The sequence below is a fragment of the Rhinoraja longicauda genome, chromosome 41 (assembly GCF_053455715.1).
Source record: "Rhinoraja longicauda isolate Sanriku21f chromosome 41, sRhiLon1.1, whole genome shotgun sequence".
In the NCBI taxonomy this organism is placed as follows: Eukaryota; Metazoa; Chordata; class Chondrichthyes; order Rajiformes; family Arhynchobatidae; genus Rhinoraja; species Rhinoraja longicauda.
This window is the reverse complement of record NC_135993.1, coordinates 10024277-10085212: the sequence shown is the minus strand read 5'-3', so window position 1 is coordinate 10085212 and position 60936 is coordinate 10024277. Positions and strand designations below refer to the sequence as shown.

The window sequence follows — 60936 nt, the reverse complement described above, 5'->3', positions numbered from 1 at the left end:
ATTCCACAGATTCACAACTCTCTGGCTGAAAAAGGTTTTTCCTCATCTCAGTTCCAAACGGCCTACCACTTATTCTTAAACTGTGGCCCCTGGTTCTGGACTCCCCCAACATTGGGAACATGTTTCCTGCCTCATACGTGTCCAACCCCCTTAATAATCTTATACGTTTCGATAAGATCCCCTCTCATCCTTCTAAATTCCAGTGTATACAAGCCTAGTCGCTCCAGTCTTTCACGTATGACAGTCCCGCCATTCCGGGAATTAACCTAGTAAACCTACGCTGTGGCCCCTGGTTCTGGACTCCCACAACATTGGGAACATGTTTCCTGCCTCTAACGTGTCCAACCCCTTAATAATCTTATAAAGGTAAACAATTGCCCCTGATGTGTGTGTGTAGTAGGACAGTGTTAGTGGGCGGGGATCGCTGGTCAGATTGGACCCGGTGGGCCGAAGGGCCTGTTTCCGCGCTGCGTCTCTAAACATCTCCAGGTTTTTGTGTCCATCTTCTTTGCACAGTTAACGTCTCTTTAACGGGCATCTTATCTAGAAATGGAGAAACCAAGAACACGCGGTGAATTTGAAATCACTGACATTAACATCGATAGATGTTTCAACAGTTGCAAAGTGCTCGCTCCGAAACTCAAGGGCCACGTTTCAAAGCCATTCATAGAGATTTGGGGACAATCTCCTCCCAATGATAAAACGCCAAAAGAAAACATATCTCCCCTATAATGATCACCCAGACATGACATGTGTGTTCATGGGGGAGAGAGAAATACATCGATTGTGTGTGTATGTGGTGTGTGTGTGTGTGTGTGTGTGTGTGTGTGTGTGTGTGTGTGTGTGTGTGTGTGTGTGTGTGTGTGTGTGTGTGTGTGTGTGTGTATGTGGTGTGTGTGTGACCGAGAGCAAGAGACCTTGTGAATGTACGTGTGAGTGTAATGTGTGTGTGCGTGTGTGTGTGTGAGAGAGAGATTGTGAATGTGTGTGAGAGCATGTGTGTGAGAGCATGTGTGTGTGTGTGTGTGTGTGTGTGAGAGCATGTGTGTGTGTGTGTGTGTGTGTGTGTGTGTGAGAGAGAGAGAGAGACACGGTGAATGTGTGTGAGCATGTGTGTGTGTGTGAGCATGTGTGTGTGTGTGTGTGTGTGTGTGAGGGCGAGAGCAAGAGACTACATGAATGCGTGTGTGAGACTGAATGTGTGTGTGTATGAGCATGTGTACATGACAGAGACTTAATGTGTGTGTGAGCATGTGTGTGTGTGAGAGAGAGATTGTGAATGTGAGTGTGAGCATGTGTGTACGTGTGAGAGACTTAATGTGTGTGATTGTGTGTAGTGTGTGTTTGAGCACTGTGTGTATGCGAGAGAGTGTGTGAAAGTGTGTGTGAGCGTGTGTGTATGCGAGAGAGTGTGTGAAAGTGTGTGTGAGCACGTGTGTGTATATGCGAGAGTGAGTGTGTGTATGCGAGTGTGTATGTGTGTGTGTATGCGAGAGTGTGTGTGTGAGCACGTGTGTGAGTGTGTGAGCACGTGTGTGTGTGTGAGTGTGTGTGTGTGCGAGAGTGTGTGTGTGTGAATGTGTGCGAGCATGTGTGAGAGACTTAATGTGTGTGTAGTGTGTGTTTAAGCACGTGTGTGTGAATGTGTGTGTGTGTGAGTGTGTGTGTGAATGTGTGTGTGTGTGTGTGTGTGAGTGTGAGTATGTGTGTGAGTGTGTGTGTGTGGGTGAGTGTGTGTGTGGGTGAGTGTGTGTGTGTGCGAGAGTGTGTGTGTGAACGTGTGCGAGCATGTGTAAGAGACTTAATGTGTGTGTAGTGTGTGTTTTAAGCACGTGTGTGTGTGCGAGAGTGTGTGTGAGTGTGTGTGTGTGTGTGTGTGTGTGTATGTGTGAGTGTGTGTGTGTGTGTGTGTGTCGTGTGTGTGTGTGTGTTGAGGGAGGGTGAGGGTAGTGGGGAGATCGCTTGTTACACACAGCCCACAGTCTGACTTCTGCCACGACGCGTGGGTACTGTCGAGTGGGCTGGAGATGCGATGGCGAGATAAGATGACAAGCTCGCGTCCTTCTGCATGTTTTTTTAATCTCCCCCCCTCCCCCCCCCCTCACCCCCCACCCTCCTTCCTTTTGTCTCGTAGCTGTAGCGAAGCGTGGCCGGCTGCCCCCGTCTATGGAAATGTGCGCTGGACTCCGGCAGATGAGGCCACGCGTCTCGCTCATTACAATGACAAGACCCAGGGCAGAGGGAGCAACAGTTTGTAAAGCTGCTGCCTCGCCCGGCGCGACCCTCTATCTCTCTCTCTATGCGAGTGAACATGTGGCCACCCCCCCCATCCCCCCCCCCCCCCCCCCCCCATTCTCCATGCCAATAAAACATTGCAGAGCAATCAATTCATTTAATAATTCCCCCTGAAGCGTGCCCACATTAATGCTCACAGTCCCAAGTTGAACCAGACTGATGCACTCGGGCTCTGAAGAAGGGTCTCGACCCGAAACGTCGCCATTCCTTCTCTCCTGAGATGCTGCCTGACCCGCTGAGTTACTCCAGCATTTTGTGAATAAAAACCTTCGATTTGTACCAGCATCTGCAGTTATCTTCTGAAACACTCGACATCTTCCACCTTTATTAGACAGCGGGGAATAAAAAACCTCTCGACTAGGCTTGTATACACTGGAATTTAGAAGGATGAGAGGGGATCTTATCGAAACGTATAAGATTATTAAGGGGTTGGACACGTTAGAGGCAGGAAACATGTTCCCAATGTTGGGGGAGTCCAGAACCAGGGGCCACAGTTTAAGAATAAGGGGGTAGGCCATTTAGAACGGAGATGAGGAAAAACTTCTTCAGTCAGAGAGTTGTGAATCTGTGGAATTCTCTGCCTCAGAAGGCAGTGGAGGCCAATTCTCTGAATGCATTCAAGAGAGAACTAGATAGAGCTCTTAAGGATAGCGGAGTCAGGGGGTATGGGGAGAAGGCAGGAACGGGGTACTGATTGAGAATGATCAGCCATGATCACGGTGAATGGCGGTGCTGGCTCGAAGGGCCGAATGGCCTCCTCCTGCACCTATTGTCTGTTGTCTATTGACACATCGCCGGCTTATACTGACGAGGTTCACATCCTCATTTGCGTGTTCTGCTGCTGTTCCGGCAAATTCTTTTGACATCAGACCTGGGGGTTGGTTTGTGGAAAGCCCGGGATGATGGAATCGAAGCATTGTACCTTGTTTGGCGGTGGCTGGGATATTCAATGTATCGCCCTAGCTGGTGGAATAAAGGCTAAAGATCGGCGGACGAGAGGGGGGGGGGGGGGGGAGAAAAAATAGCAACATTCCCCCTGTGTTATGACTGATGGGTGGTAGATTTGTAAACAGTGATATAAACGCAGTGGTCGCTGGAGCAGATGGTTGTTGCAATGATTCAGGACCAACCCTGATTCGTGTTTCTGGGGGCAGGGGGTGAGGCAGAGGGGGGAGACAGAGGGGGAAGACAGAGGGGGGAGACAGAGGGGGAGACAGAGTGGGGAGACAGAGGGGGGAGACAGAGGGGGGAGGCAGAGGGGGGAGGCAGAGGGGGGAGACAGAGGGGGGGGAGACAGAGGGGGGAGACAGAGGGGGGGAGACAGAGGGGGGAGACAGAGGGGGGAGACAGAGGGGGGAGACAGAGGGGGGAGACAGAGGGGGGAGACAGAGGGGGGAGACAGAGGGGGAGACAGAGTGGGAGACAGAGGGGGGAGACATAGGGGGGAGGCAGAGGGGGAGACAGAGGGGGAGACAGAGGGGGGAGACAGAGGGGGGAGACAGAGGGGGGAGGCAGAGGGGGAGACAGAGGGGGAGACAGAGGGGGGAGACAGAGGGGGAGACAGCTTGTAACTCCACTCGGGGGAGAGAAGGATCGATTAAAGTCGCCCCTTTTTTCTGGGGAAAAACAAAACTCTTTAAAACAAAAAGAGTAGAGACAGGTGGAAACGGGAAACGTGCGAGGGAATGGGAGAGAGGGGAGGGTTTGCGTTGCGATGTTCCTTTTGAATCGGCGTAGATGCGAACGCAATTTGTAAACTGAGATATTCTGCGGCAAAAAGAAAAACTATACGAGGTGTTGGTGGATGGAAAAGAGAGCTGGTTTTCTGTGGAGCTGGGCAGGTGTTATCCGATTATCATACAGCTGAACACTGACACACAACGGCGGGACAATCCTACCTCCCCAACCCCCTTCTGGAGAAAGAAAAATACCCCTAGTATTTCACAATCATTAACCCCCCCCCTCCCCTCACAATCAAAAACACACCCTCGGCAGAGCGAGATTGAACACACAAGTCTTTTAATTTAAGGGCATTGGCGTCGGAAAAGCTGCAGGGCGAAGAATGACATCTTCACAACAAAAAAAAAAGTCAAATAAAAAGCTACATGTAAAACAAAAAATGCGATTTGCACTTTTCAAAGAATCAAACTTTTATATATTTACAACACACCCACACCATCCTGGAAACGACAATGTCACAATTTCGCCGTTTGCAAACGGGCAGTGGATCACACCCGAGTTATTGAAACACCAATTCCATTGGTAGTGGCCGATAATCATCTCTTATTAATTAAAAAAAGTCCCATGAATTTTTAACCAGGATTCAAATCGAGAGACGCGTTCGGTTTTTCTTTGAGGTTTATTTACTAATTTACCGAATCAGAGTCGCCCACAAGGTTGGAAGTTGGGGGAATGTATCTAAAATGATAGGAACTTTTTTTTGGAAACTGGCGTTTGAATGTGAAAATGAATCCAAAAAAAATGAATGGCTTGAAATTAACTCAAATGGGAGTCTCTGGACTGGAGGAGTTTAGGGTTAATTACTTTAAAAAACTAGTTTCGGATGCTGGGTTGTAGTTTTTTTGTCTTTCCCACTATTTACTCTCTGCTCCCCCACCCCTCCCCTCCCCTCCCCCTCCCTGAGTTGCATTTGGCCGCCGTAGAGGTGTGAGAGCTTTTGTTTGCCAACGCAGTCTTCTGACTGTGTGTGATTGACGGAATCTCGCACCCGACGGAGCATATAAAGAGAGGACATGAACTCCCCTCTTCATTCAAACACCAGCAGAGAGAGAGAGACACGGAGCAAGAGGGACCTCTGAAATCCCCAGGAATTAATAAAAGGACTTCTCGTTTTTTCCAAAACTCACAAAACGTAGAGACGACCGAGTCTCTCCTTTGAATTCTCTCGCCTTTTAGTAGACAGACGCTTTTGGAGAATTCTTCGACTTAAACATTTGCTGACTCGGTTTGGGATTGTATTTGCCTCTGGTTTTCCGGACAGGGGCAATTTCTGTCCAGGATGGCTGCAGTTTTCTCGTGTGTTGTAATCTTACTCTCGGCTGCCCAGGTAAGTCTTCAATCCTGAATAACCCCCTCTCTAGTTTGCCCACTCCGGTCTTTATTTTTAATCTTAATTCTCCATTGCTCTCTCTCCTTTTTTAACCCTCCCTCCTCAGACTTTTTCCACCGGCATCTTCGAGCTTAGAGTGGACTCGTTCAGCAGCCGACAGACCGGGTCGTCCGGCGCTTGTCAGAAGGGGAGGCAATGTGGCCGTTTCTTCCGTGTGTGTCTCAAGCATTACCAGGTTAACATCTCTCCCGACCCCCCGTGTACCTACGGAGTTGGCAACACACCGGTCATGGGAGCCGGAGGAGACATGGTGTGGGGCAACGAGCCCATTCGGATCCCCTTCCACTTCACCTGGCCGGTAAGTATCGATCACAGGCGGAGCTAATGCCTCACACAGCGCCGGCGACCCGGGTTCGATCCCGACCGCGGGTGCTGTCTGTACGGGGTAGTTTGCACCTTCTCCCCGTCACCCGCGACGGGGTTTCATCGGTTCCCTCCAAAGATATAAAGTTTTTATTTAAAAAAACGGTTAAAAAAAATGTAAATTGTAAAAAAAAAAGGATAGTGGGAATCGCTGATAGACGCGTTCGGTGGGGCCGAAGGGCCTGTTTCAGCGCTGTATGTCTAAAGTTGAACTAAAAGCCGCTTGCAAACAAGGGGGGGGGGGGGGGGGGAGAGGAGGAACGTTTCAATGCAAACTCTTTCAGACGCGGCTGCAGTTTGAGATTATTATCTTGCGTTTAAAATGTTCAATAATTTGTGGGATTTGGATTGGAGAGTTTTGCAAGTTGTTGTGAAGCTTGGAAACGGTGCAGAAGAGAGGGGCGGTGGACGCGGAGAGAGCCTGGTCGAGCCCGAGGGTGTCCGAGTAGGTTAGAGTGACAAATTGTTTATTCTCTACTCTCTGCAGGGAACTTTCTCTCTGATTATCGAGGCGTGGAATGCGGAATCCGACCAGCCCAGCACCGGTAATCAATTCTCAATCTCATTACCAGAGGGCGCAGTCTGTCTTTTATTCACAAAGTGCTGGAGTAACTCAGCGGTCAGGCAGCATCTCAGGAGAGAAGGAATGGGTGAAGGGTCTCGACCCGAAACGTCACCCATTCCTTCTCTCCTGAGATGCTGCCTGACCCGCTGAGTTACTCCAGCATTTTGTGAATAAATACCTGAGAGGGACTTAATGTGTGTGTCTGATTGTGTGAGCATGTGTGTGTGAGACACTGTGAACGTGTGCGAGCATGAGTGTGTATGCGAGTGTGTGTGTGTATGCGTGTGTGTGTGAGTGTGACAGTATCTGTGTGAACCAAAATGCTGGAGTAACTCAGCGGGTCAGGCAGCATCTCTGGAGAGATGGAAGAGAGGACGTTTCTGGGGGGGGGGACCCTTCAGAAGTCTGAAGACTAAGGGTCTCGACCCGAAACGTCACCCATTCCTTCTCTCCTGAGAGGCAGCCTGACCTGCTGAGTTACTCCAGCATTTTGTGAAATAAATACCTTCGACCTGTACCAGCATCTGCAGTTATTTTCTTACACCATGTGTCTGTCTGTCCTGTGCTCTTTGCCCAAGAAAGGCACGAAAAGCTGGAGTAACTCAGCGGGACAGGCAGCATCTCTGGAGATGAATGAATGAATGAACGGGCGACGTTTCTGAAGAAGGGTCTCGACCCGAAACGTCACCCATTCCTTCTCTCCAGAGATGCTGCCTGTCCCGCTGAGTTGCTCCAACTTTAAACCAGTTCCTTCCTACATTGGGGATAAGCTACATTCTGGTAGAGGAGGTGTTCTATAGCCTTGAAACGTACACGGCTAGATAAATGCGTGGGGAATGTTTGGTTATGTTCAACAATGCTGAGAAACAAGGGAACAAATTGCAGGATTCCTTGGTCTTGGTTCGGGCAGCATCTCAGGAGAGAAGGAATGGGCGACGTTTCGGGTCGAGACCCTTCTTTCAGTCTGAAGAAGGGTCTCGCCCATTCCTTCTCTCCTGAGATGCTGCCTAACTTGCTGAGTTACTCCAGCATTTTGTGAATAAATACCTTCGATTTGTACCAGCATCTGCAGTTATTTTCTTACACTGTATGGTCTTGGTTCTTGGTTCTTCCAAAATATTCCAAATGGAATTTAAACTGGAGGTGGGTAACGATATATCAGCGTTAATCTTTGCCCCCCACGTCCGCTGATGTATCTCCTTTCTCACCCTCTCCCCCCTTCTTCTTTCTCTCCCCCCCCCTCCATCAATAGATGACCCCCAGAACCTGATCAGCCGCTTGGCCACCGGTCGCCGCTTGGCTATCGGAGAGGACTGGTCCCAGGACGTCCAGACTGTGGAGCAGAGCGAACTGCGTTACAGTTACCATGTGGTGTGTGGCGAGTTTTACTACGGCGAGGGCTGTTCCGTGTACTGCCGACCCAGAGACGACAACTTCGGCCACTACACCTGCGACGACGCCGGCCAGAGAGTCTGTCTGCCCGGCTGGAGGGGGGATTATTGCTCTGAACGTAAGGATCACCCACCCACCCACCCACCTCCCTCTCGATTTTGCTTTAGAGATTAAACTGCTGGGGAAATCAAAACACAGCGTTGGAGGAACAAAACTAGACACAAAATGCTGGGGTAACTCGGCTGTTGATGCTGCCTGACCCGCTGAGTTACTCCAGCAGAGAACTGCAGATGCTGGTTTACAAAAAAAAGACACAAAGTGCTGGATTAACTCGACGGTTGAATTACTCCAGCACTTTGTGTCTTTTTTTGTGTGTGTGTAAAACAGCACCTGCAGTTCACTGTATGTCCAGTGCTGGAGGAACTGAAGGGAATAGACCCAACCCTTCTTCAGACCCAACCCGTAACCTCCATTCCCCTCCACAGATGCTGCCTGGCCCGCCGAGTTCCTCCAGCACTTTGTGTTTTGCTCAGGGTGCCAGCACCTGCGGTTCCTTGTGTGTGACCAAACCGCTGGAGGAACTCGGCGGCCCAGCGAGAAAGATAAAAGGGGATGTTCGACGTTTTATTTTCGTTTTCTCCAGCAGTTTGCTTGTCGCTCCCAGTTACAGCAGCATCTCTAACGCAAGTGTCTTTATTTTTGCTGCTTGTCGCGGTCGGGTTATTTTCCAAAAATCAATTGATCAAAAGACACACAGGTTTGTAGGCTAATTGGCTTTGGTAAAGATTGTAAATTGTCCCTAGTGTGTGTGGGATCGAGTTTGGGAGAAAGTGAACTACAGATACATGATGTGTGATCTTACAAATGCACATCCTCAACATTTTGTTGGTAGGACTTAAATCTTGCTTTGACTCAATCTTGCCTTAAATCTTGTTTTAAATCTTGCTTTGACTCAATTTTGCTTTAAATCTTGTTTTAAATCTTGCTTTGACTCAATTTTGCCTTAAATCTTGTTTTAAATCTTTCTTCGACTCAATTTTGCTTTAAATCTTGTTTTAAATCTTGCTTTGACTCAATTTTGCCTTAAATCTTGTTTTAAATCTTGCTTTGACTCAATTTTGCTTTAAATCTTGTTTAAAATTTTGCTTTGACTCAATTTTGTTTTAAATCTTGTTTTAAATCTTGCTTTGACTCAATTTTGCCTTAAATCTTGTTTTAAATCTTTCTTCGACTCAATTTTGCTTTAAATCTTGTTTTAAATCTTGCTTTGACTCAATTTTGCTTTAAATCTTGTTTTAAATCTTGCTTTGACTCAATTTTGACTTAAATCTTGTTTTAAATCTTGCTTTAACTCAACTTAAATATCGAGGTTTCAGGCAATTCTCAATTCTAAATTTGGCGATTTCAAGAAACCCGCAAAGCAGAACAAAATAAAATGTTTGGCTCATTTTTCAGCCTGGGGTTGTGGGATTTCGGTCTCGGGTTGTTTTTGATTGAACAGAGGAGGCTGGAACATTTTCATTGAAAAGGGGGAGTGGTGGTGGGGGGGGAGTGGTGGTGGGGGGGGGGAGTGGTGGTGGGGGGGGGGAGTGGTGGTGGGGGGGGGGAGTGTGGCCGAGTAAAAAAAGCATATGTTCAGTCTGGTTAACTTATTGAAGTGTGTTAACACAAGCCGCCTCCCCTCGCAAAAGGGGGGAACAACAAAGGCAGCGGACACGCCACAGCTGAAGAATAACATTTGAATACATCTCACCACGTTTTGAAAGGGTACAATGAAAGGGGCGACACGCGAGTGGAAGGATATGTTGGCATGGAAACTTTAACTCCTCAATCGCGCTCGTTAAGGCCCCTTTTCAGATGGGACAGTTAGCTTTGCCCTGTCTCCACAGGGGCATTCTTATCCCGGGCGCTTAAGGGAGGGCGGTTGAATAGAGACACACGAACCCTTTATTGGAGACAGCGAGCGTGTGTTTATTGTTCCTGGGAGGAGCAGTTCGCTGTTCCTCAACACATGCCCCAAACTCTTGTACCTGTCTAGTACGCCTCTTAAAACATTGTCCTCTCTTCCAAATGTTTCACAGCTATATGTCTGCTGGGTTGCCACGACAAATACGGATACTGTGCAAGGCCGGGAGAATGCATGTGAGTTTCCAGTACCTTATTCCATTTTATTCTTTTATTTCTCTAATGTACGGATTTATTTTTATTCGGAGGGGGAGGTCAGGGAGGGACGAGATGGGGGGTGGAAAGTGTCGGCTGTTCAATAGACAATAGGCAAAAGGTGCAGGAGTAGGCCATTCGGCCCCTTCGAGCCAGCACCGCCATTCAATGTGATCATGGCTGATCATTCTCAATCAGTACCCCGTTCCTGCCTTCTCCCCATACCCCCTGACTCCGCTATCCTTAAGAGCTCCATCCAGCTCTCTCTTGAATGCAGATATGGTTGCAGGCAGGCCATTTCCAGCCTGTTTCTCAGGAGCTGAGAACACGCCACACACCTTTAACAGAAGATGTTGCAACAATCTGCCAGCTTCTGCCAACGTTATGATTCCCATTTTGTTGTTGTTGTTGTTGCTTTTCGTCTCAGTGGCCGAGTTCTGGAAATGCAAGCGTTCAGATTGTTGGGCAAAACACCAAGTGCTGGAGGAACTAACTCAGCGGGCCGGGCAGCATCTGTGGAGAGAATGGACAACTGATGTTTCAGCTCTGTGGCCCTTCTTCAGTCTGAAGAAGAGTCTGACCCTTAGGAATCATTCTGAAGATGGGTCCCGACCTGAAATGTTGCCTGGCCCGCTGAGTTTGTTTATAAAGGCGTAATTATTACAATAATTTATTATTATTATAAAGGCGTAATAATAATAATCTGCCTCTCCAGGTGCTGCCTGGCCCGCTGAGTTCTTCTAGCACTTTGTGTTTTCTTAGGCATGGTGTTTTCAACATCTGCTGCCTTGTGTGTTTCTATTATTAGTCCAGCTTCCGACTCTGGAATCAATAGAATTACTGCTGGCCAGCATTCACCAATGAGCATAAGAAAGTCCGAGCATGAGTAGGCCATTCGGCCCCTGTCCCACCATTCAATAGGACCACGGCAGATCTATGTTCTGTGATAGAATGGACGGAATAGACTCGATGGGCCGAATGGCCCAATTCTGCTCCTAGAACTTTTGAACCTGATGGGCTCAACTCCTCTTCTGAGTCGTGCCCAGCACTTTCGATTGTTTAATCTATTGAATATCCATCTATCTCTGACATGGATAGAAAATTGGTTGACAGACAGAAAGCAAAGAGTGGGGATAAATGGGTCCCTTTCAGAATGGCAGGCAGTGACTAGTGGGGTACCGCAAGGCTTGGTGCTGGGACCGCAGCTATTTACAATATACATTCATGATTTGGATGAAGGGATTAAAAGTACCATTAGTAAATTTGCAGATGATACAAAGCTGGATGGCAGTGTGAACTGTGAGGAAGATGCTATGAGGCTGCAGGGTGACTTGGACAGGTTGTGTGAGTGGGCGGATTCATGGCAGATGCAGTTTAATGTGGATAAGTGTGAGGTTATCCACTGGTGGTAAGAATAGGAAGGCAGATTATTATCTGAATGGTGTCAAGTTCGGAAAAGGGGACGTACAACGAGATCTGGGTGTCCTAGTGCATCAGTCACTGAAAGGAAGCATGCAGGTACAGCAGGCAGTGAAGAAAGCCAATGGAATGTTGGCCTTCATAACAGGAGGAGTTGAGTATAGGAGTAAAGAGGTCCTTCTGCAGTTGTACAGGGTCCTAGTGAGACCGCACCTGGAGTACTGTGTGCAGTTTTGGTCTCCAAATTTGAGGAAGGATATTCTTGCTATTGAGGGCGTGCAGCGTAGGTTTACTAGGTTAATTTCCGGAATGGCGGGACTGTCATATGTTGAAAGACTGGAGGGGCTAGGCTTGTATACACTGGAATTTAGAATGATGAGAGGGGATCTTATCGAAACATATAAGATTATTAAGGGGTTGGACACGTTAGAGGCAGGAAACATGTTCCCAATGTTGGGGGAGTCCAGAACCAGGGGCCACAGTTTAAGAATAAGGGGTAGGCCATTTAGAACGGAGATGAGGAAAAACCTTTTCAGTCAGAGTTGTGAATCTGTGGAATTCTCTGCCTCAGAAGGCAGTGGAGGCCAATTCTCTGAATGCTTTCAAGAGAGAGCTAGATAGAGCTCTTAAGGATGGCGGAGTCGGAGATGGCAGGAACGGGGTACTGATTGAGAATGATCAGCCATGATCACATTGAATGGTGTTGCTGGCTCGAAGGGCCGAATGGCCTCCTCCTGCACCTATTGTCTATTGTCTATAATTGATGAGCCCCCTCTCCTGACATCAGTCTGAAGAAGGGTCTTGACCTGAAATGTCACTTATTCCTTTTCAGTCTGAAGAAGGGTCTCGACCCGAAACGTCACCCATTCCTTCTCTCCCGAGATGCTGCCTGACCCGCTGAGTTACTCCAGCATTTTGTGTCTACCCAAGGTTTAGAGAGTTATTGGTTAAACCTGGGCAAACGATAATCAAATTCTTGATTAATAAGAATGTCAGGAGTTGTGGGGAAAAGGCAGGGAAATGGGTTTGAGAGGGAAAGGTAGGTCAGCCATGATTGAATGGCGGGCTTCTTGAAACGTCGAGTGGGCGGGCAGGAAGAATGACCTCGACCCGAAACGTTACCCATTCCATCTCTCCTGAGATGCTCCCTGACCCGCTGAGTTACTCCAACTTTTTGCGATACCTTTGATTGAATGGAAGAGTAGACTTGATGGGCCGAATGACCTAATTCTGCACCAAGAACATATGAAACTTATGAAATGGGGCTAGCATAGACATGCACGTTGGTTGAGTTGGACAGAAGGTCCTTTTTCCACGTCGTCTGACTCTATGAATGTCTGGGAGGTGCTGTGGTAGTCTGGCGTGCTGACCTCTACCGGACTGAGGCCAGACGACAACTCTCAGACACCTCCTCCTACTTATCCCTGGACCATGACCCCACCGACGAGCACCAGACCTTTATCATCAGCACCATCACTGCCCTCACCATCTCCGGCGCTCTGCCCTCCAATGCCTCCAAACTTATAGTTCCCCAGCCCCGCACGGCCCGATTCTACCTCCTACCTAAAATCCATAAACAGAACTGTCCCGGCAGACCCATTGTCTCTGCCTGCTCATGTCCCACCAAACTTATCTCTACCTACCTCGACTCAATCCTATCCCCCCCCCATGTCAAATCCCTCCCCACCTACGTCCAAGACACATCACACGCTCTCCATCTCCTCGATAACTTCCGGTTCCCAGGCCCCCACTCCCTCATCTTCACCATGGATGTCCAGTCACTCTACACTTCCATCCCCCACAAGGATGGTCTTGAAGCCCTCCGTTTCTTCCTCGACCGTAGAACCAGCCAATCCCCATCTACTAACACTCTCCTCCGCCTAGCAGAGCTGGTTCTTACCCTCAACAACTTCTCCTTTGATTCCTCCCACTTCCTCCAAACCAGAGGCGTAGCTATGGGCACTCGCATGGGCCCTAGCTACGCCTGCCTCTTTGTCGGGTACGTCGAACAATCCCTGTTCCAGGCGTACACCGGCCCCATCCCCTGATCTCCCGGTGGCTGAGCACTTCAACTCCCACTCCCAGTCTGACCTTTCTGTCATGGGCCTCCTCCAGTGCCATAGTGAGGCCCACCACAAATTGGAGGAACAGCACCTCATATTTCGCCTGGGCAGCTTGCAGCCCAACATTGACTTCTCCAACTTTAGATAGTTCCTCTGTCCATCTCTTCCCCTCCTCCTTCCCAGATCTCCCTCTATCTTCCTGTCTCCACCTATATCCTTCCTTTGTCCCACCCCCCTGACATCAGTCTGAAGAAGGGTCTCGACCCGAAACGTCACCCATTCCTTCTCTCCTGAGATGCTGCCTGACCCGCTGAGTTACTCCAGCGTTTTGTGAATAAATACCGTTGATTTGACCCAGCGTCTGCAGTCATTTTCCTGCACTGTGCTTGTCTGACCGGGTCCCATCTTCCCTTTCCCCTAGATGCCGCATTGGTTGGCAGGGGCGCCTGTGTGACCAGTGCATCCGCTACCCGGGCTGCCTGCATGGCCTGTGCCAGGAGCCCTGGAAGTGCAACTGCCAGGAGGGCTGGGGCGGCCTCTTCTGCAACCAGGACCTCAACTACTGCACCAACCACAGGCCGTGCAAGCACGGGGCCACCTGCTCCAACACCGGCCAAGGGAGCTACACCTGCACCTGCAAGCCCGGCTTCAGCGGCACCAACTGCGAGATCGAGACCAACGAGTGCGACAGCAATCCTTGCAAGAACGGAGGCAGCTGCACGGTGAGTAACCCATGTCAACCATGCTGTGGCTCAGGGGCAGGTCCGGCTCCCACCGCTCCGCGCGCAAACATATGTCGTCTTCTCTGAAACCCAGCGGCTTGTCTCCTCGTTGTCGTTTCGAGATTGCCGTGTGTAAATTGTCCACCTCGTGTCCAGCCACGTAACCTCGCCCGTAAGACTCGTTCTCCGTCATGCTTTGGGACCGTGTGAAGCAGGGGAAGGGGCTCGGGAAGGCATGGGTTGCATGTCTCTGCGGAAACATCTCAATTACATCGGACTTCAAACTCTAGCACAGAGGAGGAGATGAGGCAGATGGAACATGATTGTGTTCCGTGGTGCGGCCTAGTGGCCAACTCCTGGTCCTATCTTCTGTGTGCGTCCTCACCCTCTGCTGTTCTGGCGTTCCCATTTCGCTCCTGTCTCGGCTTCAGGCAAGGTGGACTATAAGCGATCCGAGGACAGGCAGTTTCGGGATTTCCGATCATCGATTCCTGTTGAGCTTTGAGTTGAGTTGGTGGCCGTTGGCTTTGAGCCGGGATCTGGATTGAGTTGTTGATTGTTGTGTTGGAGTAATGCAGGACTGGAGAAGGACACTGAGATGTGGAGGATGACTCCCATGAACGGGTTTAAACATATTCTACAGACAATATTCTGCTAGAAGTCCTTTGCTTCTACACACTGGAAGCAATCGGTGAAAGGCAGAGAGCAACAAGTGTGATCTAGAACCAGACGTGGTTTATGTTGGGGTACAGGCGACATAGCATGGAGATGTTGAAGCTGGCGGATGGCCAAACATCAGCTGGGCCCCCACTGTGGAGAGGAAGTGGTGGAGACTCGGGCCAGGGGGTACGAGTAAAACGCCAGGAGATGCTTGGGTCTCTCGGAGCAACATTCTCCAAGCTGGGATGGGCTGGACCAGAGGCAAGGAACCAGAGCTTGGGATGGGATCAGGGAAGGTGATTTGTGATCTTCCGATACTTAACCAAGGAAACCTCTGAGAGACTCTTGCAGTTTCAGTTTTCGAGAATCCCTGTAAAACACTCAGATGTGGGCCAAAGATCAAACTCAGGTCTCTGAAGAAGAGACTCGAACCCAAACGGTCACCGATTCCTCCTTCTCCCCAGAGACGCTGCCCGTCCCCGCTGAGCTTTTTGTGCCCATCTTCGGGTTAAACCAGCATCTGCAGTTCCTTCCTGCACATTCCTCTGCTAACCTGCACAGGTGGCCACAGGTCCAGAGTCCTACCACCCTTTGTGCAATGGGAGCCACTTCCTCTTGGTTTGGTTTGGAGATACAGTGCGGAAACAGGCCCTTTCGGCCCACTGGGTCCGCGCCGATCCCCGAACACTAACACTATCCTACAAACACTAGAGACAATTTTTATATTTACCAATTAACCTACAAACCTGTACGTCTTTGAAGCGTGGGAGGAAACTGAAGCTCTCGCAGGTCATGGGGAGAACGTACAAACTCCGCACAGACAGCGCCTGTAGTCGGGATGCAACCCGGGTCTTGGGCGCTGCATTCGCTGTAAGGCGGCAACTCTGCCGCTGCAGCTTCTGATGGTTTGGTTCCAATTCTGCAATTACATTCCCCACGTGTTTGTAATTTTACACTCGTGGGAAATGTTCTCTGACCTATGTCTCCTGTGAGAGTCTAGACAGTTGACTTGGTGCCCAGCGGTTGGGTGGGGTGGTAACTGTTGACGAGCTTGTTTGTATCCAAAATCCATGTCAAAACCTTACAGCGCGGTCAGGAAAGTGAGGTTGCCTCGTGTGAAGGCAGTGGTCTGGTAATCCTAGCAGTGCACCAGATGTGGCTTCACATCTGTCTGCATACCTGTTCTGTCATTGATAGTCACAAGAGAATTGGTGAAGATTCAGGGGTGGGCTGTGGGATCGGCTAAGACCATCACAGCGCATTTAGATTTAGAGACACAGCGCGGAAACAGGCCCTTCGGCCCACCGGGTCCGCGCCGCCCAGCGATCCCCGCACATTAACACTATCCTACACACGAGGGACAATTTTTAAAAACATTTTCCCAGCCAATTAGCCTACATACCTGTACGTCTTTGGAGTGTGGGAGGTAACCGAAGATCTCGGAGAAAACCCACGCAGGTCACGGGGAGAACATACAAACTCCGTACAGACGGCGCCCGTAGTCAGGATCGAACCTGAGTCTCCGGCGCTGCATTCGCTGTAAAGCAGCAACTCTACCGCTGCGCCCTTTTCCTTGACAAAATTATCCTTGACAAAACCAAAATACGTGTGCTGAGGAATAGCACTCTTGTGTTCACGCCTCACCCTCCCATCTCTCTAGTTTCCCTCTCCCAATGACTCTCAGTCTGAAGGAGGGGCTCGACCCGAAACATCACCCTTTCCTTCTCTCCAGAGATGCTGCCCGTCCCGCTGAGTTACTCCAGCATTTTGTGTCCATCTTCGGTGTAAACCAGCATCTGCAGTTCCTCCTTCCCACACATTGCAGGGTGGATACCATGGCCTTTGTGAGATTTTCCCTCGAATTAAGATTCGAGCTTTATTCCCTTCCTCTCCGTACCCTCGAGGGGTTAAATTCAATCGTGAGCACCAGGCATTGTTGTCCCGGCGATCTCCTGTCGTATTTCCGACTGAATTTTGCTCCCCATTGAAGTCAACAGGAAGGAACGTCGATCAATGTGCTTATCAAGAATGTGATCTAGCACGACCTGTTTTGCATCACGGCTCACAGCTAAAGTCACCCAGTTATTTACCTCCCTGGGAAGCTGAAGCAGACAGTTTGCAAAGTCCATTCCGTGCCTGACATGACCCTGAGATGAGCTGGGAATCGCATATCCACACCACCATCACACTGACTTTCAACCCTTGCTCCCCAACTCCAGCCTTGCCCTCTGCGGCCCCCTGTTTATGTCCCTTTATTCTGCCCCATGTTAGCGTTGGAAGTTCAAAGTCCGTGGGTGGACCATTTTTGATCTTCCTCCACTGCTTTGTTCTCGTGGTGTGTGTGTGGAGAGGGTCTAAGAATCGGTTCTAGATGAGGGCTTGGTTGAGCCAATTTTGGACCATTGTCTACTCCCTGCTGAGATAGTGCATGTGTCTGACTGTCCCCTGGTCTTCAGTGTAGGCAACACCCAGGATAGGGAAGTTCTCCAAGATCGGGTAGGACTAGGTCGGCACGGTGGCGTAGCGGTAGAGTTGCTGCCTTGCAGCGCCAGAGATCCGGGTTCGATCCTGACCGTGCGGAGTTTGCACGTTCTCCCCGTGACCTTGTGGGTTTTCTCTGGGGGCTCGGGTTTCTTCCCACACTCCAAAGACGTACGGGATTGTTGGTTAATTTGGCTTCTGTAAATGATAAATTTGTCCCTCGTGTGGCGGATGGTGTTAGTGTACGGGGATCGCGGGTCGGCGCGGACCTGGTGGGCCGAAGGGCCTGTTTCAAGGACCGTTACTCTGACCTGCTGTCACCATGGGAAGCTGGGGAATCTCGCAAGCTCCTCATGCTCCAGTCTTCCCTCGCGACAAGCACGATCTTGTTCAAGAACAAGGTTCTTGGTTCCAGAACAATGGTTCCAGAACAAGCACCGAACGAATGTTGAGCTCAGACCCACGATTGAACCTTCCACATCTTATCATGATGTGTTTGTCAATTACGTCATTGGGCCCTTTCGGCTTATTTGAAATTCATTTATCTCTACTCTGCAAATTATAAAACAAACAAGACTTGCTATTGAGGGAGTGCAGCGTAGGTTCACTAGGTTAATTCCTGGAGTACTGTGTGCAGTTTTGGTCTCCAAATGTGAGGAAGGATATTCTTGCTATTGAGGGCGTGCAGCGTAGGTTTACTAGGTTAATTCCCGGAATGGCGGGACTGTCATATGTTGAAAGACTGGAGCGACTAGGCTTGTATACACTGGAATGTAGAAGGATGAGAGGGGATCTTATTGAAACGTATAAGATTATTAAGGGATTGGACACGCTAGAGGCAGGAAACATGTTCCTGATGTTGGGGGAGTCCAGAACCAGGGGCCACAGTTTAAGAATAAGGGGTAGGTCATTTAGAACAGAGATGAGGAAAAACCTTTTCACTCAGAGAGTTGTAAATCTGTGGAATTCTCTGACTCAGAAGGCAGTGGAGGCCAATTCTCTGGATGCTTTCAAGAGAGAGCTAGATAGAGCTCTTAAAGATAGCAGAGTCAGGGGGGTATGGGGAGAAGGTAGGAACGGGGTACTGATTGTGAATGATCAGCCATGATCACATTGAATGGCGGTGCTGGCTCGAAGGGCCGAATGGCCTCCTCCTGCACCTATTGTCTATATTGGTGGCATCTATACATATCAGTCCAAAGAGACATGCACATTTCCAAAGGCAGGCGCATAAAGCTGGAGTTACTCAGCGGGTCAGGCAGCATCTCTGGAGATAAGGAATAGGTGACGTTTCGAGTCGAGATCCTTCTGCACATTCCTAAATAAATCTATGTTAAGCAAGGGCTCCATTCCTGAGAACTGCCTGATTACTAATTTCTTTATGTGTCAGAAATATCAGTTTTTTTTTAGTAAACCAATATTGTATTGGTTTACGCTAGAAACCACACCTACTGTCTACCCACACACAAACTATAATTCTCTAATTTTATTGAATATTCACCCTAACCCGACCCATAATTAAACGAATGGAATATGTGCGGTGTTCGTTATTAATAAATATCATGCCGTATATTATTATTACCATCCTCAACAAATACTTGAGTGAATTTTGGGAGATTTTGCATAAAGTCAGACTTCTTATCCTGCATATATCCCAGGAGCTCCTGTGCTGAATACTTAACATGGTGACCTTTCCTTCAGTGGTCAAGACCTAAGCTTTGGAAATTTCCCCTCCCGAACTCTCTCTCCTCTTGAAGATGCTTCAAAGCCTACACCTTTACCTTCCCTCTTTGACCAAGGTTCGTGGTCACTAGCTCTATATTTCCACTGTGAATCATCTTTAGGATGTTCGGCTCCATTAGCATCGAGGGTTTTGTAGATGTTATTTGCTGAGAGTTCAGGAATCCCATCTCGGGATCATGTTTGATCTTGCTTCACATTGAATGAGGGTCTGCAAAGCAGCTCGGCTTTTATTGAGCTGCTCAAATGGCAAAGTATGTGGTGATGAGGTAAGTCTTGCTGTGAATCGTGCCATGGTCTTTATCTTCATCGGTGGCGCGGTGGTAGAGTCGCTGCCTTGCAGCGCCAGAGACCCAGGTTCGATCCCGACTACGGGTGCTGTCTGTACGGAGTTTGTACGTTCTCCCCGTGACCTGCGTGGGTTTTCTCCGAGATCTTCGGTCTACTGTAACCACTGTCTGGCAGCTGTAACCACCAATGGCCCCCCTATAATTTGTTTTAGAAAATTGCTGGGCGTTTGCTTTTGCAGGCTCATTTTGCGTCCTTCGGCCTATGCACGATCCACTGATTGCTTGATTCGAACGCGGCCAGGACAGTTCCAAACTATCCTGCGCCCCCCCCCCCCCCCCCGGGCCTAATACGGGACAAGGGCGGTCCCGTACGGGACAAACCAATTTAGCCCAATATACGGGACGTCCCGGCTAATACGGGACAGTTGGCAACCCTTGCTGTATCCAATAAACTGCCAGACAGTTTGGCCCTGGTGATTGTCTCTTGCAACACCTTTGACCTGAAGATTAGTGCGTAGAGTTGAAGGAAAGGTTGCTCAATGTGATGACAAGTTTAAACTTAGTTTTTGTTTCTCTCTTAGTATAGTCAGGGCAAGTCCTGCAGCCTCCCTATTACCAACACATTACAGGACAAGAAGCTCTTTCTTCTTACTGCCCCTATTAATCCATTTGGTCTCACCTTGTCAGATATCTTCCCTTCGTTCTATTCATTCCTCCACAAACCTTCTCTGGACTGAAAACAAACATGTTCCGTTCTCTTCCTCAGTTTCGATGAAGGATCCCCTGAGCTGAAGTATTAACGTTTCTCTTCCCAAAGATGCTGCTTGACCCCCTGAGTGTTTAGCAATGTTCTGTTTATAATGTTTAAGGCTGCAGTCACAGGTCACATCAAGGTTGGGACTTGGTGAGCAAATCAGTTCATGATTTGCTTCGTGACAAGATCATTTGATGATCATTGTTCGGGCAATCTTGGCAATGTTTGGAACCGGGGAATGGGATCAGTTATTGATCAGAGGATTGATCAGTTATTGATCAGAACCGAGGAAAGTATCAGTTAATGATTTGGGGCAGAACAGCAAGGTTAGTTAATGATCCAGGCTGTGGAACAGCGTTAGTTAAGGATTGTATGTGCGATTGAAGATTAGTTACAATATAATTTTTTTTAGCATCTGGTAATTGCTCGCAAGGTCGGTACTTAATGCCCCACCCAAAATTGATTGATTGAAAGATGCAGCATGGAAACTGGCCCTTCGGCCCATTGAGTCCCTGTCCACCATCAATCACACTGTAGCAGAGATCTTCATTACTGTGGCTGAGATGTGTCTGAACCCATAACCTTTTCTGCATCTAATGTTCATAACCATTTCTTTATATCAGTATTAGGCAGGGTTGCCAACTTTCTCGCTCCCAAATAAGGGACAAAAGGTGATGTCACCGTCCCTCGCCCCATGTGACCTCACCCCGCTCCACCAATGGCGGCCGCCCGGGCCGGGAGGCGGGTTGCTAAGCAACCTCCATTAGGCGGCGCCAGGCCTCCGGGCCTACAGTGTCCGGGCCTTCAACGCCCCCCGGACCTAATATGGGACAAGGGCATTTGGGACATTCACCATGATCATGGCTGATCATCCACAATCAGTACCCCGTTCCTGCCTTCTCCCCATACCCCCTGACTCCGCTATCCTTAAGAGCTCTATCTAACTCTCTCTTGAAAGCATCCAGAGAATTGGCCTCCACTGCCTTCTGAGGCAGAGAGTGGGTCTGAGGTGGGTTGGATTAGTTCTGATTTTAGTCAACATAGGGTAGGTGCCTGCATTACAACTGCACTGGAACAGCTTGGCTGGAGGCAAGGCAATGTTTTGTAACACAGCTCCGCATTGCTGTAGCCGGTGGGATGTCCAGTTGTGCAGCCTTTGCTGCATCCCTTGCTCTCTCAGCCTTTTCTGCTTAGTTTCGAGCTTGGAGATACAATGTGGAAACAGGCCCTTTGGCCCATCGAGTCCATGTTGACCATTGATCACCTGTATACTTGTTCTATGTTATCCACTTTTGCATCATATACGCTAGGGTCAATTTGCAGAGGCCAATTAACCTACAAAGCCCCATGTCTTTTCCCAATATTGTGATGTTGGTAATTACGATCACATCTAAGTTGGAATAGGAAGCCAGCTTGGATGAAACATAGGCACGTCTGGCCAGGACCTTGCGCATTCGTGTCTATCGTGCTTGTCTTTGATGCTCAGGGGACTGGGCTGACGCTCCAGTGAGGGTGGGAATGTTCTTGGGTATTCTTTTTCTAATTAGAAGAGAGACACAGAGTGCTGGAGTAACTCAGCGGGTCAGGCAGCATCTCTGGAGAGAAGGAATGGGTGACGGTTCGGTTCGAGACCCTTCTTCAGACGTGTCTGTCTAGTCTTTTGTGTCTATCTTTGGTTTAAACCGGCATCTGCAGTTCCTTCCGACACCCTTTGCCAACGAGACCAGAACCATGTAGGGCTACATGAGCTCCAACTACAGGGCCCGGTGCCAAACTCATCCAGTATGATTTCTCAACTTGTCTATGCATGCTGTAACCAAAACCTATTTAGTATCATGCCTTGGCGTGGAGGGAGGCCATTCAGCCCGCTGAGTCTATGCTGGCTCTCAGAACAAAAGGCTGTTTCCACTAGTTGTGGTCACGGTGGCGCAGCGGTAGAGTTGCCGCCTTGCAGCGAATGCAGCGCCGGAGACCCGGGTTCAATCCTGACTACGGGTGCTGTCTGTACGTTCTCCCCGTGACCTGCGTGGATTTTCTCCGAGATCTTCGGTTTCCTCCAACACTCCAAAGACGTACAGGTATGTAGGTTAATTGGCTTGGCAAATGTAAAAGAATTGTCCCTAGTGTGTGTAGGATAGTGTTAGTGTGCGGGGATCTAAACTGGTGGGAGAAAGACTAGTGAGCAGAGGCTGGAGCAGGTGGTGAGTGAACCAACCCCAGGTTAAAACTTCATCTCGGCCCTTGTGGCCGTCTGAGGAAGTGTTGCCTGTCGGGATGCCAGCTTTCTCACTCCCAAATAAGGGACAAGGTGATGTCATCACCCCGCGCCCCACGTGACCTCACCCAGCCAGCGGCCAAGTGCTCCCGCTCCACCAATGGCGGCCGCCCAGGTCGGGATGTGGGTTGCTATGCAACCTCCGTTACGCGGTGCCCAGGCCCGTCCGGGCCTACAGCGCCCCCCCCCCGGAACTGCAGTGTCCGGGCCTGCAATGCACCCCGGGCCTAATACGGGACAAGGGCGGTCCCGTATGGGACAAACCAATTTAGCCCAATATACGGCATGTCCCGGCTAATACGGGCCAGTTGGCAACCCAAGTTGCCCATAAGATACCAATAGAGGTGGCCACCCCTTTGCCTTGTGAAGAACAGCTCTCTTCGCACTGACATTGTGATGCTGTGTGGCACTACCATTGTAGTAAAGGGGGGAGATGCAGAACAGAAAGTAGATCAAAGCTGGGTCTTAACATTGTGGATCATCGGAAGAACACGATTGGATTCTACCGCGTTTGGTCACCTTGGGGCCCAGCATGTCCTTCAATCTGCCATTGCAATCCAGGGGATCAACCCTGGGACCTCGGGAGGAACAGATTTTAGTTCAGTAGCACAACCAGCAGCGCTACTCCGCCACACTCCAAAGACGTACAGGTTTGTAGGTTAATTGGCCTGGTAGGAATGTAAATTGTCCCTAACTTGTGTAGGATAGTGTTAGTGTGCGGGGATCGCTGGTCGGAGAGGACTCACTAATATCTCCAGACTAAACTAAACTTCAGGCAACTTGACACATTCCTTGTCGTTTCAAGAAAAGGCCAGGAGCACTGTGCAAAGCAAATACTTCAGAACAAGCCAACCCTCCCTGACTTATGTTCGAGAACCCGTCGGGCTGCTCGAGTTGTTTATTGCAACAGTAGCATCCGCCACAAGTTCTGGATAGTTGCCGAGGTGTGTCTTGCAGTTCTGGATAGTTGCCGAGGTGTGTCTTGCCAAGAAAACGTAGAAGGAATCCGGTTTGTCTAGTTTAGTTCAGAGACACAGCGCAGAAACGGGACCTTTGGCCCACCGACTACGCGCCAACCAGCGATCCCCGCACATTAACCCTATCTTACCCACGCTAGGGACAATTTACACACACACCAAGCCAATTAACCTACAAACCTGCACGTCTTTGGAGTGTGGGAGGAAACGGAGAAAACCCACGCAGGTCACGGGGAGAACGTACAAACTCCGTACACACGGCGCCCGTGGTCGGGATCGAACCCGGGTCTCTGGTGCTGTGAGCGTTGTAAGGCGGCAACTCTACCACTGCGCCAAGAAGGCGTTGACAACCCAGTAAAATTAGAGGCAATGATCGCAAAACCCACAGAGGGAGATTTTAATGGGGTGACGTTTCGGGTCGAGACCCCTCTTCAGACTGAAGTAGGGTCTCGACCCGAAACGTCACCCATTCCTTCTCTCCAGAGATGCTGCCTGGCCCGCTGAGTTACTCCAGCTTTTTGAGCAGGCGCAGGTCCTTCCTATACAGAGGAAGATTGAATCGTTGGAAGCACAGTGATCGCAGGCTTTGGATAGGCACGCAGTGCTGGAACTACTCAGCGGGTCAGGCGGCATCCCTGGAGAAAAGGAACGGGTGACGTGTTGGGTCGGAACCCTTCTGCAGTCCTGCTGAGTTGCTCCGGCACTTTGTGTCTACCTTCCGTATAAACCAGCACCTGTAGTTCCTGCCTACACAATCCTAGGCTCTAGATGTTGGTTTAGGGCTTGTTTAGCGGAGTGCACAAGTCATATCATCATATCATATCATATATATACAGCCGGAAACAGGCCTTTTCGGCCCTCCAAGTCCGTGCCGCCCAGCGATCCCCGTACATTAACACTATCCTACACCCACTAGGGACAATTTTTACATTTACCCAGCCAATTAACCTACATACCTGTACGTCTTTGGAGTGTGGGAGGAAACCGAAGATCTCGGAGAAAACCCACGCAGGTCAGGTGGGGGCAGGATTGTCTGTCGATGTTTGCACAGAAACAACATCTTCAGCTCATCGAGACCACCTGACCATCCAATATCTCTTTAAACTAATTTTATTTTATTCTCCCCACACCCCTATCGATTCGACCACTCGCCTGCACTATTTCCGAGGGCCAATTTGCACGTCTTTGGGATGTGGGAGGAAATCCATACGGCCAGTTTTGTTTATGGTCACGTGTACCGAGGTACAGTGAAAAGCTTTTGCTGCGTGCTAACCGCAGGGACAACGTGCACACTCTACCGACAGTGGTGTTGAACCCTGGTCGCTGGTGCATTGTGATGCCAGCCCTCGTACTCTGTACGATCCCACGATAGTCTTCACTTCCACTGCATCAGATATTAAAGCAGTTGCTGTCTGAAAGGCTACGAGACTTGGGCAGTATCCAAACATGGGCAGAATGAATGGCCAGGATCAGCCCAGTCACCTAAGTACCAAACAGTGACAGAGATACCATTCATTAGTGCAGGTGTCAGGGGTTATAGTCATAGAGTGATACATTGTGGAAACAGGCCCAACTTGCCCACACCGGCCAACCTGTCCCAGCTACACTAGTCCCACCTGCCTGCACTTGGTCTATCTCCCTCCATACCTGTCCTATCCATGTACCTGTCTAACTGTTTCTTAAACATTGGGATAGTCCCAGCCTCAACTACCTCCTCTGGCAGTTTGTTCCATACACCCACCACCCTCTGTGTGGAAAAGTTACCCCTCAGATTCCTATTAAATCTTTTCCCCTCCACCTTGAACCTATGTCCTCTGGTCCTCGATTCCCCTACTCTGGGCAAGAGACTACCTCTCTATTCCTCTGATGATTCTCTCCAGAGATGCTGCCTGTCCCGCTGAGTTACTCCAGCATTTTTGTGTTTGTCCATATCTCAACCTGGACAGACACAGAATACACGGAGAGCATTAATTCAATCTGTGATATCTCAATGTCTATTCCTCTCATGATTTTATACACATATGAGGAATAGATCGGGTTATGGGGAAAAGGCAGGAGAATGGGGTTGAGAGGGAAAGATAGATCAGCCACGATTGAATGGCGGAGTGGACGATGGGCCGAATGGCCTAATTCTGCACCGATCACTTAAGAACACGAATTCACGACTAGGTGACAAAAGAGAGTCCAACCATTTCTCCTGCACTTTCAATGGCTTGGACTCCATTGAACTGGCGAATGTGCCCAAACCAAAAGGAGAATGGGAGGAGGTGGAGGCACTAGGAGAGGAGCTTAGCTGGCCTAGCCCGTAGGTAACGTGGCTACAAGAGGTTGCTTCTTCTGTGATGAGCCACACGCCCCCTGATTATCCAGGTCTACAATGCACAAGTCAGGACAACGCTCGACTTTAAGTGAGGATGACTTTAAATACCCAAGTCATTCTACCATTCAGGGTCCCGACTCATGGATGTTGTGTAAGGCAAAGATACCGAGTCCATAAGATCAGAATCCTGGACAATAGACAATAGACAATAGTTGCAGGAGTAGGCCATTCAGCCCTTCGAGCCAGCACCGCCATTCAATGCGATCATGGCTGATCACTCTCAATCAGTACCCCGTTCCTGCCTTCTCCCCATACCCCCTCACTCCGCTATCCTTAAGAGCTCTATCCAGCTCTCTCTTGAAAGCATCCAACGAACTGGCCTCCACTGCCTTCTGAGGCAGAGAATTCCACACCTTCACCACTCTCTGACTGAAAAAGTTCTTCCTCATCTCCGTTCTAAATGGCCTACCCCTTATTCTTAAACTGTGGCCCCTTGTTCTGGACTCCCCCAACATTGGGAACATGTTTCCTGCCTCTAATGTGTCCAATCCCCTAATTATCTTATATGTTTCAATAAGATCCCCCCTCATCCTTCTAAATTCCAGTGTATACAAGCCTAATTGCTCCAGCCTTTCAACATACGACAGTCCCGCCATTCCGGGAATTAACCTAGTGAACCTACGCTGCGCGCTGGACAGGTACAGAATGGATTACGGCCACCACCACGATAAATATCACAGATTGAATTAATGCTCTCTGCGTATTCTGGGTCTGTCCAGGTTGAGATATGGACAAACATAAAAACCCATTTTGTTTAATTTAAACATAACAAGCAAGAGAGGAACAAGAAAGGGATTATGTCGACCATATAAATTAGTTAAGGCTTGTGAAATCTTCAGATATAGAAACGTTTCAATATAGAAAATAGGTGCAGGAGTAGGACATTCGGCCCTTCGAGCCAGCACCGCCATTCAATATGATCATGGCTGATCATCCACAATCGGTACCCCGTTCCTGCTTTCTCCCCATATCCCTTGATTCCGTTAGCCTTAAGAGCTATATCTAACTCTCTCTTGAATACATCTATACACTCAAAGGTAGACACACAATGCTGGAGTAACTCAGTGGGTCAGGCAACGTCTCGGGAGAGAAGGAATGGGTGAGGTTTCGGGTCGAGACCCATCTTCAGAAACGTCAGCCATTCCTTCTTTACCGAGATGCTGCCTGACCCGCTGAGTGACTCCAGCATTGTGTGTCTACCTTCGATTTTAACCAGCATCTGCAGTTTTTTTCCATACACTCAATGTGCAGAGTGAACGAGGAACCATAAAAGTCTCATGACTTAGCGGGGGTTTGGGTACCATGCTGTTGTAAGGATAATCCTGACCATCATTTATCAATCTACTCTGGTCATGGGCATGTTGTCTGAGGATGGAGACACTGTGAAGGTGACACCACCATTCAAAAAATGGTGAAAGTAATTCACTGATTATGCGGTCCCAGTAATGGAATGGTAATGTATCACTGGGAAGTATTCCCAGAGAATGACTGTTTAATGAAATATTGCTAACGTGAGTTTGAGAAAAGGTCACTACTGGCTAATTTGATTGCACTCCGCAAGGCAGAAAGACGGTGGGATCAAAGAGGGCAGTGTGATTGATGGAGTCTTCATGGGCTTCGGCGAGACTTGTGACAAAGAATCCCTGGGGAAGTCCAAGCCAAGGAGTAAACGTCTGAAGGACAATAATGAGTTGGGATCTAAACCTGTCCCAATGTTGGGAGCAGAGGGTAATATTGCGCGAGAGTGCAAGGGGTTTGTGTGGCTGGCCTCCCTGGAATTAAGCTCTGCACCTCCCTTGTCGGGTGTGGAATCTGTACCGGTGCTCCTCAGTTTACGATGGGGGTTCTGGACCGAGAAACCCATCGCAAACCGAGAATATTGTAAGTGGAAATGCATTGAATGCATGCGATCAGGTGGCTCGCTACAGGTCGTTGCCATTTGCCCCATCACAAAGTCGCAATATCGCAAGTCGAACCTTCGTAAGCCTGCGTGTCATATATATTTATTTATTTTTTACAATAGGTGCAGGAGGAGGCCATTCGGTTCTTCGAGCCAGCACCGCCATTCAATGTGATCATGGCTGATCATTCTCGATCAGTGCCCCGTTCCTGCCTTCTCCCCATACCCCCTGACTTCGCTATCCTTAAGAGGTCTATATAGCTCTCTCTTGAATGCATTCAGAGAATTGGCCTCCACTGCCTTCTGAGGCAGAGAATTCCACAGATTCACAACTCTCTGACTGAAAAGGTTTTTCCTCATCTCCGTTCTAAATGGCCTACCCCTTATTCTTAAACTGTGGCCCCTGGTTTTGGACTCCCCCAACATTGGGAACATGTTTCCTGCCTCTGACGTGTCCAACCCCTTAATAATCTTTTATGTTTCGATAAGATCCCCTCTCATCCTTCTAAATTCCAGTGTATACATGCCTAGCCGCTCCAGTCTTTCAACATATGACAGTCCCGCCATTCCGGGAATTAACCTAGTAAACCTACGCTGCACGCCCTCAATAGCAAGAATATCCTTCCTCAAATTTGGAGACCAAAACGGCACACAGTACTCCAGGTGCGGTCTCACTAGGGCCCTGTACAACTGCAGAAGGACCTCTTTGCTCCTATACTCAACTCCTCGTGTTATGAAGGCCAACATTCCATTGGCTTTCTTCACTGCCTGCTGTACCTGCATGCTTCCTTTCAGTGACTGATGCACTAGGACACCCAGATAATATATAAATGGGAGATTATGGGGACCACAGGTATTCTCTGGAATTTACAAGCTTAGACGGTGATTTGATTGAGGTTTTAAGATACTACGGGGATAGGTGAAGCAGAGAAACCGTCTTTGCTGGAAGAAGAATCTAGGACTAAGATGAACAGAGTCTTGGAATTGGAACCAAGTCCTTCAGAACTGGTGTTTGGCAGTAGTTTACCCTGCAGATGACGGAGGTGCACAACTCTTCCACAAATGGCAATTGATGTCAGGTCAATTATTAATTGTGAGTAAGAGCTAGAAGGACTTTTGTTAGGTGATGTAGAAGAAAAACCATCAGTCTGAAGAAGGGTCTCGACCCGAAACGTCACCCATTCCTTCTCTCCTGAGATGCTGCCTGACACACTGAGTTACTCCAGCATTTTGTGATACCTTCGATTTGTACCAGCATCTGCAGGTACCAGCATCTGCAGTTATTTTCCTGCATTCCTCAGCGATAGGTAATGCTTGGGAGGGAGGGTGTTTGTTACTCCGACACCTCACTCTCACCCTCAGGCCTCCTCAGTGACCACCGTTTCGAGCAAAAAGGAGACCTCTCCATGCCTTCCAGGCGCCTTGCTTGCATTGTGGGGGGTTGAGTCCATTGCAAATACTTGTGCATTTAAGTGGCTTGAATGCCCGCTTTCTCCCGCTGTCGTTTACAGATCTCAGCTTTAAACGGTTAAAAAACACACGAGTATTTTTTAATTAAGTTTTGCACGCAGCCTCCAAAATGTCGCCTCTCCCCAGGGCCCATTGAGATAAGACAGAGCCCGGAGATAGTTTATCAGGAGATTGCCAGGACTAGAAGAATTTAGCTACAGTGCCCTCCATAATGTTTGGGACAAAGACCCATCATTTATTTATTTGCCTCTGTACTCCACAATTTGAGATTTGTAATAGAAAAAAATCACATGTGGTTAAAGTGCACATTGTCAGATTTTAATAAAGGGTATTTTTATACATTTTGGTTCCACAATATAGGATTTACAGCAATGTTTATACATAGTCCCCCCATTTCAGGGCACCATAATGTTTGGGGACACCTGGCTTCACAGGTGTTTGTAATTGCTCAGGTGTGTTCAATTGTCTCCTTAATGCAGGTATAAGAGAGCTCTTGGCACCTAGTCTTTCCTCCAGTCTTTCCATCACCTTTGGAAACTTTTATTGCTGTTTATCAACATGAGGACCAAAGTTGTGCCAATGAAAGTCAAAGAAGCCATTATGAGACTGAGAAACAAAAATAAAACATCAGCCAAACCTTAGGCTTACCAAAATCAACTGTTTGCAACATCATTAAGAAGAAAGAGAGCACTGGTGAGCTTACTAATTACATAGGCCAAGGAAGACCTCCACAGCTGATGACAGAAGAATTCTCTGTCTAGCCCCCAAAACAAGCAGAAGCTAAAGATGGCTGCAATACAGGCCTGGCAGAGCATCACCAGGGAAGACACCCAGCAACTGGTGATGCCCATGAATCGCAGATTTCAAGCAGTCAAAGGATAGGCAACAAAATACTAAACAAGACTACTTTCATTTACAAGATATTGCTGTGTCCCAAACATTATGGTGCCCTGAAATGGGGGGGGGGGGTGGACTATGTATAAACACTGCTGTAATTTCTACATGGTGAAACCAAAATGTATAAAAATGGCCTTAATTAAAATCTGGCAATGTGCACTTTAACCACGTGTGATTTTTGTCTAGTACAAATCTCAAATTGTGGAGTACAGAGGGAAATAAATAAATGATGGGTCTTTGTCCCAAACATTATGGAGGGCACTGTACGAGGAAAGACTTGTTCGTCAGGGATGTTATCTTTGAATGAGGGGAGGGGAGGGGGGGGAGGATAGATTTTCTTGACGTAGATAAATTATGGGAGGCCTTTGTACTTCATAGTTATGGTTCAGAGATTTTATGTATTCGCTGCCAGAAAGGGTGGAAGAGGTATTCTTTTAAGACCAGCGTGGACATTGCAGGTTTAATGGCCTCCTTTTATGTCAAGATGATAATTAACCTTTACTTAACACTTTCCCACACAAAGGGTGGCGGGTGTATGGAACGAGCTGCCAGAGGAGGTAGTTGAGGCAGGGACAATCATAGCGTTTCAAAGACATTTGGACAGGTACATGGACAGGACAGGTTTAGAGGTGATATGGGCCAAACGCAGGCAGACAGGACTCGTGTAGATGAGGCATCTTGGTCCTTGTGGGCAGGCTGGGCCATAAAAGGGCCTGTTTCCACGCTGTATCCTGGCTATGGTACGTGGCCACTGCGGGTTAAGGAGCCCTGTGTTCTGATTGGGGCGGCACGGTGGCCCAGCGGTAGAGTTGCTGCCTCCTCCTTCTTCTTGCGTTTGAGGCAGCAGAAGTTATGAAGCTGCTTCTGCTTCTGCTGCCTCTGTTGGTTGTCGTTCGCCTGACTGAGGTCAGTGGACAGGGGAGGTCGACAACGTGAGCCCCAGTTGCTTCCTCACAGCGCCAGAGACCCGGGTTCGATCCTGACCACGGGCGCTGTCTGTACGGAGTTTGTACGTTCTCCCCGTGACCTGCGTGGGTTTTCTCCGGGTGCTCCGGTTTCCTCCCACACTCCAAAGACGTGCGGGTTTGTAGGTGAATTGGCTTCTGTAAATTGTAAATTGCCCCTAGTGTGTGTGTGTGTGTGCGCGTGTGCGTGCGTCTGTGCGTGTGTCTGTGTGTGTGTGTGCGCTTACGTGCTAGTGTACGGGGTGATCGCCGGTCGGCACAGACTCGGTGGGCCAAAGGGGCCTGCCTCACTGGATGTGAAGTCTCAAAGTCCGAATCCTTTCATTATTGCTGTTGGGAATAGACGGATTAATGACATTCTCCCTCTCTTTTTCTTTTGTGCGGCCTTGCAGGATCTGGAGAACAATTACATGTGCACCTGCCCTCAGGGATTCTACGGCAAGAACTGTGAGATCAGCGCCATGACTTGCGCCGACGCGCCTTGCTTCAACGGTGGCTCGTGCAGCGAGAAGCCTCACGGTGGCTACTCCTGCCGGTGCCCGGCTGGTTTCACCGGCTCCAACTGCGAGAAGAAGATCGGCCGGTGTACCAACAGCCCGTGCGTTAACGGTATGTCCAAGTTCTATCTTATAGAAACGTATAGAATTATACAAGGACTGGACAAGCTGGATGCAGGAACAATGTTCCCAATGTTGGGGGAGTCCAGAACCAGGGGGTCACACACACAGTCTAAGAATAAAGGGGAGGCCATTTAAAACTGAGGTGAGAAGGAACTTTTTCACCCAGAGAGTTGTGAATTTGTGGCATTCTCTGCCACAGAGGGCAGTGAAGGACAAATCACTGGATGGATTTAAGAGAGAGTTAGATAGAGCTCTAGGGGCTAGCGGAATCAAGGGATATGGGGAGAAGGCAGGCACGGGGTATTAATAATAATAATAATAATAATAATGCATTACATTTATATAGCGCTTTTCATACACTCAAAGACGCTTTACAGGGATTTAAAGAACATAGGGAAGTGAATAAATAGATAAATAAGTAAACGAACAGAGAAAGGAGGCAGAGGGTGAGGTGACCTTCAGTGGTTGAAGGATGATCGTGGATTGTGGATGATCAGCCATGATCACAATGAATGGCGGTGCTGGCTCGAAGGGCCAAATGGCCTCCTCCTGCACCTATTTTCTATGTTAGTCTCCCCTTCAACCCCTTCAATGTTTCCCGTGAACAGTAATGTTCTCTGCTCAACAACCAAAAGTCTGTAGCCTCCTTTTGCTCTGGTATTTAATTTCATTCACATGTTTAAACTATAATGTTTAAATGGTTTATGTTTTATTCTTAATTGATTACTGCATGTTCGTGTTGTTACTTGCGAGCGGAGCACCAAGGCACATTCCTTGAATCAGAATCAGAATAGCCTTTATTGTCTTCCAAAAAAACAAGTCTTTTGGACGCGATTCAATTACCCACAGTCCAACAATGAGAGCAATAAAAATAAGCAACAACACACACAATCACAAACCAACACAAAACCAAGAGAAACATCCATCACAGTGAGTCTCCTCTAGTCCCCTCCTCACTGTGATGGAAGGCCAGAATGTATTTTCTCTTCCCCTGCCGTCTTCTCCCGCGGTCAGGCTGTTGAAGTTGCCACGTTCCAGGCCGTGCCGGACCGTGAAAGGTCCGTGGCGGGCCGACCCAAGCCCCGCGATCCGGGGCGGGCGAGGATGCTGCCGCTGCAAGTCGGGGCGGTCGTGGCTCCCGACATTGAAGCCCCCACCGGGCAGGGAAAAATCCCGTTGCCTATTTGAGGCTGCGCCGGACCGTGAAAGGTCCGTGGCGGGCCGACCCAAGCCCCGTGATCCGGGGCGGGCGAGCTGCCGCTGCCGGAGCTCCCGATGTCGGCCCCCACCCAGGGCCAGGCCTGCGAGCCTCCGACGTCCATGCGGCCCGCGGCCGAAGCCTCCGAAGGCGAGTCGCCTCCGAAGGCAGCCAGCTCCGCAGACGGTAAGTCCGGTCGGCGGGCTCTGCCAACCAGAGGCCCAGGTGGTCCCAGTTGGAGGCTGCCAGCTCCAGGTGTTTGGCCGATGGTAGGCCGCAGCGGGAACGGAGACACCACCCAGAAAACAAAGGTCGGAAGAGACAATTTTACAGCCCCCCCCATAGTACACAACCACAAAAAACACCACATCACATCTAAACACTACAATTAAGACAAAAAACAACAAAAACTCAAAAGACAAACGGACTGCAGGTGAGCGCAGCTGCTGGGCAGTGCCGCCATTTTGAGCATGTGTACATACTTGGCCAATAAACTTGTGTAGGAAGCAGTAAAGAAGGGTCTCGACCCTGAAACGTCACCCATTCCTTCTCTCCTAGATCCTGCCTGACCTGCTGAGTTACTCCAGCATTTTGAGATACCTGGCCAATAAACTTCAATTCAATTCAATTCAATTCAGTTCAATTCTCTCCAACCCCCCCCCTCCCTAACTTTCCTAACTTTACCTCTAATTTCAGCTTCAATGGGCGGGGGCGGGAGGGAGAGTAGGTAGGTAGGTACCTCAATAAAACTTACTGAACAGTGAAAGGCCTGGATAGAGGGGATGTGTGGAGAATGTTTTCACATTAAATTATAGGAAAGTTGTCGACAAAATGGAGAGGGTACAGAGGAGATTTACTAGAATGTTGCCTGGGTTTCAGCACTTAAGCTACAGAGAGAGGTTGAACAGGTTGGGTCTTTATTCTTTGGAGCGTAGAAGGTTGAGGGGGGACTTGATAGAGGTTTTTAAAATTTTGAGAGGGACGGACAGAGTTGACGTGGGTAGGCTTTTCCCTTTGAGAGTGGGGAAGATTCCAACAAGGGGGCATAGCTTCAGAATTGAGGGACAAAGGTTTAGGGGTAACATGAGGGGTAACTTCTTTACTCAGAGGGTGGTGGCTGTATGGAATGGGCTTCCGGTGGAAGTGGTGGAGGCTGGTTCGATTTTATTATTTAAGAGTAAATTGGATAGGTGTATGGATAAGAGGGGATTAGAGGGTTATGGTCTGAGTGCAGGTAGATGAGACTAGGTCAGGGAGAGTGGTCGGCGTGGACTGGTAGGGCCGAACGGGCCTGTTTCTGTGCTGTAGTTATATGATTATATGGTTATTAGTGGGAGAGTCTAGGACTAGAGGCCATAGCCTCAGAATTAAAGGATGTTCCTTTCGGAAGGGGGTGAGGAGGAATTTATTCGGTCAGAGGGTGGTGAATCTGTGGGATTCATTGCCACAGAAGGCTGTTGAGGCCAATGATATATTTAAGGCAGAGATAGATTGATTGTGGGTTAGTACTGGTGTCAGGGGTGGCAGGAGAATGGGGTTGGGAGGGGAAGATTGATCAGCCATGATTGTATGGTGGAGCAGATGTGATGGGCCGATTGGCCTAATCCTCCTCCTCTCACGTATGACCTTGTGGAACCACTGTAAGATGTCTTTAGAGGCGCAGCACGCAAACAGGCCCCTCAGCCCACCGAGTCCACACCGACCAACGATCTCCCCATACATTAGCACTACCCTACACACGCTTTAGACTTTAGAGATACAGCGTGGAGACAATAGACAATAGGTGCAGGTGTAGGCCATTCGGCCCGTCGAGCCAGCACCGCCATTCAATGTGATCATGGCTGATCATCCACAATCAGTTCCCCGTTCCTGCCTTCTCCCCATACCCCCTGACTCCGCTATCGTTAAGAGCTCTATCCAACTCTCTCTTGAAAGCATTCAGAGAATTGGCCTCCACTGCCTTCTGAGGCAGAGAATTCCACAGATTCACAACTCCAGTAGTTGCAGTAGTCCAGGTGGGAGGAAATACTGCAGAAGGACCTCTTTGCTCCTATGCTCAACTCCCCTTGTCATGAAGGCCATTGGCTTTCTTCACTGCCTGCTGTACCTGTAGGCTTACTTTCAGTGACTGATGAACAAGTCCCTTCAGCCCACCAGGTCTGCGCTGGCTGCCGATGGTCGTACGGGCTGATGTCACGCGGTTGCTCTAACCCCTTCCTTCTCCCCGTAGGTGCGTGCTACGTGCTTGGGCGACGCGTCACCTGCCGCTGCCGGGCGGGGTTCGTCGGCGCGCGGTGCGAGATCAACGAGGACGACTGCGCCAAGGCGCCCTGCGCCAACGGGGGCACCTGCCTGGACGGCGTCAACTCGTACACGTGCAGCTGCACGCTGGGCCACGGCGGCAGGGACTGCGCCGAGCGCAAGGATCCGTGCGCCAGCGGGCCGTGCAGGAACAATGGCGTCTGCTACACCCACTACACCGGCCACGTCTGCAAGTGCGCCGTTGGATTCATGGGGCCTGACTGCGAGTTCCGGGTGGCGCCCACCCTCCCCACCGAGGCGGACAACCCGTTCCCAGCGGCCCTGGCCATCTCCGTGGCCCTGGGCTTCGTGGTCCTGACCGTGGCGGCGTTCGCAGGCGTGGTCTTCCTCAAGTACCTGCGCGGGCCTCAGCGCGGCGGCAGGGCCCTTCGCAACGACCTGGAGACCATCAACAACCTCTCGGACTGCAAACTGAAGGAGAAGGAGGCCTTCATCATCTCCACGGGGCAGTTCAAGGTGTCCAACAAGGACGCCGAGCTCAGTACTGACTGCCTGACCCACAAGTTCAACTGCAAACAGAAGCTGGACTACAATCTCTCTGGGGATCTGAAGGAGGAGCAGCCTTTGAAAACGAATATTGAGAAGTGAGTGTCGTGTTTACAATGCCCGACTTTTCGGATCGAGACCCTTCTTCAGACTGATGTCAGGTTCCGCCCCCCTCCCCTGACATCAGTCTGAAGAAGGGTCTCGACCCGAAACGTCACCCATTCCTGCTCTCCAGAGATGCTGCCAGTCTTGCTGAGTTACTCCAGCACTTTGTGATACCTTCCATTTGTACCAGCATCTGCAGTTATTTTCCTATAGAACATAGCTGGATCACTACTTCAAATGCTGAGATGTTTTTTGTTTTGGGGGATCCAGCATCTGCAGTTCCTGGACCACAGAAACATCATAGAAACATAGGAAATAGGTGCAGGAGGAGTCCATTCTGCCCTTCGAGCCAGCACCGCCATTCATTGTGATCATGGCTGATAATCCACAATCAGTAACCCGTGCCTGCCTTCTCCCCATATCCCTTGATTCCACTAGCCCCTAGAGCTCTATCTAAGTCTCTCTTAAATTAATCCAGTGAATTGGCCTCCACTGCCCTCTGTGGCAGAGAATTCCACAAATTCACAACTCTCTGGGTGAAGAAGTTCCTTCTCACCTCAGTTTTAAACGGCCTCCCCTTTATTCTTAGACTGTGTGTGTGGCCCCTGGTTCTGGACTCCCTCCAACATTGGGAACATCTTTCCTGCATCTAGTGAACCAACTGATTAACTGCAGAAGGTGTCGGGTCTCGACCCGAAACGTCACCTGTTCCTTCTCTCCGGAGATGCTGCCTGACCCGCTGAGTTACTCCAGCACTTTGTCGAGCCTTCTATCTTCGGCTTATACCAGCATCTGCAGTTCCTTCCTGCACACGTTTACAATGCTGATACATTTTTCCCCTGCGTGATGTTCTCAGGGAGGGGAGGGGGTGGGGTGGTTTTCCACACTGGTAGTTGGTGGAAGTCTATTAACCCTCCGTCTTCTCTCCCCTTTGCAGTATGAAACCTGAAGGCCTGCAATCTTCCAAGCCCTCGAGCTGTTGCCCGAGTGAGGGATTGTACCACCCAGTGTACATCGTATCCGAAAGAGTGGAGCCGTGCATATTTGCAACAGAGGTAAGACCTGGGGCTGGAGTCTAGTACCACAGAGAGAACAGAGATAGGTTGTAGACATCCGTGCCACCGTGCCACTCGGCTTTTTGTTACTCCAACTTTATGTGTCTTTTTCCACAGATTTACAACTCTCCGAGTGAAAAACATTTTCACTCAGGGAGTTGTAAGTCTGTGGAATTCTCTGCCTCAGAAGGCAGTGGAGGCCAATTCTCTGGGTGCTTTTAAGAGAGAGTTAGATAGAGCTCCTAATGATAGCGGAGTCAGGGGGTATGGGGAGAGGGCAGGAACGGGGTACTGATTGAGAATGATCAGCCATGATCACATTGAATGGCAGTGCTGGCTCGAAGGGCCGAATGGCCTCCTCCTGCACCTATTGTCTATTGTCTACAGTTTAAACCAGCATCTGCAGTTGCTTCTAACGGCAAGGATCAGTCTTGCAGTCACTAAATCATTGTTTCTCTTCTGTTGCAGGTATGAATTTCATCTCCTCACACTTCAAGCAGCTCGTTCGTGCTTCTCCTGTTTCTGAATGTTTACAGATTTAATGGACTCTTACGGGGTTGTTTTTTTGTATTCCTGTATTTAATATTTATTCATGCTGCTCGATCTTTGGGATGGAGATGACCTCTTGTGTTGCTGAAGACCGTTTTCCTCTTAGGAAGCTGGGAAAAAAAACATTTGCACTATTTTCAAAGGGCACACGAAACTGAAACGAAATGCCTAAACAAAACAAAAAATAACAACCGCTTCCCAAGGACTGGAAACGAGGGCGGAAACAGAACGGAACAGTGCAGGCAAAAAAGGCAGGACCTTTTAAACCGATTGTAAACATGAGTTCTGTACGTGATCTATACTGCTTGTGTTTGGACAACCTTTTATTAAAAGTTGCGGCAAGGCATTTGTGCAACAGGGCATCCGGAATCTTGAAGGGGCTGTAACTGTGGAATATTGTCCTGCTCTCTCTGCTGAAAGACAATATCAGAGGCTCTGAAGAACCCAGCCTAAAACAACAGAACAAGGGACTCATGCAGTATCCGTATACAAGGCAGAAGTTAATCCAGACTTCAGTAAAACCCATTTGTAAATCTATGCTTCAGACAGCTTCCAAACTTGGCACCTACCTGTTGCCTGCCCTAGGTAACCCCATTCTCTATATAGTAAACTATGGGAAAAAATGCTGTGTATATGACTTATCATGAAGGACTTCTTTTTATTAACAAAACATGGCATATTATTGCATTTCTGTTTCAAAGTCAAGCCAATGTTATTTTAATATTTTATAATTTAAGAATTTTTGATATGCATACAAAATGAAATATACTTTTTCTAATTTTATTTTGTATATAGTGTATATTTATAAGAGAATTGTACAGATGTTTATCTATTATGTTTTATATATGCCTTTCTGTTGAAGAGTTAAAATTTATTTTTTTCCAAATAAATGAAAATAATTCTATGATAGTTTTGTTTTGTAGTTTCTTTTGGGAGGGCGGATGATTTAGTTTAGTTTAGTTTAGAGATACAGCGCGGAAACAGGCCCTTCGGCCCACCGAGTCCATGCCGACCAGCGATCCCCGCACACTCACACTATCCTACACACACACACACGGGACTATTTACATTTATAGCAAGCCAATTAACCTACAAACCTGTACGTCTTTGGAGTGTGGGAGGAAACCGAAAGACTGGAGCGACTGGGCTTGTACACACTGGAATTTAGAAGGATGAGAGGGGATCTTATTGAAGCATATAAGATTATTAAGGGATTGGACACGCTAGAGGCAGGAAACATGTTCCCAATGTTGGGGGAGTCCAGAACCAGGGGCCACAGTTTAAGAATAAGGGGTATGCCATTTAGAACGGAGATGAGGAAAAACTTTTTCAGTCAGAGTTGTGAGTCTGTAGAATTCTCTGCCTCAGAAGGCAGTGGAGGTCAATTCTCTGAATGCATTCAAGAGATAGAGCTCTTAATGATAGCGGAGTCAGGGGGTATGGGGAGAAGGCAGGAACGGAGTACTGATTGTGGATGATCAGCCATGATCACATTGAATGGCGGTGCTATGATCACATTCGAAGGGCCGAATGGGCTACTCCTGCACCTATTGTCTATTGTCTATCTCGGAGAAAACCCACACGGGTCACAGGGAGAACGTACAAACTCTGCACAGACAGCACCCGCAGTCCGGATCGAACCCGGGTCTTCGGCGCTGTGAGGCAGCAACTCTACTGCTGCGCCACCGTGCCGCCCTAAGTTGGCGGGCCATGGAAGGCACGGGCAATCCCATTCGTTCCCCATTTCCCACTCATTCCCTGACGGGGCGAGCATGTTGCAGGTGATGGGTCCTTAGGTAGAGGCGGTGCAGGTGCTTGGACCATTGGCTTAGTTACGGCGTTCTGCAGATCGATTCAACCTGCATCAACCATCCTTTCCCCACTCATTGACAACAATCCGACACGGAACCCATTTTATTTTCCTCACGTTACTTCACTTTAATACTTTGCTTTTGAGATACAGCGTTGAAACAGGCCCTTCGGCCCATTGAGTCCATGCCGACCACACTAGGGACAACTGGTACTGTGAGGCAGCTGCTCTACCGGCCACCAATTCCGGAGATGAACGCTTCCCTCGTCAACTTCAACCGGTGAACGGAGGGGAATGAGGTGAAGGGATCTGGGAATGTGAAGGAATGGACTGCAGACGCTGGTTTACACCGAAGGTAGACACAAAACGCCGGAGTAACTCAGCGGGACGGGCAGCATCTCTGGAAGGAAGGAATGGGTGACGTTTAGGGACGAGACTGAAGAAGGGTCTCGACCCAAAATGTCACCCATTCCTTCTCTCCAGAGATGCTGCCTGACCCACTGAGTTACTCCAGTATCCTGTGTCTACCTGGGAAACTGCATATTATCTTTGGAGGCTAATGATCCATAAGGTCATAAGGAATAGGAGCAGAATTAGGCCATTCGGCCCGTCAAGTCTACTCCAGCATTCAATCATGGCTCAGCAGGTCAGGCAGTATCTCAGGAGAGAAGGAATGGGTGACGTTTCGGGTCGAGACCCTTCCTCAGTCTGAGGAAGGGTCTCGACCCGAAACGTCACCCATTCCTTCTCTCCTGGGATGCTGCCTGACCTGCTGAGTTACTCCAGCATTTTGTGAATAAATACCTTCGATTTGTACCAGCATCTGCAGTTATTTTCTTATTCAATCATGGCTGATCTATCTCTCCCTCCTAACCCCATTCCCCTGCCTTCTCCCCATAACCTCTGACACCGGTACTGATCAAGAATCCAAGGACTTTGCTTCTGTACAGTAATCTCCATTGAACTTAAAGAGTACAGTGACCTATATCCTTCAATGTAGTATAAGAAAATAACTGTAGATGCTGGTACAAATCGAAGGTATTTATTCACAAAATGCTGGAGTAACTCAGCAGGTCAGGCAGCATCTCAGGAGGGAAGGAATGGGTGACGTTTCGGGTCGAGATCCTTCTTCAGACTGATGTCAGTGGGGCGGGACAAAGGAAGGATATAGGTGGAGACAGGAAGATAGAGGGAGATCTGGGAAGGGGGAGGGGAAGAGAGGGACAGAGGAACTATCTAAAGTTGAAGAATCTTTCCAGTAGGAATCACCCTTCAACAGAAGGAACCAAGCCATTTGTTATCTTCTACCCAGGGCGTCTAAAGACCAGTGCATCTAGCCCAACATTGCCTCCACTTCAAAGAAGATAGCCAATTGATGAAACTTTCCTGATTGTAGTTTAGTTGTGACAATAGACAATAGGTGCAGGAGGAGCCCATTCGGCCCTTCGAGCCAGCACCGCCATTCAATGTGATCATGGCTGATCATTCTCAATCAGTACCCCATTCCTGCCTTCTCCCCATACCCCCTGACTCCGCTATCCTTAAGAGCTCTATTTAGCTCTCTCTTGAATGCATTCAGAGAATTGGCCTCCACTGCCTTCTGAGGCGGAGAATTCCACAGATTCACAACTCTCTGACTGAAAACGTTTTTCCTCATCTCAGTTCTAAATGACCTAACCCTTATTCTTAAACTGTGGCACCTGATTCTGGACTCCCCTAACATTGGGAACATGTTTCCTGCCTCTAACGTGTCCAACCCCTTAATAATCTTATACGTTTCGATAAGATCTCCTCTCATCCTTCTAAATTCCAGTGTATACAAGCCTAGTCGCTCCAGTCTTTCAACATATGACAGTTCCGCCATTCCGGGAATTAACCTAGTGAACCTACGCTGCACGCCCTCAATAGCAAGAATATCCTTCCTTACATTTGGAGACCAAAACTGCACACAGTACTCCAGGTGCGGTCTCACTAGGGCCCTGTACAACTGCAGAAGGACCTCTTTGCTCCTATACTCAACACCTCTTGTTATGAAGGCCAACATTCTATTGGCTTTCTTCACTGCCTGCTGTGCCTGCATGCTTCCTTTCAGTGACTGATGCACTAGAACACCCAGATCTCGTTATACGTCCCCTTTTCCTAACTTGACACCATTCAGATAATACTCTGCCTTCCTATTCTTACCACCAAAGTGTATTCCACTGTGAGCTTCACCACAGCTCGAAACGTTTGATTATTTCAAGAATGATGGATATTTATTTGCCATATGCACTGGTTATGAGCAGGAACGATGGCATTTCTACATGCTGCAGCTTTAAAGGCACATTAGATGCAACATAACTACAGGAACTGTTATAGGAAGGAACTGCAGATGCTGGTTTAAACCAGGGATAAGGCACAAAATGCTGGAGTAACTCAGCGGGACTTCCTGAGTCTGAAGAAGGGTCTCGGCCCAAAACGTTACCTGTTCCTTTTCTCCAGAGATGCTGCCTGACCCGCTGAGTTACTCCAGCATTTTGTGTCTACCTCCAACAACTACCAGCTACACCACTGAGCCTCACAGCAGCTGAGACCACGGTTTGATCGTGACCTCGGGTGCTGTGTGTGTGGAGTTTGCACGTTGTCCCTGTGATCGTGTGGTTTCTCTGGTTTCCTCCCACATCCCAAAGACGTGCAGGTCTGTAGGTTAATTGGTCTCTGTAAATAGCCCCTAGTGTGCAGTGCAGTTGTTAAAGTTGGGTAACATAGAACTAGTGATCGATGTTTGGTTTGGGCTCGGTGGGACAAAGGGCCCATTTCCACACAGAATCTTGCAACTAAAGAATAAACATAACAATAAATGATTAGTTATTCTAAATAAAATAGATCATGATTGGGCAAAAACCAAAACATGAAGAGCAACCAATGAAATGCGAAGTTCGTAGTGGGTCAGTGCTAGGGTTGCCAACTGTCCCGTATTAGCCGGGACATCCTGTATATTGGGCTAAATTGGTTTGTCCCGTACGGGACCGCCCTTGTCCCATATTAGGCCTGGGGGCCGCTGTAGGCCCGGACAGTGTAGGCCCGGACAGTGTAGGCCCGGACACTGTAGGCCCGGAGGCTGCTGTAGGCCCGGACACTGTAGGCCCGGACAGTGTAGGCCCGGACACAGTAGGCCCGGAGGCCGCTGTTGGCCCGGACAGTGTAGGCCCGGACACTGTAGGCCTGGGTGCCGGCGAACGGAGGTTGCCTAACAACCCGCCTCCCGGCCTGGGTGGCCACCATTGGTGGAGAGGGAGCACGTGGCCGCTGGCTGGGTGAGGTCACGTGGGGCGCGGGGCGGTGAGGTCACCTTTTGTCCCTTATTTGGGAGTGAGGAAGTTGGCAACCCTAGTCAGTGCTAAGGTAGGGTTGTGGTGTGGGTTGTCCTGGGTGGTTCAGGAAACGGATAGCTGACGGGAAGAAGCTGTTCATGTATCTGAAGGTAATGTTTCCAGGGGCCCCTATACCATCTCCCGGGTGGTACCAGTGAACATGGCCAGGGTGGTGTGGGTCTCTGATGTTATTAGCTACCTGCTTGAGTCAGCACTTCCCGTAGATTCCTTTGATGGTGAAGAGATGAGACAAAAACAGAAATTGGGCATTAAGGTAAGATTAAAAAGGGGAATTGAGACAGAAAGATGGAGCATTCGAAGGCGAAGGCAATATCGTGGCACAGCGGTAGAAACATAGAAACATAGAAAATAGGTGCAGGAGTAGGCCATTCGGCCCTTCGAGCCAGCACCGCCATTCAATATGATCATGGCTGATCATCCAGCTCAGTATCCCGTACCTGCCTTCTCTCCATACCCCCTGATCCCTTTAGCAAAAAGGGCCACATCTAACTCCCTCTTAAATATAGCCAATGAACTGGCCTCAACTACCTTCTGTGGCAGAGAATTCCACAGACTCACCACTCTCTGTGTGAAGAAATGTTTTCTCATCTCGGTCCTAAAAGACTTCCCCCTTATCCTTAAGCTGTGACCCCTGGTTCTGGAGTCCCCCAACATCGGGAACAATCTTCCCGCATCTAGCCTCTCCAACCCCTTAAGAATTTTATATGTTTCTATAAGATCCCCCCTCAGTCTTCTAAATTCCAGCGAGTACAAGCCTAGTCTATCCAGTCTTTCTTCATATGAAAGTCCCGCCATCCCAGGGATCAATCTGGTGAACCTTCTCTGTACTCCCTCTAAGGCAAGAACGTCTTTCCTCAGATTAGGAGACCAAAACTGCACACAATACTCCAGGTGCGGTCTCACCAAGGCCCTGTACAACTGCAGTAGAACCTCCCTGCTCCTAAACTCAAATCCTCTTGCTATGAATGCCAACATACCATTCGCTTTCTTCCCTGCCTGCTGCACCTGCACGCTTGCTTTCAATGACTGGTGCACCATGACACCCAGGTTACGTTGCATCTCCCCTTCTCCTAATTGGCCACCATTCAGGTAATACTCTGCTTTCCTGTTCTTGCCGCCAAAGTGGATAACCTGAGTTGCTACCTCACAGCGCCAGAGACCCGGTTTCGATCCTGACTACGGGTGCTATTTGTATGGAATCTGTACCTTCTCTCTGTGACTGTGTGGGTTTTCTCCGGGTGCTCTGGCTTCCTTCCACACTCCAAAGACGTGCAGGTTTGTAGGACAGTTGGCCTCTGAGAATTGTCCCTAATGTGTTGGATGGAACATGTGTAAAGGGTGATCGTTGGTCAGCGTGGACTTGGTGGGCAGAAGGTTATCTCTAAAACCAAAAACTGTCCTAATTAAGTGACCCGCTGAACGGATGGACAGAACGATCCTCTCCTGTTTCTCGGTCGCCCGAGGGTTAATGTCAATGTTCATATTTAGGCATGGCACCAGCGGTTGTGGGAACAAGGTCAAGGGCACGGTGGCGCAGCGGTAGAGTTGCTGCCTTACAGCGAATGCAGCGCCGGAGACTCAGATCCTGACTACGGGCGCCATCTGTGCGGAGTTTGTACGTTCTCCCCGTGACCTGCGTGGGTTTTCTCCGAGATCTTCGGTTTCCTCCCACACTCCAAAGACGCGCAGGTATGTAGGTTAATTGGCTGGGGAAATGTAAAAATTGTCCCTGGTGTGTGTAGGATAGTGTTAGTGTGCGGGGATCGCTGGGCGGCACGGACTCGGTGGGCCGAAGGGCCTGTTTCCGCGCTGTATCTCTGTATCTCTAAATCTAAAACCTGCATCGGTTGCTCGACCGCAGGCTGCATTAGGGCAGCAAGTTTGCTGAGGTTCCGCTGTAGGGCCTCAATCTCCACAGGTGAACAGTTTTAATTCCCAAAGTGTAGTCGAACTCAGTGGGCAAGATCGCACGGAGGAACTCGTGACTCCACTGTGGCTGTTCGGACAGCATGCTCGAACGCTCAGCCGCAAGATGAAGGTTCACATTTGTATAATTTTTCATTATCACATCATTTCCCAGTTGAGCCAATTATGGCACATTCAGTCATAGACAATAGGTGCAGGAGGAGGCCATTCGGCCCTTCGAGCCAGCACCGCCATTCAATGTGATCATGGCTGATCATCCACAATCAGTACCCCGTTCCTGCCTTCTCCCCATACCCCTTGACTCCGCTATCCTTAAGAGCTCTATCCAGCTCTCTCTTGAATGCATTCAGAGAACTGACCTCCACTGCCTTCTGAGGCAGAGAATTCCACAGATTCACAACTCTCTGACTGAAAAAGTTTTTCCTCATCTCCATTCTAAATGGCCTACCCCTTATTCTTAAACTGTGTGGCCCCTGGTTCTGGACTCCCCCAACATTGGGAACATGTTTCCTGCCTCTAACGTGTCCAACCCCTTAATAATCTTATACGTTTCGATAAGATCCCCTCTCATCCTTCTAAATTCCAGTGTATACAAGCCTAGTCGCTCCAGTCTTTCAACATACGACAGTCCCGCCATTCCGGGAATTAACCTCAAATTTGAGGAAGGATATGCCTTGTATTATTGCTGAAAACCCTTTTGGCATAGCAAATTACTAATAGAGGAGATTATGCCAAGGCATTGCATTGAGTTATAATATAGTATAACATGGTATTGTGTATATAGAAAAGAAAAAGGGGATGTTCCAGGTTGAGACCCTTCTTCAGGCAAGCACACGCACACGCACACGCACACGCACACACCATGTGCACACACCACACACACACAAACACGCGCACACTCATGCACACACACGCACACGCACATACCATGTGCACACACCACACACACACAAACACACGCACATACACGCACTCGCACGCACACACACACACACACAAACACACGCACGCACGCACACACACACAAACACACGCACATACACGCACTCGCACGCACACACACACACACACAAACACACGCACGCACGCACACACACACACACACACAAACACACGCACTCACGCACACACACGCACCCACACACACACACCACACACACATACATACATAAAAAGCTGGAGTAACTCAGCAGGACAGGCAGCATCTCTGCAGAAAAGGAATGGGTGACCTTTCAGGTCGAGGATCTCGACCAGAAACATCACCCATTCCTTCCCTCCAGAGATGCTGGCCGTCCCGCTGAGTTACTCCAGCTTTTTGTGTCTATGTTCGGTGTAAATCAGCACCTGCAGTTCCATCCTACACATCAGGTTTGGAGGGCTATTGGTCAAATGCAGGCAGGTGAGACTAGTGTGGATGGGGCATGTTGGTCGGTGTGGGCAAGTTGGGTTGAAGGGGCATGTTTTCCACGCTGTGTGACTCCATGACTCTCTAGGTTTTATGGAGTTCCAGTTGTAAGGGATAATGGAGGTGGAATCGGTCAGCATATTATAGAGCATATCTGAAGAAGGGCCTCGACCCGAAACGTCACCCATTCCTTCTCTCCAGAGATGCTGCCTGACCCGCTGAGTTACTCCAGCATTTTGTGATACCTTCCATTTGTACCAGCATCTGCAGTTATTTTCCTATAGAACATAGCTGGATCACTACTTGAAATGCTGAGATGTACAAGTCCAGGAGCCACTATTAAATATTTTACATGTGACAGACCAAAATAGCCGAACACCTTGTACACGAGAGAAACACTTCCAAAATTAATATTGCAGCAAGGATTCTAAATATATAGGAAGTTGCAGGTCCCAGTGTTAGACTGATCTTACAGCCCAGTGGTATGAATATTGATTTTTCTAACCAAGTACCCCTTCCATCCATCCCCAGCCTAGTTAATTCACTGCCTTCCCGCTTAGTTTCACTGTTCTACCCATTAGTTTCTCTCGTTATCACCTTCTCCACAGCCAACAATGGACCATTGTGTGCTCTACCTCTTCATCATCGTAGCTGGCTTTGATGTGTCCTTTTACACACCTTTCATTCATTTGTTCTTTGTACCTCTTCATATCGTGGGCGGCACGGTGGCGCAGCGGTAGAGTTGCTGCCTTACAGAAAATACAGCGCCAGAGACTCAGGTTCGATCCTGACGACGGGCGCCGTCTGTACGGAGTTTGTACGTTCTCCCCGTGACCTGCGTGGCTTTTCTCCGAGATCTTCGGTTTCCTCCCACACTCCAAAGACGTACAGGTATGCAGGTTAATTGGCTGGGCAAATGTAAAAATTGTCCCTAGTGGGTGTAGGATAATGTTAGTGTGCGGGGATCGCTGGGCGGCGCGGACCCGGTGGGCCGAAGGGCCTGTTTCTGCGCTGTATCTCTAAATCTAAAAAAAACTAAAAATCTAAAATATCTCTATCTTCCCACTCCCCTGAGTCTCAGTCTGGAGAAGGGTCTCGACCCGAAACGCCACCTATTCATTTTCTCCAGAGATGCTCCCTGACCCGCTGAGTTACTCAAGTATTTTGTGTCTGTCTTTCCTCTAAGCCTATCCTATTCATGTACCTGTCTAAATGTTTCTTCAACATCTTTGGAGTACACCAGCATCTGCAGTTCTTTCCTAAACATTATACCCTTTATCCTGTGCCTATATACTGTGAACGGCTTGATTGTAATCATGCAGAGTCTTTTCATTAACTGGTTAGCCGCAAGAACACGTGATGAAAAACTAATCTCAACTCAACTCAACTCAACTCAACTCAACCCAACTCAACCCAACTCAACTCAACTCAACCCAACTCAACTCAACTCAACTCAACTCAACACAACTCAACTCAACCCAACTCAACCCAACTCAACTCAACTCAACACAACACAACACAACTCAACTCAACTCAACTCAACCCAACTCAACCCAACTCAACCCAACTCAACTCAACACAACTCAACTCAACTCAATTCAACTCAACCCAACTCAACTCAACTCAACACAACTCAACTCAACCCAACTCAACCCAACTCAACCCAACTCAACTCAACTCAACCCAACTCAACTCAACTCAACTCAACTCAACACAACTCAACTCAACTCAACTCAACACAACTCAACTCAACCCAACTCAACCCAACTCAACTCAACTCAACACAACACAACACAACTCAACTCAACTCAACTCAACCCAACTCAACCCAACTCAACCCAACTCAACTCAACACAACTCAACTCAACTCAATTCAACTCAACCCAACTCAACTCAACTCAACTCAACTCAACTCAACTCAACTCAACTCAACTCAACCCAACTCAACTCAACTCAACTCAACTCAACTCAACTCAACTCAACTCAACCCAACCCAACTCAACTCAACTCAACTCAACCCAACCCAACTCAACTCAACTCAACTCATCAGGCCTCTTGCCTCTTAATCTGCGATGTACCCTTGAGCATCTTAAGGGCCCAACCCATTCCTTTTCTGCAGAGATGCTGCCTGACCTGCTGAGTTACTCCAGCATCTTGTGTCTAACTTCGGTGTGAACCAGCATCTGTAGTTCTTTCCTACACAAGACAATTAATCAATCAGCATCTTGTTTTGGTGTTAATACTTAAGGGAAGAATGTTGACTGAGCACACAGTAGGTCTTTGCTTAGTTTTGCTCAGGACTTTCACCTCGTTTCCTACCATTATGGTATGAATAACCTTCTACTGATATCCCCTCTGATACTTCATGGAAATGACTATTCTTTCTGTTTTAAGATGAACATTTTTTTTCATATTGGACCTTTAAAAAACGTTTTAAAAAACAGTTCTGGCATTATGCTGGCCCTGGAGAAGGTCCAGAGGAGGTTCACAAGAACAATCCCAGGGAATGATTGGGTTAACGTACGATGATGTGTGTTTGAAGGCACTGGGCCTGCGCTCGCTGGAGTTTAGAAGGATTAGAGGAAGCCTCATTGGAACTTACCGAATAGCGAAAGGCCTGGATAGCGTAGACGTGGAGAAGATGTTTCCACTAGTGGGAGAGTCTAGGACCAGAGGTCACAGCCTCAGAATAAAAGGACGTACCTTTAGAAGGGAAATGAGGGGGAATTTCCTTAGTCAGAGGGCGGTGAATCTGTGGAATGCATTGCCACAGAAGGCTTGTGGAGGTCGTCATTGGGTATTTTTAAAGCAAAGATTGACAAGTTCTAGATTAGTAAGGGTGTCAAGGGTTATGGGGAGAAGGCAGGAGAATGGAATTGTGAGGGAGAGATAGATCAGCCATGATTGAATGGTGGAGTAGACTTGATGGGCTGAATGGCCTAATTCTGCTCCTAGAACTTAGATGGGCGATGTTTTGGGTCGGAATCTGAGGAAGGGTCCCGTCCCGAAATGTTACCTATATTAATTTTCTCCAGAGATGCTGCCTGGCCCGCTGAGTTACTCCAGCACTCTGAGCCCATCTCTGAGAATCGCCCAGCACGTTGAGATTGCCGAACCTTCGCCCCAGAATGTGGGCTGGCTGTGTGAGCAGGAGAGGCTGCAGCTGGGGCTGGGGCTGGGTCTGGGCCTGGGGCTGGGGCTGGGGCTGGGGGTGGGGCTGGGCTGGGGCTGGGCCTCCTGCTGGGGCTGGGCCTGGGGCTGGGGCTGGGCCTAGACCTGGGGCTGGGGCTGCGCCTGGGGCTGGGGCTGGGGCTGGGGCTGGGGCTGGGGCTGGGGCTGGGGCTGGGGCTGGGGCTGGGGCTGGGGCTGGGCCTGGGGCTGGGGCTGGGGGTGGGGCTGGGCTGGGGCTGGGCCTCGTGCTGGGGCTGGGCCTGGGCCTGGTGCTGGGGCTGGGCCTAGACCTGGGGCTGGGGCTGGGCCTGGGGCTGGGGCTGGGGCTGGGCCTGGGGCTGGGGCTGGGGCTGGGGCTGGGGCTGGGGCTGGGGCTGGGCCTGGGCCTGGGGCTGGGGCTGGGGCTGGGGCTGGGCCCAGGCTCGTTGGTCTTTGAACACAGGCGATCAGCCTGGCCTGGCTGTGCTAATTTCTGTTTGCTGACCCAACCTGAAGCTGGGCCAAACGCAACAACAGGGAGCCATTTCCTTCCTCACTGTGTCACGGTGCTGAGGCTACGAGCCAAGTGTCCCAGATTCAGAGGAAGTCGAGGGGAAAATTGATCTCAAATCAAAACAAAGGCTCTCGGCTCCTGAAAATCAAACAGAAAAACCCGCAGGTGCTGGGAATCTGGGATAGGAAGAGAAAATTAGTTTTGTTTAGTTCATGAGATTTATTTAAGGTGGAGCTGGATAATCTTTTGAAAAGTCGAGGAATTGTAGGTATTGAGGAAATGGCACAGGATAGAGTAGAGTGTGGTTTATTATTGTAAACTATCGGCTTAGTTTATTTTAGTTTATAGTTTAGATTAGTATAGTTTAGTTTAGTTTTATTACGTGTACCGAGGTACCGTGAAAAGCTTTTCTGTTGCGTGCTATCCTGTCAGTAGATACGGGCGGCACGGTGGCGCAGCGGTAGAGTTGCTGCCTTACAGCGAATGCAGCGCCGGAGACTTCAGGTTCGATCCTGACTACGGGCACCGTCTGTACGGAGTTTGTACGTTCTCCCCGTGACCTGCGTGGGTTTTCCCCGAGATCTTCAGTTTCCTCCCACACTCCAAAGACGTTCAGGTATGTAGGTTAATTGGCTGGGCAAATGTAAAAATTGTCCCTAGTGGGTGTAGGATAGTGTTAGTGTGCGGGGATCGCTGGGCGGCGCGGACCCGGTGGGCCGAAGGGCCTGTTTCTGCGCTGTATCTCTAAATCTAAAACAAATTAAAAATCTAGAAAGACCATATGTGATTACAATCAAGCAGTCCATAGTGTACGGATGCAGGATAAAGGGTATGATGTTTAGTGAAAGATTAAGTCCAGTAAAGTCCGATTAAAAATAGTCCGAGGGTCTCCAAAGGGGCAGACAGTAGCTCTCAGGACCACTCTCTAGCTGGTGAGAGGACGGTTCAGTTGCCTGATAACAGCTGGAAAGAAATTGTCTGTGAATCTTGAGCTGTGCGTTTTCAAACTTCTGTTTCCTCTTGCCTGATGGGAGAGGGGAGAAGAGGTGGGACTGGTCCTTGATTGTGCTGCTGGCCTTGCCGAGGCAGCGTGAAATGTAGACCGAGTCAATGGAAGGGAGGTTGGTTTGCGTGATGGACTGGGCAACCCCCTTTGCTTTTCGCAACTCTCAGCTACCGAGGTACATAAATGATTTATTTGCATGCTATTCTGTCAAAGAAAAGACTATATATGAATATAATCAAGCTAGTCCGCAGAGCGCAGATAAAGGATAAAAGGTACAGCATTTAATGCAAGATTTAACACTGAAATCTGATGAACGCTTATTAAAGGTAGTTCAAATATCTCCAATGATGTGGATGGGATGGGATGGGACCAGCAAAGATCAGCCATAGAATGTCAGAAAAGGCTTGAGGGGCCGAGTGGCCTGATCCAGCTTCTACCTTCTTATGTTTAGTTTACTTTAGTTTAGTTTGGAGATACAGTGTGGAAACAGACCCTTTGGCCCACCGAGTCCGTGCCGATCAGCGATCCCCGCACACTAACATTATCCTACACACACTAGGGGCAATTTACCATTATACCAAAGCCAAGTAACCTACAAACCTGTACGTCTTTGGAGCGTGGGAGGACACCGGAGGATCTCGGAGAAAACCCACGCAGGTCACGGGGAGAACGGACAAACTTTGTACAGACGGCGCCCGTAGTCGGGGTCGAGGCCGGGCCTCCGGCGCTGTGAGGCAGCAACTCTACCGCTGCGCCACCGTGCCAACCAAGCCTGGCGCTGTGTGCGGGCACAGACTGCTCCTGTGCTGAGGAGCTGTGAATGGTATTGGACTGATGGAAGGAAGGTCGTTGAAGAACCATCTGAGGATGTTTGGACCAAGGACTTTGCCCTGAGGAGAGAGGAATGGAGACGACTGTGAATTGTGCAGGAAAACGACTGTGATCATGTGCAGGAAAACGAGATCCGTTTTGCTTGGCCCCATGTTCAGCCCAGCCTGTTCCTGTGCTGCTCATAAGGCCATAAGTGATAGGAGCAGAATTAGACCATTCGGCCCATCAAGTCTACTCCGCCATTCAATCATGGCTGATCTATCTCTCCCACCTAACCCCATTCTCCTGCCTTCTCCCCATAACCCCTGACACCCGTACGAATCAAGAATCTATCTATCTCTGCCTTAAAATTATCCATTGACTTGGCCTCCACCAAAGATACTAGAGGAACAAGATGGACCACTCCGTTGACGTCGCCTATACTGAAGTGTAGTACGCAAAGGAGCCATTTTAGTAAGCAAATCCCTGCCTCTCGCAGTGTAATCAGTGTTTTGGGGGAACAGTATGTTAAATTGCAGAATATATCTCATCTATCAATTCACAGATTTTTGTTATTTTCCTTTTTAAATGTTTCTGCAAATTTCTGCCGACTAAAATGGCCGCCGTGACGTACTACGGTTTTAGGGTCGAGTGGTCTATCTTGTTCCTCTAGTATCTTTGGCCTCCACAGCCTACTGTGGCGTGTGTTCTACGAAACCCTGCCACCATTTTCTGTGTGCCAGGTTTCTCTCAACTATCAGAGCGTTTTTGTGTTTCCCCAGCGAAGGGAAATGGAGAAGAGACATCAGCTGAGAGGAGAAGATTGTACGTGATTGAAAGCAAGAAGTCTCGCTCCCTTTGACGTTTGGACGGAAGTGAAAGTGCCGGCATCATTTTTAAGAATAACGTTGGAGAGACGTTGAGGATTTCCCCAGAAGGATGAACTGATGGGTTGAACACCACCTCCCCGTCTCGTTCCTTCAGTGCTAACAGTCATAGAAACATAGAAAATAGGTGCAGGAGTAGGCCATTCGGCCCTTCGAGCCTGTACCGCCATTCAATATGATCATGGCTGATCATCCAGCTCAGTAACCTGTACCTGCCTTCTCTCCATACCCCCTGATCCCTCTAGCCACATGGGCCACATCTAACTCCCTCTTAAATATAGCCAATGAACTGGCCTCAACTACCTTCTGTGGCAGAGAATTCCACAGACTCACCACTCTCTGTGTGAAGAAATGTTTTCTCATCTCGGTCCTAAAAGACTTCCCCCTTATCATATCATATCATATATCTACAGCCGGAAACAGGCCTTTTCGGCCCTCCAAGTCCGTGCCGTCCGTTCGGCCCTCCAAGTCCGTGCCGCCCAGAGAACGTACAAACTCCTTACAGTGCAGCACCCGTAGTCAGGATCGAACCTGTGTCTCCGGCGCTGCATTCGCTGTAAAGCAGCAACTCTACCGCTGCGCTACGGTGCCGCCCATATCCTTAAGCTGTGACCCCTCGTTCTGGACTTCCCCAACATCGGGGAATGATGACCCTACAGAGTCATAGACTGATACAGCGTGGAAAAAGGCCCTTCGGCCCAACTCGCCCACACCGGCCAACAATGTCCCAGCTACCCTAGTCCCACCTGCCTGCGCTTGGTCCATATCCCTCCTCGGTTAAAACCAGCATCTGCAGTTCCTTTCTGCACACTAGGGTTGATTGGAAATGGTGTCGAGAGGGTGATTTCTTAAAAGCAAGGGGAAACTCACGAGCCACCATGGGAAGTGGGGCTTTTATCTTTAGATTCAAAACTAAACTTGTGGCCATGAGCCTCTTGTAAAAATAACCATCCATTATTCCCCCATTTATTCCATGTTCCCATTTATTTTCTTTGTTCCCGATCCCAGGTGGGACTGGACTTGATTCACATCCAGACTGCAGCAGGGCCATGTTGTGACTTGTCAATGTGGTCTCGCCCCTCCATCCCCCTATTCCTGCTTGACCTCTGCCTTTCCAGAGTTTAGTTTAGTTAGCTTTAGTTTAGTTTACTTTAGTTTAGAGATACAGCCTGGAGAGGATAAGGTCATAAGTGATAGGGTCAAAATTAGGCCCATTCGGCCCATCAAGCCTACTCCGCCATTCAATCGTGGCTGATCTATCTCTCCCTCCTAACCCCATTCTCCTGCCTTCTCCCCATAACCCCTGACACTAGGGGTTACTAGGTTAATTCCCGGAATGGCGGGACTATCATATGTTGAAAGACTGGAGCGACTAGGCTTGTATACACTTGAATTTAGAAGGATGAGAGGAGATCTTATCGAAACGTATAAGATTATTAAGGGGTTGGACACGTTAGAGGCAGGAAACATGTTCCCAATGTTGGGGGAGTCCAGAACCAGGGGCCACAGTTTAAGAATAAGGGGTAGGCCATTTAGAACTGAGATGAGGAAAAACTTTTTCAGTCAGAGAGTTGTGAATCTATGGAATTCTCTGCCGCAGAAGGCAGTGGAGGCCAATTCTCTGAATGCATTCAAGAGAGAGCTAGATGGAGCTCTTAAGGATAGCGGAGTCAGGGGGTATGGGGAGAAGGCAGGAACGGGGTACTGATTGAGAATGATCAGCCATGATCTCATTGAATGGCGAAGCTGGCTCGAAGGGCCGAATGGCCTCCTCCTGCACCTATTGTCTATTGTCTATTGTCTATTGACACCTGGGGTGTCACTCTGAAACAGGCCCTTCAGAGATCCGGGAGAAACAGGGACCCGGGTTCGATCCTGACCACAGGTGCCGTCTGCACGGAGTTTGTACGTTCTCCCCGTGACCTGCGTGGGTTTTCTCCGGGTGCTCCGGTTTCCTCCCACACTCCAAAGACGTGCAGGTTAATTGGCTTCTGTAAATTGTTCCCAGTGTGTAGGACAGAACTGGATGGTGTCTGGTTGATCGCTGGTCGGCACGGTCTCAGTTGGCCAAGTGTTCAGTATCACCAAGGTCCAGCTCCAGGGGTCCAGGGGTCAGCATCGATCCGGACATCCGGAACAAAATTTGAGGAAGGATATTCTTGCTATTGAGGGCGTGCAGCATAGGTTCACTAGGTTAATTCCCGGAATGGCGGGACTGTCGTATGTTGAAAGACTAGAGCGACTAGGCTTGTATACACTGGAATTTAGAAGGATGAGACGGGATTTTATCGAAACATATAAGATTATTAAGGGGTTGGACACGTTAGAGGCAGGAAACATGTTCCCAATGTTGGGGGAGTCCAGAACCAGGGGCCACAGTTTAAGAATAAGGGGTAGGCCATTTAGAACTGAGATGAGGAAAAACTTTTTCAGTCAGAGAGTTGTGAATCTGTGGAATTCTCTGCCTCAGAAGGCAGTGGAGGCCAATTCTCTGAATGCATTCAAGAGAGAGCTAGATAGAGCTCTTAAGGATAGCAGAGTCAGGGGGTATGGGGAGAAGGCAGGAACGGGGTACTGATTGAGAATGATCAGCCATGATCACATTGAATGGTGGTGCTTGCTCGAAGGGCCGAATGGTCTCCTCCTGCACCTATGTCTATAAAATTCAATTGTCTATAAAATTCCTCTGTCTATAAAATTATACAATTGTCTATAAAATTCCTCTGAGGTTCTCTGCGGCCACACATACATTTGTTAGCGTTATATTTGGGTTTAGAAGAGAGAGATAGATCAGCCATGATTGAATAGTGGTGTAGACTTGATGTAGCCGAATGGCCTAATTCTACTATCACGTGATCTTATGATCTTATGACTTGGTAGGTATCACAAAAATGCTGGAGTAACTCAGCAGGTCAGGCAGCATCTAGGAGAGAGGGAATGGGTGACGTTTCGGGTCGAGACCCTTCTTCAGACAGACTATGATTTGGTAGCGTTGTCAAAAACCATAATGATACCGGGCACCCTTCTGCACACAAGTGGGCCCCTGGGGAGATCTCCATTCCTGTGTTTGAGGGGCATCTCCACCACATTCTGCCCCCCCCAACGTCCAGCAGCGGAAGGACCCAAGACTGCGGTCGTCCCCCGCAGAGCCTTGGCGTTGGCTGCACCGAGCTTCAGTGCGTCCCTCAGCACGTTCTCCTGCGATGTGGAGCGTGCCGGTCGGCAGCATTCAGTGAAGAAGACAGCGAGATCCTTGTGTGGAGCTGAGAACGTCTGTTGGGGCCTTCAATAACCAACGCTGCTCAAAGCAATTAAAGTTGCTGTATTGACAGGCACTGAATAGGCAGACAAATTGGCTAAATCCTCCCTTTATTTAACATGTATGAATATTTTATGAAGGATTCATAAGCCTTTTATTGGAGTGTGACAACGCGGTCAGATAATTACTATCCTTACAGTCATGTTGATCACTGAGGCCATGAAGACAAACAACAGACACAGGGGCTGCGATAACCCTCCTTGACTCAGTCCTGTATCATCGAACCACAGTACGCCACCATGGAGAACTGGCCTATTCTGTCCATCAGATGGAGGCACGAGGAACTGCAGGCGCTGGTTTACACAAAGAAAAGTAAAAACACACAAAGTGCTGGAGTAACTCAGCGAGTCGGGCAGCATCTCTGGAGGAGATGAACAGGGGATGATTGGCGAGATTGAGATTGAGATTATTTGAGACAGGGTGGCACAGCGGTAGAGTTGCTGCCTCACAGCGCCAGAGACCCGGGTTCGATCCTGACTACGGGCGCTTGTCTGTGCACGTTCTCCCCGTGACCTGCGTGGGTTTTCTCCGGGTGCTCCGGTTTCTCCCACACTCAAAGACGTGCAGGTTTGTTGGTCAATTGGCTTCGGTAGATTTGTAAATTGTCCCTGGAGTGCGTGGGATAGTGTTTGTGTGCGGAGATCACTGGTCGGCATGGACTCGATGGGCCGAAGGGCCAGTTTCCACGCTGATTCTCTAAGCTAAATTAAACTACACTGAAGAGTAGAGTTACTTTTCTTTCAACGGCCATTAATTAAGAAGTAGTAGGTAATAACGTGTCATAAACTAACTTTTCTGATGCATTTCATGAAGTTGAATAAATTGGAGTCCTTTATCTGATCGTAGCAACTTGTCCTGCCTGTTTGATTAAATTTACAGCGTGTCACTTAGGCCCCTAATCTCCCACTTACTGGGTCACAAGCTCTTTGCTACTAAAGGGTGGTGAATCTGTGGAATTCTTTGCCACAGAAGGCTGTGGAGGCCAAGACAAGGGATTTTTTTAAGGCAGAAATACTGTAGATAGATTCTTGATTGGTATGGGCGTCAGGTGTTATGGGGAGAAGGCAGGAGAATGGGGTTGAGAGGGTAAGATCAGCCATGATTGAATGGCGGCGTAGACTTGATGGGCCGAATGGCCTAATTCTGCTCCTATCACATAAGGACTCCCTCTCATACCCTCCGCTCCCAGAGCTGAGGTATTAACAAGGGCTTTGCCTATATACACATTGTCCGCCAATTAATACAGTCTAAGATGGACACAAAATGCTGGAGTAACTCAGCGGGACAGGCAGCATCGCTGGAGAGAAGGAATGGGTGACGTTTCGGGTCGAGACCCTTCTTCAGACTGACCCTTCTTCAGACTACATCTCCTAACAAAAGTCCTTCTAACTCTTACTTACAATTAATAATTGACCTGGCATCAATTGCCATTTGTGGAAGAGTTGTACATCTCCATCATCTACAGGGTGAACTACTGCCGAATTATTAATTGTGACGTTTCGGGTCGAGCCCCTTCTTCAGACTGAAAGGGCACCCGTTCCTTCTCTCCCTAGATGCTGCCTGTCCCGCTGAGTTACTCCAGCATTGCGTGTCTATCTTTTGTGTTGAAACCAGCATCTGCAGTTCCTTCCTGCACAGTTATCACAGCCTGTTAGTTTATAGGGACAAGGATAAATAAAGGAGGCTTCAAATTGGCTGAAACTCGGAGGAGGCCTCATTAGCAATTTACTGCTTCAGGACCTGGAATGTCCATTGAGTGAGTGAGATGTGGTGTTGTGGGAGATCCCACATCTCCGGTTCTCGCTCCCGGTCGTAATTTTAACTCCCTGCCCACTATCTAGCTAATAATGTACCCCACAGTGAATGGGTGAGCTGATTAGAATGGCTAATGCTCTTCAAGACTTAAGCAAAACGGCAGCTCATTAGGTTGCCAAGCCTGAGGGTTCATCAGTCCCAGGAATTAAACTTGGTGTTCCATCAGCTGCAGAAGCTGCATTTGTATAGCACCTCTGTTGTACAGTAAATTGTACCCCCCCACACCCCCCACCCCTCCCACTCCGATATCCGTGGGAACATTTTCAGCTGGTTCACTTAGAGAGGAAGGTTTTAAAGGGGGAGATAAAAGAACGCTGCTGTAGTGATATAATAGATTTACAGACAAAAAGTAGAGAAGACTTGGAAGAACAACCTCTGGCTGAGGGTAGCCGGTGGTTTATAGAAGGGTCCTCCAGATGTATAGATGGAAAAAGACATAGTGGATACGGTATAGTGAATGGGGAAACTATGGAGGAAATTGAAAGCGGCAGGCTGCTGCCTGGTAGTTGGTCAGCCTAATCTTGTGAATTATACGCATTAATGAGAGCTTTGGAACTATTGGAGGGTAAGGAAGGAACAGTGTATACCGACTCAAAATACGCCTTTAATAATAATAATAATAATGTATTTTATTTATATAGCGCTTTTCATATACTCAAAGACGCTTTACAGAGATTTAGAGAACATAGGGAAATGAATAAATAGATAAATAAGTAAATAAATAAACGAACAGAGAAAGGAGACAGAAGGTGAGGTGACCTTCAGTGGTTGAAGGCAGTACTGTACAGGTGAGACTTCAGCGATGTTTTGAATGTGGTGAGTGTGGAGGAGTCTCTAACGTTTTGGGGTAGTGAGTTCCATGGGGTGGGATCAGCGATGGAGAAAGCCCTGTCCCCCAGGATCTGAGTTTGGTCCGGATGTGGGGGGATAGGAGATTGGCAGCAGCAGAGCGGAGGGTGGCAGGTGGGAGTGTGCCTGTGGAGGAGGTACCTTTGGGGTAGTACACACCTTTGTACACACCTTTGGGAAGATCTGGAAAGAGCGAGGAATGATAACAGCTCGGGGGGGGGGGGGGGGGGGGGGGGGAAAGAATTAGCGCATGAGCAATTGATAGGACAGACACTGGAGGCCTTGCAGAAACCAGAACGGGTAGCCATAGCACATGTGTCAGGGCATCAGAAGGGTAACACCCTGGAAGCCTGAGAAATAGGGCAGCGGATGAGGTGGCAAAGAGAGCAGCCACAGAGCAGCAGGCGTTTGGTATGCTTGCCTTTATAAATCAGAGCATCGAGTATAGAAGTTGGGATGTAATGTTAAAATTGTACAGGGGCATTGGTGAGGCCGAATCTGGAGTATGGTGTGCAGTTCTGGTCGCCAAATTATAGGAAGGATGTCGACAAAATGGAGAGGGTACAGAGGAGATTTACTAGAATGTTGCCTGGGTTTCAGCACTTAGGCTACAGAGAGAGGTTGAACAGGTTGGGTCTTTATTCTTTGGAGCGTAGAAGGTTGAGGGGGGACTTGATAGAGGTTTTAAAATTTTGAGAGGGACGGACAGAGTTGACGTGGGTAGGCTTTTCCCTTTGAGAGTGGGGAAGATTCCAACAAGGGGACATAGCTTCAGAATTGAGGGACAAAGGTTTAGGGGTAACATGAGGGGGAACTTCTTTACTCAGAGGGTTGTGGCTGTATGGAATGGGCTTCCGGTGGAAGTGGTGGAGGCTGGCTCGATTTTATTATTTAAGAGTAAATTGGATAGGTGTATGGATAAGAGGGGATTAGAGGGTTATGGTCTGAGTGCAGGTAGATGAGACTAGGTCAGGGAGAATGGTCGGCGTGGACTGGTAGGGCCGGACAGGCCTGTTTCCATGCTGTAGTTGTTATATGTTATATGTTATATGTTATATCAGACGGTAGAAATGATGTCACTGATACCTTTAAGGGAACCCGAGGAAAAGATACCTATCTTTGGTGAAAAAGAGCAGGAACACATGAGAGAAATGGGAGCCCGGCGTACCCCAAATGGGAAAATGGTGGACACCGGATGGAAAGCAGCTATTGAACAAAGAAATTATAAGGGAGTTATTAGGGAGGCTGCATGGGCAAAGCATTGGGGAACCCAAGCCCTCTGTGATACCCTCCTCAGGACCTACGCTTGCCGTGGGATGTATACCATGGCCAAACAAGCCATGGGTACAGAAACTGAGATGGGTTTAAATTTTTGTTTGTAATCATGGTCAAATCGTCCTTTTCCATCAGGATAGCTTCATATTTTAAAATTCTAGAGTCCGTTAACCACCTGTTGGATTTCTGAGCCAATATTGTTCTCACCGTATCATATCATATCATATATATAGAGCCGGAAACAGGCCTTTTCGGCCCTCCAAGTCCGTGCCGCCCAGCGATCCCCGTACATTAACACTATCCTACACCCACTAGGGACAATTTTTACATTTACCCAGCCAATTAACCTACATACCTGTACGTCTTTGGAGTGTGGGAGGAAACCGAAGATCTCGGAGAAAACCCACGCAGGTCACGGGGAGAACGTACAAACTCCTTACAGTGCAGCACCCGTAGTCAGGATCGAACCTGAGTCTCCGGCGCTGCATTCGCTGTAAAGCAGCAACTCTACCGCTGCGCTACCGTGCCGCCCCAGTGGGGTGGAGACCACCAAAACCCCCCGAAGGTCAATTTCCTGATCTCCTCTACTAGGACCACTGTGGCTGCCACTGCCTGTATACAGACAGGCCATCCTCGTGACACTGGGTCCAATATTTTTGATAAAAATGCCACGGGCTGCCGGTTTCCCCCCCCCCTCCTTTGAGTCAATACCCCGAAGGCTATCCCATTTTCCGCATTTACAAACAGATGTTGGGCAAGGCACGGTAGCGCAGCGGTAGAGTTGCTGCTTTACAGCGAATGCAGCGCCGGAGACTCAGGTTCGATCCTGACTACGGGTGCTGCACTGTAAAGAGTTTGTACGTTCTCCCCGTGACCTGCGTGGGTTTTCTCCGAGATCTTCGGTTTCCTCCCACACTCCAAAGACGTACAGGTTTGTAGGTTAATTGGCTGGGTAAATGTAAAATTGTCCCTTGTGGGTGTAGGATAGTGTTAATGTGCGGGGATCGCTGGGTCGGCGCGGACTTGGTGGCCGAAAAGGCCTGTTTCCGCGCTGTATATATATGATGAGATATGATAAGGCGTTTCTCAGCCCCTCTAGGTCTCGGGTCGCCCAAGGAATATACTGGGTTTGTCCTGCCTTTTTCAAAAGTAATGGCATCATTCTCCCCCTCAGCTCCTGTCTCTCGTTCACCATCTCCTGTTGTGGTTCTATCTGTATACTTTCCCACCTCATTCTTCCCTGGCGTACCCCTGGCTTTCATTTCTTTTCCTTTCCATATCTTTTTCCATCTCCCTTATCTCTATCTCTAAGCGCTTCATGGATGCCTCTATTTCCCTTCTACACTCCCTTGTTCTTTTCCCCATCACTTTCTTAAAGAAAAAGGGTGGATTGTGAGAGGGGGGTAAAAAGGGATCATTGATTTAGACTAAGGATCCTGAGAAATAACTGACCAGACCGTGCTCGGCTAGAGAAAAAAAACCCACAAGAACAAATGGTGACAGTCCAAGGACAAGTGTTAGAAGATAATCAGAGAACTGGGAGGAAGGCCAAAATAATCAGAG

At 48.9% G+C, this 60936-nt stretch overlaps 1 protein-coding gene across 1 annotated transcript; it reads left to right on the top strand.

Annotated features, from left to right (window-relative positions):
- The first annotated feature begins 5083 nt into the window (after nt 1–5083).
- dlc (deltaC) lies at nt 5084–38039 on the top strand. The gene is made up of 10 exons (XM_078431225.1): nt 5084–5362; nt 5472–5723; nt 6276–6333; nt 7606–7863; nt 9827–9887; nt 13809–14109; nt 31291–31507; nt 34947–35622; nt 36567–36684; nt 37153–38039. The coding sequence occupies exons 1-10, from the start codon at nt 5315–5317 to the stop codon at nt 37156–37158; spliced, it is 1995 nt and encodes a 664-aa protein (XP_078287351.1). The 5' UTR covers nt 5084–5314; the 3' UTR covers nt 37159–38039.
- Nucleotides 38040–60936: the final 22897 nt, after the last annotated feature.

Excerpts from the sequence above, each read along its gene's own strand:
- dlc (XM_078431225.1), top strand. The coding sequence starts at position 5,315 with ATGGCTGCAGTTTTCTCGTGTGTTGTAATCTTACTCTCGGCTGCCCAG. Across the intron at positions 14,110-31,290 it reads AGAACGGAGGCAGCTGCACG|GATCTGGAGAACAATTACAT; the intron begins GTGAGTAACCCA and ends GCGGCCTTGCAG. Across the intron at positions 31,508-34,946 it reads CAACAGCCCGTGCGTTAACG|GTGCGTGCTACGTGCTTGGG; the intron begins GTATGTCCAAGT and ends TTCTCCCCGTAG.